The following is a 60,948-nucleotide window of genomic DNA, read 5'->3' as shown; positions in this document are numbered from 1 at the left end:
ACGACAGTAAATCACCGTTTACGGATACCTTACAAATGAACGGGGAGAGCCGTACACTGGCACCTACCTGTCGCAAAATTGCCAGCGGCTTCTCTAATAAAACAGCAATTTTATCGTAGTAAACTCCACACATAGTTCACTCCAAAATGATTTGTTTTAGTGTAAAACATGTTGAAGATTAGCGGACAGGTGGTCAATTAATTTAGCGACAGACCTTTTCCTCACAAACACAGTTTATTCTGCGAACCGAAGCGTCTTCTCCATTAACATCCATTCAAAAAGAACGGCCCCTGGTCTCCTCGCCAGTGTTCCGCCGCGTGACGCGTTTTCTTAACCCCTTCACTCTTGGCCGAGGAGTTCTGTTTAGTTTACTGTAAAAATACGTGTACATGATTAAAAATAAAACAAACAAATCAAAGAAACATTAAAACTATTTAACATCTTGGCTCAGGGGATTCGCCTGCACAACAGTGCTGGTGTGAACACGCGCCTTCCATTTAATCTCATCCAAGCTAACTCTGTAAAAAACAGTCGGTACAGAAAGTTACGATCGCTTTTGGCTTGGTTATAAAACTTGCGGCCATGTCTTTCTGCTCGTTTTCTCGAGGGGAATTTTACAAAGATCATTTTGAAAGGGGTAAGTTGTCCTCGATACGTCACACGTGTAAACAAGGCAAAGAAACAATGAAGGTTTCTTTATAATCCTGAATATTCAATAACTTATCTGATTTGATTAGTAGGCATATCAACCTGTGTTGTTTTAAAGCTAGGGTCAAGTTTATCACATTAAAGGAATATTGCGGGTTCAATACAAGTTAAGCTCATAAGTTTGAGGCATAATGTTGATTACCACAAAAATACATTTTAACTCGTCCCTGCTTTTCTTAAAAAAAGTATTTATTTAAAAAAAAAAGTGTGTGTGTGTATATATGTGTGTGTGAAGCTTATAATTTTATAAAAGCACTTACATTAAGTCTTCTGTTAAAACTCATGTATTATTTGAGCTGTAAAGTTGTTTAAATCGTCATATTTATGGTTGTTATTTACTGTATAAAATAAGAGTTCTTTATTAAATCTTGAGGCTTGTGTTTTCTCCTATAGGTATATATGTTTGTGCAGAATGTGGACATGAGCTGTTCTCCAGCAGGTCTAAATATGAGCATTCATCACCCTGGCCAGCCTTCACAGAAACCATCCATGAGAACAGTGTGTCTAAACACCAGGAGAGATGGGGCGCTTATAAGGTGAAAGTTTGAGTGATTTGAAGTTTTGGAGTTGTGAAAGATTTAATAAATCTGGAGGAAGATTAAAACCCATTTCAGCTATAAACTGTGTGTCATGTTTTGCAGGTTAAGTGTGGTAAGTGCGGGAATGGTCTTGGCCACGAGTTTGTGAATGACGGACCCAAACAAGGCGCCTCACGCTTCTGAATATTCAGCCACTCACTGAAGTTCATTCCTAAAGGTTCGCATTCAACAAATACACATAAAGTACTCATTCTTTTATCAAATACATAAAATAAACAGTGTATACCCAGTATGTACAGTAGTATCCTACTTGGTGTTTACAAATCTCAGCATCTGCTTCCTCCCCGTTTCCTCTTTTCCAGTCATGAATGAACAACAGTAGAGCCAGATGTTGGATGAGAGTGTGAGGATGTGTCAGTAGGAGTGTATGGAGAAGCTCAGATGTGTTCGCCATGTGGATGGTGAATGAAATGCTCTGATGAAAAGCCTACAGAGGGATGTTCAGAGTGATGATGTGTAAACAGCCTCATGGGAACATGTATAAGCCCCCCACCCCTCCAAATTTTTTTTGAAACTATGCACAAGATCAGTTGTTTTAAAGTGTTAATAATTACTTGATAACTTTAGAATCACATGCTATTTTAATCATTTCTGCAGTATGGCAAAATACGTTTGGCCATTGAAAAAACTTGATACATCTTTAAACAATGTGTTTTAGGGGGCCTGGGTATCTCAGCGAGTAAAGACGCTGACTATCACCCCTGGAGTTGCGAGTTCGAATCCAGGGCGTGCTGAGTGACTCCAGCCAGGTCTCCTAGGCAACCAAATTGGCCTGGTTGCTAGGGAGGGTAGAGTCACATGGGGTAACCTCCTCGTGGTCGCTATAATGTGTTTCTTGCTCTCGGTGGGGCGCGTGGTGAGTTGTGTGTGGATGCCGCGGAGAATAGCGTGAAGCCTCCACACACGCTATGTCTCCGCGGTAACGCGCTCAACAAGCCACGCGATAAGATGCGCAGATTGACGTCTCAGATGCGGAGGCAACTGAGATTCGTCCTCCGCCACCCGGATTGAGGTGAGTCACCACGCCACCACGAGGACTTAGAGCGCATTGGGAATTGGGCATTCCAAATTGGGGAGAAAAACGGGAGTAAAAATAAATAAATAATGTGTTTTAAGTCATTGCTTTTTCGGTTTATCTGATCAGTTTGTGTGCTCTTTAAATGCAAGCTACAAAGAATACAATTAAAGGGATTGTTCACCCAAAATGTAAAATTCTCTCATCATTTAGTCACCCTCATGCCATTCCAGATGTGTATGACTTACTTTCTTCCATTGAACACAAATTAAGACTTTTAGTAGAATATTTCAGCTCTGTAGGTCCACATAATGGAAGTCAACAGGTTTTCAAAACTTTGAAGCACCAAAAAGCACAAAAAGGCATAAGTGCATAATTTTGTAATGGGCTGTTTTCAGTGTTTTGCCATGTGGCTGCCATACCTTTTGTAAATAATCTACAGTCAATCTATAACAAACTCTGTTGTGCAGAACTACTGTTGCTTTGAGTAAGGTACATTTAAGACAGAGAAGTGGGCAAAAACATGCAATTTTACTAATTAAAATGTCTATGACCAAAAGATAGAAAGCAAATCTGATTCATACGGAGAATTTTACAGAATGGAATTTGCATAAAATAGAAAAAACACATAATAGGTCTTCTGTTGCCACATTAAACTCTTTTATTTAGACGTTGGATTTGACAGGCTAGATACAGTGTCACCCATTCCATTGATTCTTAAATCATTGTATGAACATTGTCATATATTATATTTCCATTCTAAAGTTAATACACATGAGATTAATATTTGCAATGTGCTTTCCAGCAATGTAAATTCTGGGCAAAATCAACTTTGTCTATGAACTTTGAAAGTCATGGTGACGATACCATCAATCCCAGCTTGAAGTTCATCATGTTCCTGGACACTTGACACTCCTTTGGGGGTCCCAGTGAGAATAACATCACCTTCTTCCAATGATATAATCTCACTGATGTAGTTTATAAGATATGGAATGGAGAAGATCATCTGAGATGTGCTCCCATTCTGTCTCGTGATATTGTTCACCTTCAACCACAGACTGATGCTCCCAGGGTCTGGAATCTTCTCCTTGGGAATAAAGTCACTGATGGGACATGAGGTGTTGAACGCTTTGGCCAGGGTCCACGGAAGACCTTTGGACTTGCATTCCTCCTGAATGTCCCGAGCTGTCATGTCCAGGCACAAGACATATCCAGCCACATGGTCCATGGCTGAAGATTGGGGAATAGCAGTTCCTCCTTTACCAATGACCACGCCGAGCTCAACTTCATGGTGGAGATTGCTGGAGTAGAAGGGTATCAGAATGGGAGACCCTTCCCTGATATAAGCAGAAGGGGGTTTCAGGAAGAGCACAGGTTCGGTGGGAATGGCGTTTTTGAGCTCGATGGCGTGGTCTGCATAGTTTCTTCCGACACAGATGATCTTCCTTCCCCATTCCCAGAAACGAAATATATTCCTTGCGCTCATTTTCGAGTCCGACACCTGGTAACCGGAAGTAAATGACCTTTGATCGCTTTACAATGGAGGCGTTAATAGCCTACAATACGCAATATGTAAATCTAGTGCTAAGAAACACTGAAATGTATCTGATGCTACTAAATTTTCCTAGACTGTCATACCTTTTACTGTCGTTAATTCCAAAAAGCATAATTGATTTTAAAGCAGGTCGTGACATGTCATTCACCAAGCCCGAGAGCGAAATCGAAAATACTACTATGGCGAAGGCTTAGCTTATGAATATTAATTAATTTCCTATTTTTATTTTCAAAGTACTTTATTTTCATGACTGTGTTTACATACATTATTGCCAAAGCATCAGTACCCTCAACAAAAGCAAACAAATAAATAATTGCTAAAATAATAATAATAAATAATATTTTTTTATTTCAATAAAATTAAAATAAACAAAGTCACAGTAATAATAATAATAATAACAATAAAAATATTATTAAAAATTAAAATAGTGTAAACATACAAGACATCAATGATCACTTGGTCTTTTTTTTTTGTGTGCATTAAATAATCAGAGAGCAATTAGCACTGGACTGGAGAAATACAGGAAAAATGGGGAAAAAAGATGAAGAATAATAGATAAAAAAATATATATAATTTATTATACAATAATATAGATAAATTATGTAAAAAAAATTCTCAGTCAGAAAGAAAAACAAGGTCATAATAGTTTAGAAATGTGTTATTATGAGGATAAAAGATTGTACAGTATGTGATATTTTTTTTTTAACTGAAAAGACTTAATAATTTGTTCTTATGAATAAAGTATTTACACTGCAAAAAAAAAAAGCATTAGATCAGTCCATATCTAACAGTCTACCGCTCTACAGCGGAAGCTGCGCTCTGGAATATTAATGAGGTTTTAATAACGTGCTTGTTGAGCCGTCCAATGGAGACATCTTGTTCCTGAATAGTAATTAGATTCTGCTGACGTTACTTGTTAGCCTTCCAATGACGAAGACGTGGCTTATGAATATTAAAAACAAGCCTGCGCCATAGTAGGATTCGCGCATTCGAAACTAGAATTCTCAAATACAGCGTGCGCGCGACACTCCCCCGGTCGGATTGGTTAAACGAGGGGTCAAAGTTAAAAAGTGGGCCGATTTGCACTTTAAACCACACTTTCTACTTCCTCCCTATGCTGGTGTAATATCTCAGACAGCTCAAGTCGTGATATGTGGTTCAGGTCATTGGCGGCGAGTGCGTGCACTCTCGGTGTCTTCGGAGCTGTCTCGCAGAAATTCGGTATGTTCACATGAAGATCTTTATTCTTGCACGCTCACAATGGCTTATTTATCGAAGTGAAACCATCAGCCAACGCTGTCACACAACCTGGTTTTGATCTGCTAGAAGAGATGTTAGAAACCAGAGAAGACTGTCGTTTATGTGACCAGAGCTGTTGACATACACGTCACCGAGTATGACATGTTTAATACAGATAACCGTGATCATATGACATAATAATAGGCGTAAACGCAACACTTGAAATGTCGTGCATTATGAGTGACATACCATTGTTTACTGTCTATGGGTGGTGCAATAAAAAGTTACAAAACCATGTATCAAATGTTCCTTGATACACAATTGTAATTTCATAATGACGTCAAATTCTTTCGTTTGGTGCACTGTAATTTAATTATGCCAGGCTTTAATATGTTACAATATCAATGTTGCATTAGAAGCAACAATCAAAGCATTCAACATTGTCACAGTTGATCCTAACATATATGGTATAAATTCAGAAAACAATACAGAATATAGCTCCAAGTGTTATCTTGTTCACTGGTGATATCTAAAAACACACACTAGTGGGCACAGTTTCACCCTATACAGAACTATGATTTATGGCTATAGATGCAAATTCATATTTTTGAGCATATACACTATGTACATATTAAAATTCCAATATGATTTAGGAAAATATGTTATATATTTGAAAGTGTCCATCTTTGTAGTATTTTAAAATATAATAATAATAATAATAATAATAATAATAATGATAAATATATGTACAGGTATGTCACTTTTTTTTTTATCAGCGAGAACCATACATGAACAAACATAATATATGAGTTCTGTATGATTTCTGTATGCTGATGATTCCAAAATAAATAATCATAATGATCATGTTGCCACTAAAACATGTTGAACAGCTTTTATCTGCAAGGAACAAGTCTATGATGGGAACTATAGTTTCCATCAAAATACTGTAGTTACTACTGTTAATGTTATTACTGTGAAATCATAATACATCAAAATGGGATTTCCTCACACAGTGTACAAAATTTCAGAATATGTCTGTAATTTTAATTTCTTTTAAGTAGTGCTGGCTGATACCAAGTTATCACACCCTGCTGGAAAATTCAAATCATGCCAGTTTTGGAACATAACCAGTTTAACCAGATCCCCATTAGCTTAGCCAAGGTGCTAGTCAAGCTGATCAAACACCTAAACCAGGTTTAAACCAGCTCTGACCAGCTAATAATAAAAAAAGACCAGCTTGAGTTTTTCTGTTGGGCAGTTTTATTGTAGTGACTACCAAAATAAATAAATAAATAAATATATAATTTTATTTTTATTTATTTTTTGCTGCTTGTACAATTAACTAAAATAAAATGAGCCAAAGCAACACAATCCTACAACATTTTGTCACAATTTGATTTCATTGTGTTATATCCATTTAAATGAGCTAAATGGAAGTTTACTTAATCTATTTGAGTTGGGACTACATGAATAGGACAAGTAGATGTCGCACATGAAAGTGATTGCTTGCTTTGTTGAGCAAATGCTGTGCTAACCATAACATAGTTACTAAACTACATTCTGTAGTGCTTCCAACCAGCATGTATTTAGCATGCTAGCATTCACTTTCACTAGTTAGTACATAAAGAAATAAGAGATTTATTAATGGATAGACGACAAGCTTTTATTTAATGTACATATTGCTAATCTCGTTAGGAAGCTCAAAGTAAAGATTGGCTTTTATTTTAGAGATAAATCTTGCTTTACTTTTAATGCCAAGAAAAAACTTGTGGAAGCTACGTTTCTGCCTGTGATTGATTACGGTGATATATTGTATATGCATGCAGCCTCCTTGATGTTACAAAGCCTTGATTCAGTGCACCGTGCATCTCTACGTTTCATTACAAATGCAAAATCTCTTACCATTGTATTCTTTTTTTTTTTTTCTTCCCTTTTCTCCCCAATTTGGATTGCCCAGTTCCCAATGCGCTCCAAGTCCTCGTGGTGGCGTAGTGACTCTCCTCAATCCGGGTGGCGGAGGACGAATCTCAGTTGCCTCCGCATCTGAGACCGTCAATCCGCGCATCTTATCACGTGGCTTGTTGAGCATGTTACCACGGAGACCTAGTGCGTGTGGAGGCTCACGCTATTCTCCGCAGCATCCACGCACAACTCGCCATGCACCCCACCGAGAGAGAACCACATTATAGTGACCACGAGGAGGTTACCCCATGTGACTCTACCCTCCCTAGCAACCAGGCCAATTTGGTTGCTTAGGAGACCTGGCCGGAGTCACTCAGCATGCCCTGGATTCGCAACTCCAGGAGTGGTAGTCAGCGACAATAATCGCTGAGCTACCCAGGCCCCCTCACCATTGTATTCTTTATGATTTAGTGGGTTGGACATCATTGACCAATCGCAGACAACAGCATTTGTATGTTTTTATCTATAAAGATATACTAGGTAAACTTCCAGCCTACCTCTGTACATTTCTCTGTCTCAGCATTGGTAATTATCAACTGCGCTCTTCCAAGTGGTTGCTTCTTAATGTACCAGGGGTTGTGACAGATCTGGGGAAAACTGCATTTTCCTACTATGCTCCATGGACATGGAACAATCTACAATCTTGTGAGTTTGTATGGCTGCAACCTTGGTCAGGTCTCTCTAGTAAAAGAGATTTTTGGTCTCAGTGGGACTTCCTGGTAAAATAAAGCTAAAACAAAAAAAATCGGAGTTACATTGACACATCTAATTTTATTGGGTTTATCCAATTCAACTAGGTTCTTTCTACACAAAGTGTTTTTGTTGAAATTACGTAATAATTTTAAGTTAAGAACTCATTTCAAACACGTTGAACCACTGTACACGATTGAATCAAGTTCAGCGAAAGAGCTATTCTTTTAAGTGTATGGTATATTGGTGGAAACTGTTTACCATAGTACATTTTTATCTGAAGAATTGATTTATAAAGCTAGAATATTTACTAAAGCATAATACTGATCTGTTTTTCAAGTTCCTACAGCCTTCTTTCACTCCGCTCTTAGGAAATCATCTCTGGTGGAACAGTCAGACATGAAGGTAGAACTGCTGCCTGCACTCACTGACAATTACATGTACCTTCTCATTGATGAGGACACAAAAGAAGCTGCTATTGTTGATCCAGTGGAGCCACAGAAAGTAAGAATGCTTCATTGTGTGCGTTGCACATGACATACTGAACCCAGTAGACTCATCTCTGTCATTTGTCTCAGGTTGTAGATGCGGCCAAAAAGCATGGCGTGAAACTCAAAACCGTCCTAACAACTCATCATCACTGGTGAGTCAGGCCTGAAATAAACTAGATTTTGTTCTTTGTAGCCAATATGCACTTATTAAATGCACAAAAAAAAAAAAAAGCGAATAGGAAACCAGTGGGAAAGTTGATGTAAATGGTTCTAAATCACTTGCAGGGATCATGCTGGAGGTAATGAAAAGTTATTGAAGTTAATGCCAGGACTTACAGTGTACGGAGGAGATGACAGAGTTGGAGCATTGACTCAGAAAGTTACACACTACAACACTTTCAAGGTGAGCCTGATTTCTGACAGTATTAAAGGGATAGTTCACCCAAAAATGAAAATCCTCTCATCATTTACTCACACTCATGCCATCCCAGATGTGTATGACTTTCTTTCTTCTGCAGAACACAAATGAAGAATATCTCAGCTCTGTAGGTCCAAAAATCATATAAAGGCAGCATAAAAGTAATCCATACGACTCCAGTGGTTTAATACATGTCTTTTGAAGCGTCCAGTAGGTGATGATATGCACAAAGAATGCAAACCTCCAAAAAACAAAAGAAGAAGAATGTGAAAGTAAAAGTGGAGATTGATAGTAAAAAAAAAAAGGACTCATATTGATCTGTTTCTCACTCACATCTATTATATCACTTCTGAAGGCATGGATTAAATCACTGGAGTCTTATGGATTACTTTTATGTTTCCTTTATGTAATTTTTGGCGCTTCAAAGTTCTGGTCACCATTCACTTGCATTGTATGGACCTACAGAGCTGAGATATTCTTCTAAAAATCTTCATTTGTGTTCTGCAGAAGAAAGAAAGTCACACATCTGGGATGGCATGAGGGTGAGTAAATGATGAGAGAATTTTCATGTTTGGGTGAACTATCCCTTTACAGGTTGATTGTTGTTTGATGCTCTTCAATCCAGAACATGTTCAGGAGGCACGTTTCAGGTCATAGGATTTGTCAATTTGATTAAACTGTGATCTCTTTTTTTTTTTTTTTTTTTTATTATCTCAGGTGGGCTCGCTAAATGTTAAGTGCCTGTTTACGCCGTGTCACACCACTGGTCACATCTGCTACTTTGTTACGAAAGAAAACCGCACCGAACCGCCAGCTGTGTTCACGGGTAGGACATACTATACATACAACAGTTAGTTTTATGTTAATGGCCAAATTAATAATAATTCTTTAGCAATTTAAAAAGAAAGATTAATGATTGTAACAGTATGTACCCGCCCTAACTTATGAATAGAGATAACTGGACCCTGCTCTGTTTCTCAATTACACATTTTATTAATTTATTTATTTTAATGCCACAAGCTTTGAGTAAGACCTCAATAAGAAGAGAGCTTATATTGTTTGATATGACCACATTTTTACATATTTTGAAGAAAATGCGAGTAGTGCACCACTTATGATCTCTGTTTGTTAATTGGTAATTGTTTCTTGTTATATTCACATTATAAATTTTATGCGCAGGGGACACTCTGTTTGTGGCCGGCTGTGGAAAGTTCTTTGAGGGAACAGCTGAAGAGATGTACAAAGCCCTGATAGAGGTTTTAGGCCGTCTTCCTCCAGAGACGGTAAGGATTTCACCATCTAAACTGAAAACGTATCTACTTTCAGTTAAACCAGGGTCAAAAATGTATGTGGGCTCGGGGCAAAAATGCCCTTGAAATTAAAAATGTGGGGTGAAAAATGCTCTGTAATGAATTCCACTGTGTTCTATTTGTAACAAAATCTTACATATTTCTTCATATTCTATATTAATAAATTGAAGCATTTGACATATAAAGATGGCACACATATGATTAGAAAACATACACCCACATAAAGGTAAAAAGAAAAGTCCAGCAGACCCTTAATGGAAAAGTTTATTTCTAACACTGAGTTACACTATCAACAGTGTCATAAACACTGTTTTTGTTCTACAAAATGTTAATGATTATTTAACAATGGCGCTATAAATACTTAAAAGTATATCTAAACTCTCACAGTTCTGTTTTGTTTGTTTGTTTCAGCGTGTGTACTGTGGTCACGAGTACACCATCAACAATCTGAAATTTGCACGGCATGTTGAGCCAAATAATGAGGCCATTCGAAAAAAATTAGCATGGGCCAAGGTATTTAAGTCTCTTCTTTAACCATTATTTTCTTTACAGATATTTCCATTCCAAAGTGTACAAAAGAATAACCTTTATTTTATACGGATAGGAGAAATATGACAATGGAGAGCCGACCATTCCTTCCACGGTGGCAGATGAGTTCACATTTAACCCGTTCATGAGAGTGAGGTAGAGTATGTGCACTTATTCCTAACATTGCATTACCAACTTGCACTGCCTGTTGATGCATTTTACATCTTGACATCTGAGTAATACAAACTTTGGTTGAACTTGGAATTATACTGTTGGGCAACAAGGAAGTGGAGTTAATGGTTAGCAACGGGTTTTTTTTTTTCTGCCCAATATGGAATGCCCAATTCCCAATGTGCTCTAAGTCCTCGTGGTGGTGTAGTGACTCGCCTCAATCCGGGTGGTAGTGGACGAATCTCAGTTGCCTCCGTGTCTGAGACCATCAACCCGCGCATCTTATGACGTGGCTTGTTGAGCGCGTTACCGTGGAGACATAGCGCGTGTGGAGGCTTCACGCCATCCACCGTGGCATCCACGCACAGCTCACCATGCGCCCCACCAAGAGCGAGAACCACATTATAGCGACCACGAGGAGTTTACCCCATGTGACTCTACCCACCCTAGCAACTGGGCCAATTTGGTTGCTTGGAGGCTAACGCCTGGCTGGAGTTACTCAGCACACCCTGGATTCAAACTCATGACTCCAGGTGTGGTAGTCAGCGTCAATACTCGCCGAGCTACCCAGGCCCCCAGCAATGTTTTATAAAAAAATAATTTTTTATAAAATTGTATTGGCTTGAACTAGAAAAATGTACTTTTATTTATTTATTTATTTTTATTTTTACATTAAAACAGAATAATAAAGAAATGTTTTTTGGTTTAAAAAAAATATTTTTCTTGTGTTTGAAAAAATGAAAAATTGGTAACACTTTACAATAAGGTTCCATTTGTTAACATTAGTTAATGCATTAAATACCATTAACTAACAATGAACAATATTGTTTTTGTTTTTTTACAGCATTTATACATTTTTGTTAATGTTAGGTTCCACAAATACAATTGTTCATTGTTAGTTGTCATGTCATAATGTCACAATACATTAACTAATGTTAACATATACATCTTTTGGTTTTGAAAATGCTTTAGTATATGTTGAAATGAACATTAACCAAGATTAATACATGCTATTGTTCATTGTTAGTTCATGTTAATTACCGTAGTTAACTTATGTTAACAAATGGAACCTTGAAAAGCTAAGACTACAAAAGCACATATATAAGAAGAAAAATAATAAAGCAATGATTGTTTTGAAATAAATATTGATTTCTTTCTCAATTCCTTGTGTTGCGTTTCAGAGAGAAGTCGGTACAGGAGCACGCTGGGACCAGAGACCCGATTGAGACCATGAGGCGCATCCGTAAGGAGAAAGACAGCTTTAGAGTTCCAAAGGATTGAGCCCATGTCATCTCAGGCTCGTCTTTGCGTTAACCATCTCCACTATGATTATCACCGCTTGACATTTTACTTACAATAGCAGAACTTCAGGCAGACACAAGGCACATGGAAACTCTAGCTGCAGTTACGTGCTTTCCCTTTAAAGCAAAAGCTTATCTTCATTCATTTTTTTAAGGTCAACTAATGGTCTAAAATGAGCAATACACAGGATTGTTTACCTGTATAACAATGTATGTAAATGATTGTTGCAAGCAATACATCTAATCAAAACAATGTTTAGAATGTTTTCAATGTTAATTCGCATCTAAAAGAAGTTCCGATGCACTAGCTCTGAGTTATAGGCTACAGTTGATTTACGTAGGTTTACTCAAGTTCTAATTTGGACATTTCCAGGCTTTGACACTTTTCTGGAGGATCCAGGCCATGTTTGATCCAACATTAGATTGTTATATTATAGTCCCATTTCAAAATGTTTGTCTTAATGTGTAATGTGTTATTTTGTAAATCAAAAAGAAATATTTTATATTATGAGATGTTATGGGGTTTTATGAACAACTGTCAGTAAGAAGTGTTTCAACAAAATATGTATTTTCAAATCCATCTCGATTGTTTTTGATTGAATTGCTTTAATTTTCATTGTCTCTAGTTGATTTAGAATGTAGACCATTTTGAACGCTGCAAATACTCGTTTCAGCTTTTTTGTTTTGTTTTGTTTGATCTAGCACTTTCCGTCATCAAAAGTAAAAAAGGGAAGATCTAATTGTGTTCAAACTAAATTAAAGTCTTAAATGTAAACGTGACTGCTGTTTGCTTTTGTTTTAAATATAATTTAATAACATTTTAAATGTATTACCTGTTTATATATAATATAAACAATGCATATTATATATATTTGCAATATTCTAACTGAAAACAATGCAAACATTAAAACTATTTTTATAACTATTTTTAAGGGTTGATGTGTGTGGCTGGACTGTGTTACTGTGGCCTCTAAAAACTACAGTTAAATATTTAAATAATTATAATTTGAATAGATTGTATTAAAAGTGTGCTAACAGTTTTATACATATACAGTATATAAAAATATATTTAAATAAGATATACATAAAATCAGGCATTTTATAATTAACAAAAAAACTGATAATAGTAAATACCTAAAAATACATGAAAAATGTTTTTGAGTAAAATAAATGTAGTTTATTTTCTCAATAAATATTATATACATGGAATGATTACAAACATGGCAACGTAATAATATCATAAATCCAAAAACATTCTCAAAACATTGTTTTCAGTGCATACTACAATAGATTCCTGTAAGATCAATAAAGATAATTCAATAAAAATAAGGGGAAGAAACTATACATGAAAAATTCAGGGCAGTCTTATCAAGTACGGCTGAAGAATTCACAGATTTCTCAACTGGACATTTTCAGCATTGCTTTTAATGTTTGCTCGAGGTAAATATTACTTAATCAGTCTATTCAATGATTTCCATATTTGTACTTCACGAGAATGAGTGTTAAGCTGGTATAGTGTCTAATACATGCTAAAGATTGACTTCAATGAATAGTTCACCCATAAATAAATTCTGTTTACTTCTTTCACAGGTTATATTGTTCTTAACCTGTATGACTTTCTTCCGTGTAACACAAAACATGTATGAAAGTGAATGGTGACTGAGGCTAACCTTCTGCCTAACATTTCCTTTCCATTCCATAGAAGGAAGTTAAATTAGTTTTGAACAACAAAATGGTGAGTAAATGATGACAGAATTTTCATTTTTGAGTCTAAACAAACAACACAAAACATAATCAGTGTCTCAGCACATCTCGGCTCTTCACCACTTTATACTGAGCCCATTGGTGTTTTTTTCTACTGCGTGGTACTGTGTGTGAAGCAGCTGTCTGGCTTTCTCCTCTCCAAAACTCTTTAACCAGCTGTGGTAAAGTTCAGCTACTTGTGTGTCCTCCTCAGGTGTCAAGGTGCGTTCAGCACGGTATAACTCTTCTACCTGCTGAAGCAACTCCTTATTGGACTGATCTGAAGAAGGCTTGAGCTGCCCTCCGCCATTAAGGCATCCTAAAAATGTACATAAAAATGACTGAATCAGATATCATTTTTATAATGAAGATATTGAAACCACTGACCCACTAAATAAACACTATCCAAATTTTGGAATAGATATTCAAAATAACTGGATGAAAAGATTATTCAAATATTCTGCTGAACACAAGTGAAGATTTTTAGAAGAATATTTCAGCTCTGTAGGTCTATACAGTGCAAGTGAATGGTGACCAAAACTTTGAAGCACCAAAAAGCAAATAAAGGCAGCATAAAAGTAACCCATAACACTCCAGTGGTTTAATCCATGCCTTCAGAAGCAATATAATAGGTATGGGTGAGAAACAGATCAATATTTACAGTAAGTCATTTTTCACTATAAATTCTCCTCTCTGCCCAATAGGTGGTGATATGTACAAAAATGTGAATCGCCGGGGGGGCCTGGGTAGCTCAGCGAATAAAAGACGCAGACTACCACCCCTGGAGTCGCGAGTCCAAATCCAGGGCATGCTGAGTGACTCCAGCCAGGTCTCCTAAGCAACCAAATTGGCCCAGTTGCTAGGGAGGGTAGAGTCACGTTGGGTTAACCTCCTCGTGGTCGCTATAATGTGGTTCTCGCTCTCAGTAGGGCACGTGGTGGCCCTAGAGAGCTGAAATATTCTTCTAAAAATTCAGCAGAAGAAAGAAAGTCATACACATCTGGGATGGCATCAGGGTGAGTAAATGATGAGATAATTTTCATTTCTGGGTGAAATATCCCTTTAAGATCTTTGCAGATTTTCATTCCTTCTCACCTGATGGACATGCCATCACTTCTACAAAGTGATAAGGGGATTTCCCTCTTTTCAGCTTCTGCACCAGATTCTGAATGTTCCGGAAGCCATAGACAGCAGCAAACTGCAACAGAACTGTACCGTCCTTCTCTAGAGTCACTTCCTGGAAGTCCTTATTTCTGTTGGACACAACAGAAAAATGTACAAATACAAGTTAAGGATGACAAGGACATGCTAAATACAATCATTTAAAATAATCAATTGCCCCATTTGACACAGAAATGCATCATATTCCCTTGAAAATTACTGTAGTGCTACAATGTTACAATGATGGTATCAGGTGATATACCATAATGTATACCACGGTACAGAATTATTACCTTTTTCATATTTAAGTATTAGTATTTAAATGGTACTCCAAGGTACTTCAAAGAATACAGTGGTATTACTATGATACATGCCCAAAAACTTGGTATTACAATGGTACAGTACTTTTGTAAGTGTTATAAATTCCAAAATATGTCTAAAACCTCAAAATGACAAAAGTTCAAATATCAATAAAATCATGGTTCAGGGGACTTAATTGGTAAATTCATACTTACTTCATTGTCTTGTATGCAAGTTCCTCTATTTCAACCCCGAAGAGTTCTTTGGCTGCATGTTTGTAGATGTGATGAAGATACCCTCCTGATCCACTTCCTGCATGACTCAGCAACTCCTCTCCACATATTTTACTGAACCTAAAACATCACACATACACACCAACAAATACCCATGTCTTCCCATTACTATTTTTTTCCTTAAATGGGTCATATATCATAATTTTTGATTATCGGGGCATGATTAATTGTGTTAATTTTTTTAACACGTTATTTTTTATATAATTCATCGCACTAAATGAACACGTTAAATCGACAGCCCTTCTCTAAATATAAAGGAACATTTGATTCCTCATCATATTAACTCTTTAAGTGGCAGCTGGGTTTCACTGTCAAAAATGATGTAACATTAAAAACTCACATTGAGTCTAGAGGAGCCGGTTCCACATCCCTCAAAGACACATTCTCCTCTTCCAACATCTTCAGAATTTCACCTGTTAACCAACCACACGAGGGGCCGAGCTTCATTCTTGAAGCCAAAACAGTTTCACACAGTTCATTCTTTTAAAGGGATAGTTCACCCAAAAATTCTCTCATCTTTTACTCATTAGATGTGTGTGACTTCTGAAGATGAAGATGTTTCTTCTGCAGAACACAAGTGAAGATTTGTTGAAGAATATCTCAGCTCTGTAGGTCCATACAATGCAAGTGAATGGTGATCAGAAATTTGTAGCTCCAAAAATCACATAAAGGAAACATAAAAGTTATCCATAAGACTCCAGTGGTTAAATCCATGTCCTCAGAAGAGATATGATAGGTGTGGGTGAGAATCAGATAAATAAAAAAAAAAATATATATATATATATATATATATTTTTTTTTTTGTTTTGTTTTGTTTTTTTTTTTACTCTTAATCTCCACTTTCACATCTGAAAGTCACATGAGGTGCCTGTTTAGTGTCACTTTCACATCTAAAAGTGAAAGTGAAGATTTAGAGTTAAAAATGACTTAGATTTTTGTCTGTTTTTCACCCACACCTATTATATTGCTTCTGAAGATATACATTTAACCATTGGAGTCTTATGGATTACTTTCATGTTTCCTTTATGTGATTTTTGGAGCTACAAATGTCTTTTCATCATTCACTTGCATTGTGAGGACCTACAGAGTTGAGATATTCTTCTAAAAATCTTCATTTGTGTTCTGCTGAAGAAAGAAAGTCATACATATCTGGGAGGGCATGAGGGTGAGTAAATGATAAGAGAATGTTCATTTTTGGGTGAACTATCCTTTTAATGATTTAAGATTCACACACCTGAGGTGATGACACAGTCTACCTCTCTGGTCTCATACTCGCTGAGGTAAAAGTCTGGTCTCGAAGCCTCCAGTTTCTTATCATAGCAGGGCATCACAGTCACATGGTAAATCTTTTGTGGAGAAACCCCCTGTCAAATCAGAGGATTAATATTGCAGATCCACATGGACATGATGGTAGATCTTGCATCAAAGAATCCCACACAAACAATTTAAAGGTACAAAAGGAAACACTAAAGCCCAAAGTATACTTCGATTAGACATGAACGCTTGGCGTATGCGTACAGGACCAATATACTGTGTAAGGGGAGACACTACATGCGTGCAGCCCAATTTAACCGGGCATACTCTGAATGCAGAGGAGAAATGGTCCAGTATCTCGTAGCAGTCGTAGTGTGCATCCACCAATCGCCTGTGTGGATGCGCACAGTTAAATGAAGTACAGTGCATTCAGAAAGTATTCAGACCCCTTAATTTTTTCACATTTTGTTATGTTGAAGCCTTATGCTAAAATGCTTTAAATTATTAGGTTTTTTTTTCACATCAATCTACACTCCATACTCCATGATAACTTTGCAAATTTATTAAAAAGAAAAAACTGAAATATCACACTGACATAAGTATTCAGACCCTTTGCAATGACACTTGAAATTTAGCTCATCTTTGAGATGTTCCTACACTTTGATTGGAGTCCACCTGTAGCAAATTCAACTGATTGGACATGATTTGGAAAGGCACACACCTGTCTATATAAGGTCTCACTGCTGAAAATGCATATCAGAGCAAAAAAAAGGAACTGCCTGCAGAGCTCAGAGACAGGATTGTGTCGAGGCACAGATCTGGGGAAGGCTACAAAAAAATTTCGGCTGCATTGAAGGTTCCCAAGAGCACAGTGGCCTCCATAATTCTTAAATGGAAGTTTGGAACAACCAGGACTCTTCCTAGAGCTAGCCGACTGGCCAAAGTGAGCAATCAGGGGAGAAGTGCCTTGGTAAGAGAGGTGACCAAGAAGATGGTCACTCTGGTTGAGCTCCAGAGATCATGTGTGGAGATGGGAGAAACTTGCAGAAGGTCAACCATCACTGCAACACTCCACCGATCTGGGCTTTATGGCAGAGTGGCCAGACAGAAGCTTCTCCTCAGAGCAAGACACATGAAAGCACCTAAAGGACTAAAGTCTCCTCTCCTTACATACTACCACTGCTCCTCACTGGAATGTGAGACCTGTGTGGCGCACAGGTGGAACTCGTTCACCACTTATCTCCCCTGCCTCTCTCTGCCCAGACGCTGCTCGGCCACGCCCTGCTTGCCACAATGTGATATTTCAGTTTTTTCTTTTTAATAAATTTGCAAAGTTACCAAAAATCTGTTTTTTGCTTTGTCATTATGGGGTATGGAGTGTAGATTGATGTGAAATGCTTTTTTTTAAAGCATTTTAGCATAAGGCTGCAACAAAACAAAATGTGAAAAAAATGAAGGGATCTGAATACTTTCTGAATGCACTGTATACTTTGGAAGGCTAGTGTTTGATTGTACGCAGACGCTAAGATTTGTATTTAATTTAAATAATATGGGATTTCTTTTTATGGAAATAAACCAGGATATTTTTTCATGGAAATATATATATTTTTTTTTTATTAATACAAATAAAAGCTATGAAGTAAAATGACGAACAAATATTTATGCTTTATTCTATTGCATAGTACCAAATACCGTAATAAGAAATTCTGAATTACATATAAAACTTTTAACTTTTCAGTCAAGTTGTTATGATTACAACATATATTATATATATATATATATATAAATGTATATATACACATACATACATACATATATACAGTACTGTGCAAAAGTTTTAGGCACATTTTCTTAAGATGGTTATTTATATCATCAGCTTTAGTGTGTCAATAGGTAAAATACATTTTAGACTTCTAAACATTACTTTTACAAATAGAAAAGATTACAACAGGGCACTCTGCAAGAGATGGCATTGCCTCCACAAAGCCCCCCACTGAACATTGTGTCAGTCTGGGATTACATATAGATTCAGAAGCAACTGAGACAGCCGAAATAAATAAAAGAACGGTGGTGAATTCTCCAAGAAGCTTGGAACATCCTATCTGCCAACAACCAAGAAAAACTTGCCTAAAACGTTTGCACAGTATTGTGTGTGTGTATATATATATATATATATATATATATATTTTATACAGGAATGTAAAATAGCAGCATTTTCATTATTGGACCAGTTTTTTAGTACCTTCTGAGTGGCGAAGTAACCCTTGACTACAGATCCCATCATCTGCTGAGGTGAGCGGGTCGTACTGATGTAAGGGATGATAAATTCACCATGAGTCTTCTCAGCATAACATATCCACCCTGAATGAACATAAAAAGGTCATTTAACAAGAATAAAATCTCAGCAGGGAACATATGTTAATGTTAAGTTTTTGCAGATCTATATGATATATGTATATATATATGATATATGTATATATATATGATATATGTATATATATATATATATATATATATATATATATATATATATACAGTGCTGTGAAAAAGTACCCCCCTTCCTGATTTCTTCTATTCTTGTGTATTTTTCATACTAAATTGTTTTAGATCTTCAAATGAGATATAACATAAAACAAAGGCAGCCTGAGTAAACACAAAATACAGTTTTCAAATATATATATATATATATTTTATTTATTTTTTTCTTCCCCTTTTTCTCCCAATTTCCGATGTGCTTTAAGTCCTCGTGGTCGCGTAGTGATTCGCCTCAGTCCGGGTGGCGGAGGACGAATCCTAGCTGCCTATGTGTCTGAGACCATCAACCCGCGCATCTTATCACGTGTCTTGTTGAGCGCGTTGCCACGGAGACATAGCGCGTGTGGAGGCTTCACGCCATCCACCGCGGCATCCACGCTCGACTCACCATGCGCCCCACCGAGAACGAACCACATTATTGGGATCACGAGGAGGTTACCCCATGTGACTCTACCCTCCCTAGCAACCGGGCCAATTTGATGGTTAGGAGTCCTGTCTGGAGTCACTCAGCACGCCCTGGGATTCGAACTAGCCAACTCCAGGGGTGGTAGTATATATATTTTTTATTGAAGCAAAAAGTTATCCAACACCTTTATCACCCATGTGAAAAACGAATTGCCCCCTTAAACTTAATAGCTGGTTGTGCCACCTTTAGCAGCAACAACTGCAACCAACTGCTCCCGATAACTGGAGATCAGTCTTTCACAACGCTGTGGTGGAATTTTGGCCCACTCTTCTTCACAGAACTGCTTTAGTTCAGCCCTATTGGAAGGTTTTTGAGCATGACTTGAGCATGAGGTCCTGCCACAGCATCTCAATCGGGTTCAAGTCAGGACTTTGACTAGGCCACTCCAAAACTTTAATGTTGCTTCTTTTGAGCCATTCAGAGGTGGACTTGCTTTGGATCATTGTCTTGCTGGATAATCCAGTTGTGCTTGAGCTTCAACTCACGGACTGATGACCGAACGTTCTCCTTTAGGATTTTCTGGTAGAGAGCAGAATTCATGTTACCCTCAATTATTGCAAGATGCCCTGGCCCTGAAGCAGCAAAGCATCCCCACACCATCACACTACCACCACCATGCTTGACCGCAGGTATGATGTTCTTTTTGTGGAATTCTGTGTTTGATTTACACCAGATGTAACTGGACCCCTGTCTTCCAAACAGTTCCACTTTCGACTCATCAATCCACAGAACATTCTCCCAAAAGCTTTGAGGATCATCAAGGTGTGTTTTGGCAAAATTCAGACAAGCCTTAATGTTCTTCTGGGTTAGCAGTGGTTTTTGCTTTGCCACTCTTCCATGAATGCCATTTTTGACCAGTGTCTTTCTGATCGTGGAGTCATGAACAGTGAACTTTATTGATGCGAGAGAGGCCTGCAGTTCCTTGGATGCTGTCCTTGGCTTTTTTGTGACTTCCTGGATGAGTCGTCGCTGTGCTCTTGGAGGAATTTTGTAAGGTCGGCCACTTCTGGGAAGGTTAACTACTGTGCCAAGTTTTCTCCATTTTCTCACTGTGGTTCTTTGGCGTCCCAGAGCCTTTGAAATAGCTTTGTAACCCTTCCCAGACTGATGTATTTCAGTCACTTTTTTCCTCATCATTTCTGGAATTTCTTTTGACTTTGGCATACCTTTTCACAGCACTGTGTATATATACATATATATATATGTATGAAATATAAGGTCATACAGAATGAGACAAGATTACCTGGACAGGCGGACGCCAACATCGGTAAGGCCTTCTTGTCCACATCCTTCCGACTGAATCGCTCTAGAAACTCTCTCTGGTTCTCTAACAGACTGAAAGACCGACTGAAGCCGGTGTCGAACACATGATGGACCCCTGAAAAATCAGAATAGAGATTCCATGCAAGTTATCTGATCTCTTTGCAAGTTTATGACCCGTTACATCCATTCCGAACAAAAACTCTGTTTTCTCTTCTCACCCAAGTTCTTCAAGAAGCTGGTGAGTCTACTGGCCACCTCGCTGCTGCTGAGACCGTAATGCACGGCGAGTGAAGCTCTTGACTGCGGCGATACAGACACCACCACCACTTTCTGCTCACTACTGCTAACCTGCTGCTAAGAGACACAGGTAATTTCACTGCAGTAATTTCAGACAGAAAATCTCAATATTATTAAGTGCAATTCACAGTGGAACATATTCAAGTACTGTACAGCCCTTCTTTATGGTAAAGTCAACCAGTTTACTTTCTTAAAGGAATATTTTACCCAAAAATGAAAACGTTCTCATCATTTACTCACCCTCATGCTCTCCCATATGTGTATGACTTTCTTTATTCTGCTGAACACAAATGGAGATTTTTAGAAGAATATCTCAGCTCTGTAGATCCATACAATGCAAGTAAATGGTGACCAGAAATTTGAAGCACAAAATACCACATAAATGCAGCATAAAACTAATCCATACATTGCAAGTGAATGGTGGCCAGAACGTTGAAGTTCAAAAAAGCACATAAATGTAGCATTAAACTAATCCATACGACTCCTGTTGTTTAATCCATGTCTTCAGAAGTGATATGATAGATGTGGGTGAGAAACAGATCAATATTTAAGTCCTTTTTTACTATAAATCTCCACTTTCACATTTTTCTTCTTTTGTTTTGGTGATTCGCATTCTTCATGCATATTGCCACCTACTGGACAGGGAGGAGAACTATAGTAAAAAAGTGCTTAAATATTGATCTGTTTCTCACTCACACCTATCATCACTTCTGAAGACATGGATTAAACCATTGGAGTTTTATGGATTATTTTTATGCTGCCATCATGTGCTGTTTTGAGCTTCAAATTTCTGGCAACCATTCATTTGCATTGTATGGACCTACAGAGCTGAGATATTTTTCTAAAAATCTTCATTTGTGTTCTGCAGAAGAAAGAAAGTCATACACATCTGGGATGGCATGAGGGTGAGTAAATGATGAGATTTTCATTTTTGGGTGAACTATTGCTTTAATACATGTTCCTGATCTTATTGTGTATGTCACCGCAAAGAAATAAAATGTTAATCTATGTAATCTTTGAAATCACCTCTTTCTCAACCCTCCCCTCAAACCACTTAGCTTCATTTTGGAATTGAACCAGGCAACCCACCCAAATTTTGTATTTATTTTTTTTTGCTCGTTAAATATCCTGTCAATCAGAAATGCATATTACGGAAGTAAAATGGGTTGTGCACACAGTTTCGTTTGACTTTAAATGCAGGTATGAGAAGCAACAACGTACACTTTATGTACATAATGTACCTTATTATGACGTAGCACACGATATAGTTCCTCATGACTCTGTTGGGTTATAAGGACACTTTCTGCAGATGTAATGCAGCCACTGCATGCAAGGCAGTCGTTCAGAGTAATCTTCGCTTTCTCCAACTTTTGCCTTTGGCCATCCTGTTAAAGGAGCAAATATTGATTTCCTGTCTATTATAGAGTAAAATAAAATTAATAGACACAGCTCAACAATACTGACTCAAAATAAAATCACATGATTTCTACTCACCTGCTGGACCTGAAAATAACTGCCATCATCTTCTATTTGGATTTTGGCCACAGATCTTCCCTGTTTCTTCTCTACCTTCACTGGCTTCACACATTCCTGTCAAATTTAAATGAAATGTATTTATACTCCAAAACCCGACCCACTCAAACTGACCCAATGGCTCAAAACCAGCTCAGAAATGCTGTCTAGCTAAGGAGCACACTAGGTTTTAAGACAGAACCAAACTCTGTCCATCTCACAACAAATGTGGGGCCTTACTTAAGAGCACAGACTAAGCAAGTGTCACTGCTGCTCTGACAAACAATATTAACAACATGAAAACACGTGACTCAATGTTACATTCGTATGATCTCGTGAACTCGGTCACCGGTGTTTTTTATTTTTATTTTTTTTATTTTGTGGCTGACACATCAAGCGAAGCTAAAGTAAATATTTGGAATGGATGGTAATGTCAATTATTTATGTTACAGACAGAAATAGACATTTAACCTGAGACGGAGTAATAAAGTCATCCAGATCTGTGAGTTGCAGCACACCGCTGAAGAGCGACGCCATTGTTAAATTCTACACCCGTTTTCTGACAAGCCCCGCCCTTTGCTGTGGTTGGTACAACTGTGTGAATGACTTCTCAACTGTCTAATCGCAGACTGGCTGTTAGTAGCCCTGACCAATCATAGCAAACACTGCTCAAGCGAGAGGCGGGACTTGTCGGAATATAGGTGGGGAAAAGAAATAACGCTGATGTAACGAGCGCAGTTCAACTTTCTTGTCAGAGGTCAAACTGTAGCAAATAAATAACACACATACACACACACAGATATACAGCTGAAGTCAGAAGTTTACATACACCGTTTAAACAATGCCTGACATTTAATCGTAGAAAACATTCCCTGTCTTAGGTCAGTTAGGATCACTTCTTTATTTTAAGAATGTGAAATGTCAGAATGAAAGTAGAGATAATTATTTATTTCAGCTTTTATTTCTTTCATCACATTCCCAGTTGGTCAGAAGTTTAGATACACTATATTAGTATTTGTTAGCATTGCCTTTAAATTGTTTAACTTGGGTCAGATGTTTTGGGTAGCCTTTCACAAGCTTCTCACAGTAAGTTGCTGGAATTTTGGCCCATTCCTCCAGACAGAACTGGTGTAACTGAGTCAGGTTTGTAGGTCTCCTTGCTCGCACATGCTTTTTCAGTTCTGCCCACAACTTTTCTATGGATTGAGGTCAGGGCTTTGTGATGGCCACTCCAGTACCTTGACTTTGTTATCCTTAAGCCTTTTTGCCACAACAAGAGGTATGCTTGGGGTCATTGTCCATTTGGAAGACTCATTTGCGACCGAGCTTTAACTTCCTGGCTAATGTCTTGAGCTGTTCCTTCAATATATCCACATAATTTTCCTTCCTCATGATGCCATCTATTTTGTGAAGTGCACCAGTCCCTCCTGCAGCACAGCACCCCACAACATGATGCTGCCACCCCCATGCTTCACGGTTGGGATGGTGTTCTTCGGCTTGCAAGCCTCACCCTTTTTTCTCCAAATATAACGATGGTCATTATGGCGTTAAATTTTGTTTCATCAGACCAGAGGACATTTCTCGAAAAGTAAGATCTTTGTCCCCATGTGCACTTGCAAACTGTAGTCTGGCTTTTTTATGGCAGTTTTGGAGCAGTGGCATCTTCCTTGCTGAGCAGCCTTTCAGGTTATGTCGATATAGGACTCGTTTTACTGTGGATATAGATACTTGTCTGACTGTTTCCTCCAGCATCTTCACAAGGTCCTTTGCTGTTGTTCTGGGATTGATTTGCAATTTTCGCACCAAACTATGTTAATCTCTAGGAGACAGAATGCGTCTCCTTCCTGAGCGGTACGATGGCTGCATGGTCCCATGGTGTTTATACGTGCGTACTATTGTTTGTACAGATGAACGTGGTACCTTCAGGTGTTTGGAAATTGCTCCCAAGGATGAACCAGATTTGTGGGGGTCCACAATTTCTTTTCTGAGGTCTTGGCTGATTTCTTTTGATTTTCCCATGATGTCAAGCAAAGAGGCACTGAGTTTGAAGGTAGACCTTAAAATACATCCACAGGTACACCTCCAATTGACTCCAATTAGCCTATCAGAAGCTAATTTTCTAAAGGCTCGACATAATTTTCTGGAATTTTCCAAGTTGCTTAAATGCACAATTAACTTAGTGTATATAAACTTCTGACCCACTGGAATTGTGATATAGTCAATTAAAAGTTAAACAATCTGTCTGTAAACAATTGTTGGAAAAATTACTTGTGTCATGCACAAAGTAGATGTCCTAAACGACTTGCCAAAACTATAGTTTGCTAATATGAAATCTGTGGAGTGGTTAAAAAAATGAGTTTTAATGACTTCAACCTAAGTGTATGTAAACTTCTGACTTCAACTGTATATATACTTTGGTCACGATCTCTCCTATGGTAAAATCGCAGAGGTTTTCAGTTTAAAAAATCTCTGGTTTTATGTCGTATTTCGGAAAGCTATTGTTACAATCTAAACCTAAACAATGTGATTTCATAAAGCTGCAAAGGCCTTTGGAAAGCATTCCAGGTATCGAAATTCCTAGAATCGAGAATTCAAGGTATGATTGAATTATTTTTGTTACCATATATACTACAGAATACAGTAACTCAGTGTCGTAAAGCTTCGACGTGACGCGCACTTTGCTGTCTCTGGCTGTCTCGTTTGGAAGGATGCGTCATCCGGAGGTCGCATTTGTCCGACGCATACGTCATCGAGGCTGTTTCGTTTCATTTTTTTATTTTTTTATTGGGAATGCAATTGTTAAAGGTTAACAATTGTATAAATGTAAGTGCATATACATAAAAGGCATTGAAAATAGATAAAAAATAAAAAATAAAAAATAAAATAAAAATAAAAAAACGAGACAGCCTCGTCCTTTCTCCTGAGGAGGCATCCTTCCAAACGAGATACAGCCTCTGTCAGGTGCGTGTTCAGGTGCTGAGACGTGTCTTTCAACTTTATTCAGCGTCAATTATGCATGCAAATAAGATGCTTTAAGGAAATCACGTTGGACAGGTTGAGCTTGTCAGGATTGACTTTGCAACCACACAGATGCTTTGTTTTACCAAGGAACTACACGCGGAAGTTTAAAACTCCTTTAACCCATAAGATTAATGCTCTTTATCAAAGTAAGTAAAATTTCGACATTTGTCTTTGAGTAATAACAATATGCATAGATTTATAAAGAGACCGATCTTTTATTGCTGAGCATGTCAGAACTGATTAAAAATAGCAAGTATGAAACGCAAGTAATATTAAAATCTACCTTGATTGTCGATGTTATACCACAGGTTTTGTGAAAATGGCTTTATCAAATTTGTCTTGTTTAGTTAAACTTATAAAATGCATTAAATATACTGATGTATATTTGCAACAGGTGTTAAACATGTCGTTTTGTGCTGTGATTTCCAATGCATATCTTGTATTATGTAGGTCATCAGACTTTATTGCCTGGCTTAGTTTTGTCCCATTCAAAGAAATAAACATGAACCATCATAAGTTGATGAGGTTTATCGTCGGCTGCTTGGTGATTGTCGCCATGGTGAAATTCTTCTTTAGAACCAGGTGAGGATTCCACCTCTCATGGGTCTCCATCTACATGTGCCCATCCATGCATCACTCAAATCAAGCATAATTGTCCCCCAAAAGTTTGGCATTGCAGTTCATTTACCTTTTATTTATAGCTCAAGCAGTGGCACTCGGGAGAAGAGCCAAAAAATCATACAAGGTGGTGGTTTCTGGGCTCAACACCATTTCCCGCCACTGAATTCTGTGGATAATCAGATTGATCCACTAAAAAAAGAACCATCCGAGCAAGTAAACACAGTCAACTTAAAAGTTCAGTTGGAGAAACCAGTGGACGTCCTGTCAATCCAAGAAGAAGCACCTGATAATTCAGTGGCAGCTCCATTTAAGATTGTGCATTTAGATTTGAAAGGTGCCCCACCCAAAGTCAAATATCTTGAACAGGTGGGGATGGATCTATGCAAACAAGGTTGTGTTGTAAACACATAGTTCAGTGTATGTATAGTTTTTTTAAATAGAGTTCACATTCATTTTCTCTTATAGATCTTCCCTTTGTTTTCATCTCTGGGCGCTAATGGGATATTACTGGAATATGAGGATATGTTTCCCTATGAGGGTGAACTTGAAATACTCAAATCAAGCTTTGCGTACAGGTGGGTTTCTGAATCCGAGCGTATGATTGACTGTGATTAGATTCTGAATTTGATGACTTAGTACTCTTTTCTCTCTGTTTGATTGTGTCTCTTTATACATTCATCCTTTATTTTGTTGTTTATGGAGAAGTCCGGAAGAAATAGAGGAAATTAAGTCTCTGGCCAAACGGCACCAGCTTGAGCTGATTCCTCTGGTGCAGGTGTTCGGACACTTGGAGGCAAGTTCAGAAGAACCTAATATGTGTTGCTTGCTCAGGCAAGCTATTCTATCACTATAACTCATTCTTGGGATTAGCAATTTGAACAAATCCCCACATGGAGAGGGGCCCCTTATGGGGGCTGCCGTGTTAGGATCACATGACCAGCTGAGTAGTACTCGCTTATTCTCAGTAACCGCACTGATATTGGACACTTTCACTCATGGATTCAAATAATCATGACGACTGTGATAAGTGAATTTCTGTAATGGCAACAGTAACTGGAAACTAATGTGTTTGAATGATGCTGCATCTAGAGGTCTAAACAGGACTGTTTTTTCCATCCCTCTCCCACAAGTTTCAATCCCGCACTCGAATGGTCCCTCTGAATTGTACTCCAAGTCCAAGACCACAAACAAAAAATATACTGAGTGCACCTTTAAAACATGAATTATGTATACAGTATGTGACGGCTAAAGGGTGTGTCCCCCCTAATGAATCAATGGAGGAGGAAATGTAGATGTATTTGTTGAGCGGAAAAATAAAAAAATGTACTTAAAAGTAACTAGTAATGTGATTACCGGAAAGTCAGGAATCTGATTACAATTTTATAGTAGCAATTAGTAATTTTTAGTTAATTACTTTTTTAAATAACTTGCGCAACACTGCTAGTAAAAAAGTTATATCCAGTTATAGTTACTGTATATACACACCTAGACAGTGTTTTTTTTATCTTACTCGTTATTTTTGTCTTATGACAAAAAAATATACTTTAACCTGTTAAACTCTGATACATTTTTAGACTTATGTCCGCAATTTTTCACACTCAAATTTAAAAGCTCACCATTCACACATACTGTGGACTAAATGCACAAAATTGGTCTTATTTTTTCAGAAATCCCCCCCAAATAATAATAAAAAAAGACTCCAATTATTCATAAATAATGTTGTATGTTTTTATAATCTTATAAAAAAAATAAAAAAAAAATAAATAAAAAAAAAAATATACATTTATATATATATATATATATATACACACACATTATTATTATTATTATTATTATTATTATTTTTATTTTTTTATTTTTTTTGCTGTTGTCCTGAATTTGTAAACATGTAATTCTGGTTCTGTACACTCTAGCTCACTTTGAAAAGTCTTATTTCATTCCACTAGATGGCAGCAAGCACTAGAAAAAAAGTTTTTTTTTTTCTGCATCACATTCTGTCACATTATACAGATCTGTAGGAATGTAGGTGGTGCTCTCAAATATGTGCTCGTTCATAGACATTCAGTCTAATTTTTAGTTCATGCACCACCCCAAATATTTCATTGAATATGTTGGCCTCTGAGTGGACTAGAAGCTCAATTTAAGTGTCATTAAAAAGCTCCCCTTAGATCCTCCCCTTTGATATATAACAGTTTATCATTAATAGTCAAAAACTTATTTTTCTGATGCTTTTCCTGCAGGATGGCATATTTTGTTCTGGACATCTAAGATATAACATTAGATTATTCAGCCAAGCAAGCTCACAGACAAGTAAAAAACAGCCTAATGTCAAATCAGATATAAAGTTTTTAGCTATTTGGGGCTTACAGCAGCGGTGATTGTTGCATAAATAACGTTTGTTATCATATTTCACTTTGTGATTCTTTTGGAAAATCTTTCTAACTGTGGCAGTAGGACAACAAAAACTATACAGTCGCGTATACAGAGTTTAAGGGGTTAATTTTAGAAAATATTAAAATATTCCATCATGCCATATTCATTAACTTTAGTCAGTTTTACTCTAAAATGGCATATAATGTATTCTACAAAAATAACAGTTGACGATAAAGTGCAAAATGACAAAAACAGACCAAACTTTAACCAAATATTCAAATATATTGAGAAATGTATAAACTTTATTGATAATGTTTATAAAACAATTAATGGAACATGTATCAATCTTACCCTAACCTAAGCATACCGTAACCTAACCCAATATTAATATGTTTAATGTGTTAATGTAAAACTGTCCTGAAAACCTAAACTCCTGAAATACAGTAATATCTTATAACAAAAAAACTGAAGTATTAGCTACTTTTTAGAAGTTACTCTGTTATGAATTCCTCACGTTTAGAGAATTTAGGATATTGCGTTATGTAGTGCGTTAAGACAATGACAAATTCAAAATGCAAGTTATGCATTCTGACTAGCGCGTAACTTAGTTCAAGTTCACCTGTTAATTCACATCACTGTATTTGCAGGTGTAAGTTGTAATATTATGTTTAAATTGTGGAAATATCTGATTAATCCCCCGTATAGTGGATGCGTTTGAGTGAGGTAAGTAACCTGTTAGTAAAGTTATTTTTCTATAGGTGTTCAGCACTTTCAGCTCAAGCAGGAAACTTCACAACATACTATGACTAGGTTATTTCAATACATTTTTTGTAGATTTTCCTTTCTTTAAAAAAATGGTAAAACATCTGTAATTTCGTCAATGTGATTAACGGCATCTAGATCTAGTGGTTGTTGTGGGAAGTGTTTAAACAAAATCATTCAGATGTGCTTTCACTCAGCTTTATTTAGCAGGTCTAACACTCCTGCACACACTTGAGCAGTCTTTTCTGTTTTCTCTGTAGTTTGTCTTAAAACACGAGAAGTATTTCAGCTTGAGAGAAGTGGCGGAGTATCCCAATAGCCTAAACTCTCTGGCCCCAGGAAGCCTGGATCTTGTGAAAGAAATGTTAACACAGGTTATGAGGAAGCACCCAGAAGCAAAATGGTTCCACATCGGTGCTGATGAGGTTGGTGTGTTCTTATCCTTTGTAAACCAGTTAAAAGGTTGTGTGATTTAGATTACAGTGCTGCAGTAACTGTCATCATTTACTCACCCTCATGTTATTCCAGTCCTGTTTGGCTATCTTTCTTTTATGGAACATAAAAGGCGATGTGAATCAGTCACCATTCACTTTAAGTGCATGGAAAAAACATGCAGAGAAAGTGAATGGTGACTAAAACCATCATACTGCCTAAAGGTCAAAGTACACTTTGGTTTTTCACGTTCCGGTACGCAATTTTCGTCATCAGCACAGTCCAAACAGCCTGTCTGCATGCGACCCAGTTTTTCCCGACAAGTGGACAGTCCTCATTTGCACTGTTTGCGCTCGCGGTCAAGAGTTTATTTTGAAAAGCTGAATGCTTGATCACGTGCGAGACGAAACGGCACACATAAAAAAAAAAAAGTTTACCCTAGCCTTAACACTTCCTCTGTTGCATTGAAGAGAGCAGTGTTGGGGTGTAGTTAAATAAAAGTAGCGACACTACTATCTTAAAGGGGTAGTTCACCCAAAAATTTAAATGATCTCAGCATTTAATCACCCTCGTGCTAGATATTTATGACTTTCTTAATTGTGCTGAACACAAACAAAGATTTTTAGAAGAATATCTCAGCTCTATAGGTCATCATAATGCAAATGAATTGTGTCCAAAATTTTGAAGCTCCAAAAGCACATAAAGGCAGCATAAAAGTAATCCATACGACTCCAGTGGTTTAATCCACGTCCTCAGAAGCAATATGATAGGTGTGGGTAAGAAAAAAAAAATCTATATTTAAGTCCTTTTTTACTCCCTGCCCAGTTGGTGGCGATATGCATGAAGAATGCAAAATGCCAAAAATACAAGAAGAAAGTGAAAGTGGAGATTTATAGTAAAAAGGACTTAAATATTGATGTGTTTCTCACCCACACCTATCATATCACTTCTGAAGACATGGATTTAACCACTGGAGTCTTATGGATTACTTTTATGCTGCCTTTATGTGCTTTTTGGAGCTTCCGAGTTTTGGTCACCATTCACTTGCATAATAAGATCCAACAAAGCAGACATTTCCTTCTAAAAATCTTTGTATTTGTTCTGCAGAAGAAAGAAACTCATACACATTTGGGATGGCATGAGGGTGAGTAAATGATTGTTTGGGTGAACTATCCCTTTAAAGGGAGTTTGCCTTTTTTTGAAGAGAAATGTTTAGTGTATTGCTGCTGTTTCTAACTGTATTTTTGTTCGGTTATATAAAATAGGGTGTTTTCTAGTTTACAAGTGTTTATTAAGTTTACATTCATGTTCAGTTACATTTTGTCACTGTTTGTTTAACCTTATGAAAATAAATCGTGGTTTTACTATAGTAATATTGTAGTAACCACGACTGTAGTTAATGGTTCATTTTGTGGTTACTATGGTTTTACTCCAAATTTAGGTGAACAATCCTTTTAACCTTATGTGAAAATGTAAACTTATGCCAGCTGTTGATGTAATACATGTAGGTACGTGGCCTGGGTGAAAGCGAAGATTCAAAACGCTGGTTGGAAGCCAACGGTGGAGACATGGGAAAGCTGTTTCTGAATCATGTGACGGCAGTAGGGCGTTTCATGAAAGAAACGAGGCCAGAAATCAGGCTAATCTTGTGGGATGACATGTTTAGGAAACTTAACTCCAACTCTATACAAGGTATAATAAGACAGTTTGTCTTTGAAGTTAGTTTTTGCCAGTAAGTAAACCACAGGGGTATGAGAAACCAGTGTGATGCTGACATGTTATTATTTAGTGCTGAACAGTTACAGCTATTACACACATTAATGTATGTATTTTAAACCAAGCTCTTTATGGGAATGAGTAAAATGCAAAACCTTGTTACAGTAAAAGAAAACATGACTTCTGCATTGTTTATTTAAACATGCGAAAGCGTAATAACCTGCAGTACTTTAATACAAAAGATTTTCTTAAAGGTTCACATAGTGAATTTGTTTGGTTAGATTTCGCCATCCAATACAACTTGGATCTTGGATTTTATACTGACACTTAGTGTTTTGCAGCATCACAAATCAAATCAAATCCCTTTATTGTCACTCAACCATATACACAAGTGCAATAGTGGGTGAAATTCTTGGGTGCAGTTCCGAACAACATAGTAGTCGTGACAGTGATGAGACATATACCAATTTACAATAAACATCAGATTTACACAACACAATTTACATATCTAATATACACATAATTACACACAACACAATATACAAATAATAACATACAATGTACAGTATACAATACACACAATATAGAATACACATACACACAATAAAAATAGTATATATAAAATATACAGTAGGTTGTATTGTTCTGTATTGACATTCAGGCTGTCGGTTGATAGTCATCACGCAAATATTGTCAGCTATTGATGCTAATGCAGAAATACCCTATTTGCATGCGTATTTGTCATCAATTATTAATTTGTTCTGCAACCAAAAGTGTCCGATAACAGGAGAGATTACCAAGATAAAGTGAGGAATATGTGGCTGGTCAGGAAGTGGTGACCCGTTCAATACTCAAATAGTTTTTTTGGTCATGCACTGATTTTTTTTTTAAAGATTTATGCATTTCAGTTTCATGACAAAATTCCTTCAAATTTAATTGAGTAAATCTTTAGCAAAATATAATAAAAATACATAAATATTTCAAGTTTTATTTAATTTTGTTAAAAATCACACAATTCAATCTGATGGAAGTTAGTTATAAAATTATAATGCGTAAATCTGATAAATAGGCAAAATATATTTTGAGTGTGAAAGTGTACATCGTTTTAAACATTTGTCAAACGTATTACTCATTTCTTTAGGGGTAAAACTTTTTACAGTGGAAAAGGTAACTTGGTGCACCTTGAAAGCTTCATAAGTACACAAAAAATGCAGAAAAAGTCCAATAATGTATCGGCTTTTTTGGTCCCTTTTTAGAATCAGGTTTGCAAAATCTTGCGTCCCCCATGATTTGGAACTACCTTCCCAACATGGACGTGGGTGAGATAGGTAAGGATTTGTTTTATGTATTACATATTATGACTTTAAAGCCAACATGAAATATAAATTGAACCTATTTACTTTCTTAGGGCATTTTCCTGGTCTTATTGTTCACGATTCAGTCGACCACTTTAATCCAGATACAATTTTTAATGTTACTTTTTCATCAAAATGTTTGATCATAACTTGTTCTGCCTCTGAAATTATTTTCCTTTCCGGCTGATGTCATAAATCCTTCGTCTTACTTTTTTAACCCCTCCCCTTCAAACTAGACTCCATTCTGGTATGTAAAGCCCAAAGTACACTGATGAGCCAAAACATTATGACCACTCACAGGTAAAGTGAATAACGTTGATCATCTAACAAGGCCACATGTCAGGGTCTGAGTAGTTTAGATGGTAAGCAAACAATCCGTTCTCATAGTCAATGTGTTGAATGCAGGAGAAGTGGGCAGGAGTAAAGACCTGAGCGACTTTGACAAGGGCCAAATTGTTATGGCCAGATGACTGGTTCAGAGCATCAGCAGTGGTTAGTACCTACTGACAGTGGTTCAAGGAGGGACAAACCGGCGACAGGGTGTTGGCCGCCCTAGGCTCATCGATGTGCGAGGGCAACAAAGGCTATCCCGTCTGGTCCGAGCGGACAGAAGGTCTACTGTGGCACAAGTAACAGAATATTTTAATGATGGTTACTGGAGGAATGTGTCACAAAACACAGTGCATCGCACCCTGCTGCGTATGGGGCTGCATAGCCACAGACCGGTCAGAGTGCCCATGATGACACCTGTCCACCGTCAAAAGTGCCTACAATAGGCACGTGAGCGTCGGAACTGGACCTTGGAGCAGTGGAAGAAGGTCACCTGGTCCGATGAGTCCCTTTTTCTTTTACATCACGTGGATGGCCGTGTACGCCGTTTACCTGGGGAAGTGACAGCACCAGGATGCACTGTGGGAAGACGACAAGCCAATGGAGGAAGTGTGATGCTCTGGGCAATGTTCTGCGGGGAAACCCTAGGTCTGGCCATTCATGTGGACATCAATTTGACACGTGCAACCTACCTAAACATCGTTGCAGACCAGGTACACCCCTTCATGGCAATGGTATTCCCTGATAGCAGTGGCCACTGCACACATTCTTCAGGAATGGTTTGAGGAACATGATGAATAGTTCAAGGTGATGCCCTGGCCTCCAAATTCCCCAGATCTCAATCCGATTGAGCAACTGTGGGATGTGCTGGACCAACAAGTCCGATCCACGGTGGCTCCACCTCGCAACATACAGGACTTGAAGGATCTGCTGCTAATGTCTTGGTGCCAGATACCACAGGCCACCTTCAGAGGTTTTGTAGAGTCCATGCCTTGGCGGGTCGACGCTGTTTTGGCGGCACGTGCAGGACCAACAGCATATTAGGCAGGTGGTCATAATGTTTTGGCTCATCAGTGTAGACGTCAGTCAGACATGAACGCTAGGCATATGCATACAGAATGCACAACGCAAATTTTGTCATCAGCAGAGTGCTCGGTCACTGAACGCATGATCCCTGATTTTTCTAACCGCTCGTACTCTGAATGTGCAGTATGCGCATGCATGAGAAACTATAATAAATTATTATTAATTATAATGAATAGAATTCATTAGATAACTAATTAAAAATACTTATCAATATGCACATAGGCAATGTGAGCTATTATAAATGTGATGTCAAACAAACCATATTATTATTCATTAATTTCTTGATTTTTAATGTACATATGTACTTTGTATTTAAAGGTAGCCTGATCTCCAGGTATGAGCAGGCTGGATTTCAAGGTGTGTGGTTTGCTAGCGCTTTTAAAGGTGCCTCTGGAATTGACCAGAGATGGACTCCAATAGATCACCACTTAAAAAACCATCTGCAGTGGCATGAAGTCATTGCTTCAATGCCGCAGTACAAGTCTATTAGCTTCCATGGTATTACAGTGACTGGCTGGCAGAGGTATGTAATGTAGATTTTTTTTAACCATCAAATATGCAATCTTTAAAAACACACAAACTGTGAATGGGTTAAGCATCCACCAGAGCTACAAATTAGTGTTTTTAATATATTGTTTTTCAAATGAGTAGGTTCCATTATAAATGAGTATTTATTTCTATTTCTTTGGAAAAGACCACAAAGATTCATGGCATGGTAACATTATTTGGTAACACATTACAATAAGGTTAATTTTTAACATTAAAACTTCAGCATTTGTGGCATAATGCTATTTACCACAAAATGTAAATCTGGGTTACAGTGAGTCACTTATGCAACAGTGCAAGTGAATGGGGGCCAATCTGTAAACATTAAAATACTCAATGTTTCAAAAGTATAGCCACAAGACATAAACAATATGCATGTTAACATGATTTTAGTATCATAAAATTCTACTAACCTTTTCTGTGTGAAGTTGTAGCCAATTTTACAACATCGTTGCCATTAAGATTTAATGCCGTAAACACTTAAACGAGCGTAAACAATGATTTAAACAACTTTACAGCTAAAATAATACATACGTTTTAAAAGAAGAATGAATGCAAGTGTTTTTATAAAATTATTATCTTCACATTTCTACTTCACCATTCACTTCCATTGTAAGCGCCTCACTGAAAGCTCGATTTTTGCCTTTTTTTTATTTTTTTTTCTTTTTTTAAAAAGGAGGGACGAGTCCAAGTTAATTTTTGTGGTAATCAGCATTATGCCACAAATGCTGTCGATTGAAGCTGTACTACGGAAGATCTTTTGGATAAAAATGAATAAAATGCCATTATTAATGGAGTACATAAAAAATAGTGTTCAAAACAGTGTTCTTACCTTACCCTGATTCACTACGGGAAGCTTATAAAAATGATTTGTAATTTGAGCTTTCTAGTCTGGCGTGAAATCAAAGGCTTATGTTATACATCCTTTCGTCATTACGATATGTCCGTAAGCACAGAAAAGAAGCACCGGCTGTCACATGTTCATGCTGGGGAAACTACAGTACTCTGTTCAGTCAGTCACACAGTTCAGGACAGCATAACTGCTGACTGGATGGATGTTATCTGAATGGATCTGTTAATTGTTTGGCGAAGTTTATTTGCTATAATGCTTGGATATGTTGTCTGTTAGCGTTGTTGAAGCTTACATTGCTCCGCTGCGCATCATGGCCACATTACCACCTCGGGTGTGCATTATTTTTCAATAATTCAACAGTCCATCGTCAATTATTCCTTACATAAAATAAACTTGAATAATCATATTAAAATATACTGGTAACTGGGGGTGGTTGAGGAGCACCGCCTGTTCCCTTTGTAAAAGTGCTTTTGAGTGTAGTGTCAGAAAAGCATTATAAGTGTAAAATGAATTAGTTAATTCAAAATATGTAAATACAAGTGTTATGAATAAGTAATATAATAAGTAATATTTCGGTCTTAAATGTTTAGAATAACAACCTCCACATGAAAAAGCACGTTATGACTCTGATTATCTCCCAGTCATGATCAAACACAGGCGATGTCCAGGTAAGCTCAAATCGTAAGATCCATCGACGCAGAAGAGCTGTGCCAAAACACAACTCGCATAAAGTGTTCTTCCGCAAATTGTTTCAACCATGGATGTCACTAGAGAGCACAAAGTTCCGTAGTGCAGCGTTAACATTAACCCAGATTAATAAATTTTGATAAAGGTCATTGATCATTGTTTGTGTATGATACCTACTGCTTTTAATAATGTTAATAAACACAAATTTAATATAAAGAGTTACCCCTTAATTTTACCCCAACATTTCTTTGTGAGATTCACCCTAATAATATTGTTCATAATATTGAGATATTAATGTGGTTATTGATATTGAACTTGAAGTTCATTAAAAACAATGCATGTTTAAGGTATGAGCATCACACTGTGTTGTGTGAGCTGCTCCCAGTGGCCATCCCATCTTTGGCTGTTTGTCTTCAGACACTGAAATATGGTGAGCATTCAAAACTTTTTACTTCAGGAGGGGATGGGTACTGTGTGTTACTACACTACTGCTTTATGAGTACAGTAAAATAGAGTAAGATCATGCTGTTGTGTATTTTGTGTGCATTAGGTTCATTTAATGACCAGGCACAGAATGAGATACAGCGCATCCTAGGCTGCGAAATTCAACTTGACATAAACGATTGGTATGAAATTGTGCCTGGTTTTCCTTGAGTGTTTAAATATGTCAGTGGTAGCAAACATAATTTTGATGTCTTGGTCAGGGATGTAATGGAAACAGTGCCATTTGCAGCTTGATGTCAGGAACATTAAGTGACCATGGCAACATTTTTGCTAATCGAAATTACGTACCTTATTACACATTTGACTGCAGTTTCCCAGTGGGGGGCGCCAAAAGCGAGTGAAATTATGTCGTGATCCGACGAGGTTTTTAAGGTGAATATTAGATGGAGGTTTAATGAGTAAAATGTGCCTCCCTCACCAAAAACTTTAGACTAAACCTAACAAATAGTGATCTAAAATTAATTGAGAAGTAGACACAAAACAGACATTCTTACCCTAAACCAACGCCTAAACCTAACCGATGGTGCCCAAAAATAAAATTAGAAATGAAAAGCACATTTTCTGAAGCAACTGTGTCATCTCGTGTTGCTTGTATGACACTCATCTCACGTCAACTTGCGTGCTTGACTGATCTCAAACTGGGTATTTCAGGGTTCAAAGTCCAACACTCCTACCGTGGTAGTTAATCACGTTGGAATAAGTGTGTAAATGTAGATGAATCTGTAATACAAGCGTTAAAATGTATCGTTTTTCAAGTGATCCATTATAGTAAAAGTGTTTCGATATCATATCATAGCAGTGTGTGAGTATTAGTGCAAAAAATAAGTGTTTATAAAGTCATAATCAGCCTTTGTAGTCATGATTTGTGTGAAAGTGAATAAAACGCACGGTTGTTGTGGTACGAAGGTAAATCTGTTGCAAAACTCGAGAGTTTGTAGATTTGAATTTGAGAACATGTACTACAAATATTTGTTTTCGTAAGTTGAAATTTACTCTAACAGCCCGATGTGAAAACTTGAAGTTGAATGTTGCAATCTGCACTCACAGACAATAATTAAAAACCTGTGTTTTGAATTCAAAGTTGTAGACAAACAGTCACAAATGTATAAAATGACATACATAAAACAACTTGTATGCATATTTACTTTTGTTAATTCACTTTCACAGTACAACCACAAATCAGCAGTTACAACCTCTCAAATCTGACACTGCAATTTCAAATCTTCCCGCCTTGAATTTTGGAACAACTTTAGCGCAAAACCTGTAGCAAAACTCACTTGTGCACTTGTAAATCCAGAAGCGATAGCGCACAGGCTACCGGTGTTGAGCAGGACCGGGACCAGTGAAGTCGTGACCAGTCACAAGAGCTGGAACGCTGATGCCAGACCAATCAAAACGGATCATCTTAGAACACGATGACATCACGCAACAGTGCCAACGCCGTTTTTTGTCTGAGTGCAGATTGCAAGTGTCAACTTTACAATTACAATTGTTTATAGTACACGTTTTTAAAATTTCAAATCTACAAGCTCTCCAGTTTTGCAGCTGATTTACCTTCATATTGTAGCACCTCTAGTGTTAATTTCACCAGGAATCTGTAACGAATTGTAGAACGCAATGCGTAAAAGTCAGTTTGCAAATATATAGTTACAGTAATGTTCATTCTGCGAGACTAGGTTGGCCATTTGTGCTAAAAATTTCCATAAAATGGTTATTTATAAATGTAAGATTTTTTTGAATTTCAGGTAATAATATTACTGCTTAACCTTTTAAGAAATCATATTTAAGTTTGGAATTTACTGTATTAAATAGTTGAACAAAATTCTAGCTGTATCACTCGGTATGCTTCATTTTAAATCACATTTTAATTGAAAAAAATAAAAATAGTAATCCATAACATTTTTAAAACATGATTTGTGTCAACCTGGTTACATTTTAAATGTGTCTGGGTTTAAATAAAATATATATATATTTTTTTAAATGTTTTGTTTGCATTATTCGCAAAACAGTCCAATCTTGAATATTGTCAGTAGCAAGTCACAAGAACACACAACTGGCACCATTTCCTGTGAGTGTACATTCCAATATACTATATATGCTGTAAGCTGTTGGACTGGATTGATGTATTGAATTTGATAGTTTGAATGCTCTCTCTCTCACACTTTTTTTTTTTAATGTTCTGCAGTAAAGGTGCATCCTTTCCAGGCTCAGACATTTATGACATGGTGAACAAGATCAACAACAACCTCGAGATTTCCATTGAAAAGGTCATGAAAAGCTAGTAAGTGATTCACAGTCTGTTTGTCTCTGAAAATGATTTGCAGTGAATAACCCACTAGACAAATGTGACCTCAAACGGCATTTACAGTTGAAGTCAGAAGTTTACATACACTCCACAGATTTCATATTAGCAAACAATCATTTTGGCAAGTCGTTTAGGACATCTACTTTGTGCATGACACGAGTAATTTTTCCTACAGTTGTTAACAGACAGATTGTTTCACTTTTAATTGACTACATCACAATTCCAGTGGGTTAGAAGTTTATATACACTAAGTTAACTGTGCCTTTAGGCAGCTTGGAAAATTCCAGAAAATGATGTCAAGCCTTTAGGCAAATAGCCAATTAGCTTCTGATAGGCTAATTGGAGTCAATTGGAAGTGTACCTGTGGATGTATTTTAAGGTCTACCTTCAAACTCAGTGCCTCTTTGCTTGACATCATGGGAAATTCAAAAGACCTCAGAAAAAAAATGTGTGGACCTCCACAAGTCTGGTTCATCCTTGGGAGCAATTTCCAAATGCCTGAAGGTATCACGTTCATCTGTACAAACAATAGTACGCAAGTATAAACACCATGGGACCATGCAGCCATCATATCGCTCGGGAAGGAGACTCATTCTGTCTCCTAGAGATGAACGGAGTTTGGTGCGAAAAGTGCAAATCATTCCCAGAACAACAGCAAAGGACCTTGTGAAGATGCTGGAGGAAACGGGTAGACAAGTATCTATATCCACAGTAAAACGAGTCCTATTTCGACATAACCTGAAAGGCTGCTCAGCAAGAAGAAGCCACTGCTCCAAAAATGCCAGACTACAGTTTGCAAGTGCACATGGGGACAAAGATCTTTTGGAGAAATGTCCTCTGGTCTGATGAAACAAAAATCTTGGCCATAATGACCATCGTTATGTTTGGAGGAAAAAGAGTGAGGCTTGCAAGCTGAAGAACATCCCAATCGTGAAGCATGGGGATGGCAGCATCATGTTGTGGGGGTGCTTTGCTGCAGGAGGGACTGGTGCACTTCACAAAATAGATGGCATCATGAGGAAGGAAAATTATGTGGATATATTGAAGCAACATCTCAAGACATCAGCCAGGAAGTTAAAGCTCAGTTGAAAATGAGTCTTCCAAATGGACAATGACCCCAAGCATACCTCCAAAGTTGTGGCAAAATGGGTTAAGGACAATAAAATCAAGGTATTGGAGTGGCAAACACAAAGCCCTGACCTCAATCCGATAGAAAATTTGTGGGCAGAACTGAAAACGCGTGTGCAAGCAAGGAGGCCTACAAACCTGACTCAGTTACACCAGTTCTGTCTGGAGGAATGGGCCAAAATTCCAGCAACTTATTATGAGAAGCTTGTGGAAGGCTACCCAAAACATTTGACCCAAGTTAAACAATTTAAAGGCAATGCTACCAAATACTAACAAAGTATATGTAAACTTCTGACCACTGGGAATGTAATGAAAGTAATAAAAGCTGAAATAAGTAATTATCTCTACTTTCATTCTGACATTTCACATTCTTAAAATAAAGTAGTGATCCTAACTGACCTAAGAGAGGGAATGTTTTCTAAGATTAAATGTCAAGAATTGTGAAAAACTGAGTTTAAATATATTTGGCTACGGTGTATGTAAACTTCTGACTTCAACTGTACATAGAGCATAGGAAGATATTTATTCTCCTTCACAAAATTCTTTTTGAACTTACTGCTGACTAACATTTTGTTTGTTTGGTGTCATGCAGCCACATCAGGGGATCATTCAGTTCTTATAATCGCAAACGCAACTTTGCAAACCCTCGAAATCTTGGATTTTTCGAAGATTCACTGAAAAAGTAAGATTTTTAGCACTCTCATTATATCATCGTACTATACATTTATTATAAAATATATTGTCTTTTATATTTTTCATTACATGTTTTGGTTGTTATTTGGAAATAGGGTTTCCACGGTCATTGTTCACCTGGAAATATCAGGGAATTTTGTGAAACATTTGGATTTTTCAGGCCTGAAAATGTCAGGGAAATTTCTATTGTGAATATACATTTTTCTAGTTGTGCTCTGGTCTAAAATATTTATTGGTTAGATATTGCTCTTGTTTAGAGTAAAACTATAGTGATGGTGAACAAATTTGTGAGAGAATTGTTCTATTGAGTCAGTTCTTTCAATTAATCTATGGAACCGGTTCACAAATGGTGCTCTGAATGATTCATTAACGATTCATTTTTAAACATCCTTATCCAGTTGTCACTGACTGGAAAGGTCACGAACACAAGTCATGGAAATTCGTTCATCAAAAATTGTGGGAACAGAATTATTTATGCAGTTCAATAGATGAATGACATTTCTTAATGTCTCGAGGAAGGTGTTAACCATAAACAAGAAATTCAGTTTCAAATAAAGTTGGTCAGGATGTTTATTTGGGATTGTAATTGTCTGCAGTTGCGTTAAATGATACATATTTTGCTTTTCTCTCTTTGGCATTATCAGATTGCTGGATGAATGGGATTCCTTTTTGCTGACTTTCAGGCGAAGCATGGAAGCTATTTTCTACCCAGACACTTTAGAGGAGTGGTTGGAAGAGAATGTCAATGAGCACATAGAAAGACTTCATAAAATGGTGATTGATGTTGAACGAATCATTAAACTCAATGGACAGCCAAAAATGGATTCCTTGAAAATGAGATGAAACAAGGGAATAGGTCAGGAAGGGTATTCCAAATTCCAAGAGTGGATTGCTGCACTGGATTTTTTTTCTCAACTCAGGGATGTTCTATTTTTCTTGAAGCCATTGTTGGAAAAGATGCATACATTATTTAAATTTGTCTTATTCTATAAACGCAGATGTTCCCTAATTACAATAATGTATCTACTCCTTTAAGAAGTGGTCTTAACACACTACTCATTGTTAGACATGTTTCATCTTTATTCCAGTTTAATTATTTTTAAGAATACTGTAAATTATTATCCTTACTGGTACGTGAGTACAGTAACATTGGTACATACAGCCTTTCTGTTGTTAATATATAAGGATGGAATGCTATGAAGCTTCATCTTTTAAATTCACACCAAGTATTTTATACATTTTTGTACTTTCAGGAATATACAAATACTTACTTTTGTAGCTCTAAGAGCAATCACTGATGTCATACAGACAACTGAGAGCCTCAGTTAAAGTTACAACACTTTTATAGTACTGTTTCTACATTATCTACAGATGTTCCATTAACTGCAGAAGCATTTACTACAGAACACTTTAAAACTGAAACCTGGTGGCATTACTCTTAGTCTTGGGAGCTTAAATTAGATTTTCTTTATTTCAACATATAGAAACTCAACATTGTATGCTGGATATGTTTTCTTTCTGTATTTGTTTTTTGGGGTATTAAAATATACAATAAAAAACTAATATATATATATATGTATTTGACTTAATTGCGTTGGTAAAATGAGTTATAAAATGTTTTTTTCATTGTCCTACAAAACCATTTATAGCACACCATTTATAATAATTGTATTTATTTATCACATGTTATACATTTGCACATATACAGTGAAATTCTTTTTTTTTTTTCACATATCCCAGCTAAGCTGAAGTCAGAGTGCAGGGTCAGCCATGATACAGTGCCCCTGGAGCAGATAGGGTCAAGGGCCTTGCTCAAGGGCCCAATAGTGGCACCTTGGCAGTGCTGGGGCTTGAACCCCCAACCTTCTAATCAGTAACCCAGAGCCTTAACCGCTGAGCCGCCACATATATATATTATATACACCACTGCCCCATATTTGATATACCAAAAGGGTATTCCAATTTAAATCATTGTTTTAGAATTTATATTATTTCATACATTCCAAGCTAAATCATTTTAGGTGGCTATTTTAGAGGTTTCTAGATTCTTCAAGATTTTTAAGATTTAAAGGATTACAATACAGGTGCATCTCAATAAATTAGAATGTCATGGAAAAGTTCATTTATTTCAGTAATTCAACTCAAATTGTGAAACTCATGTATTAAATAAATTCAATGCACACAGACTGAAGTAGTTTAAGTCTTTGGTTCTTTTAGTTGTGATGATTTTGGCTCACATTTAACAAAAACCCACCAATTCACTATCTCAAAAAATTAGAATACATCATAAGACCAATAAAAAAAACATTTTTAGTGAATTGTTGGCCTTCTGGAAAGTATGTTCATTTACTGTATATGTACTCAATACTTGGTAGGGGCTCCTTTTGCTTTAATTACTGCCTCAATTCGGCGTGGCATGGAGGTGATCAGTTTGTGGCACTGCTGAGGTGGTATAGAAGCCCAGGTTTCTTTGACAGTGGCCTTCAGCTCATCTGCATTTTTTGGTCTCTTGTTTCTCATTTTCCTCTTGAAAATACCCCATAGATTCTCTATGGGGTTCAGGTCTGGTGAGTTTGCTGGCCAGTCAAGCACACCAACACCATTGGTGTCATTTAACCAACTTTTGGTGCTTTTGGCAGTGTGGGCAGGTGCCAAATCCTGCTGGAAAATGAAATCAGCATCTTTCAGCAGAAGGAAGCCTGAAGTGCTCCAAAATGTCTTGGTAAACGGGTGCAGTGACTTTGGTTTTCAAAAAACACAATGGACCAACACCAGCAGATGACATTGCACCCCAAATCATCACAGACTGTGGAAACTTAACACTGGACTTCAAGCAACTTGGGCTATGAGCTTCTCCACCCTTCCTCCAGACTCTAGGACCTTGGTTTCCAAATGAAATACAAAACTTGCTCTCATCTGAAAAGAGGACTTTGGACCACTGGGTAATAATCCAGTTCTTCTTCTCCTTAGCCCAGGTAAGACGCCTCTGACGTTGTCTGTGGTTCAGGAGTGGCTTAACAAGAGGAATATGACAACTGTAGCCAAATTCCTTGACACGTCTGTGTGTGGTGGCTCTTGATGCCTTGACCCCAGTCTCAGTCCATTCCTTGTGAAGTTCACCCAAATTCTTGAATCGATTTTTCTTGATAATCCTCATAAGGCTGCGGTTCTCTCGGTTGGTTGTGCATCTTTTTCTTCCACACTTTTTCCTTCCACTCAACTTTCTGTTAACATGCTTGGATACAGCACTCTGTGAACAGCCAGCTTCTTTGGCAATGAATGTTTGTGGCTTACCCTCCTTGTGAAGGGTGTCAATGATTGTCTTCTGGACAACTGTCAGATCAGCAGTCTTCCCCATGATTGTGTAGCCTAGTGAACCAAACTGAGAGACCATTTTGAAGGCTCAGGAAACCTTTGCAGGTGTTTTGAGTTGATTAGCTGATTGGCATGTCACCATATTCTAATTTTTTGAGATAGTGAATTGGTGGGTTTTTGTTAAATGTGAGCCAAAATCATCACAACTAAAAGAACCAAAGACTTAAACTACTTCAGTCTGTGTGCATTGAATTTATTTAATACATGAGTTTCACAATTTGAGTTGAATTACTGAAATAAATGAACTTTTCCACGACATTCTAATTTATTGAGATGCACCTGTACAAGTTAAGCTCAATTAACAGCATTTGTGGCATAATGTTGCTTACCACCAAAATTAATATCGACTTGTCCCTCCTTTTCTTTAAAAAAAAGTCGAGTTACAGTGAGGCACTTACAATGGAAGTGAATGGGGCCAGTTTTTGGAGGGTTAAAGTTGAAGCTTATAATGTTATAAAAGCACTTGCATTAAAGGGATAGTTCCCCCAAAAATTTACTCACCCTTATGATATCCAAGGTGTGTATGACTTTCTTTCTTCACCAGAACGCATTTGATTAAAAATAGAAAAATATCTCAGCTCAGTAGGTCCTTAAAATACAAGTGAATGGAGATTTCTCTTTTGAAACTCCAAACATCACAGACAGTCAGCATAAACATCATCCATACGACTCCAGGGGTTAAATTAATGTCTTCTAAAGCGATACGATCACTTTTGGTGTGAAAAAATATAAATATAGAAGTACTTTTTAACTATAATCCAACATGAGTGTAAGCTTCACGAGAGGGTGGAGTCCAAGCGGTCTCTCGTGGGACGTATTCGCGTTGTCATGATACAGACGTAATCTCATGTTTTTTTCTCAGTTGAGACATCCAGGATAAGCACACAAATGCACCATTGTGAGTAAAGAAACAGATAAATACAGATCTAAACCAAAACTGACCAAGCTACTGAACAGCGTGCCTCCTCCTCACTTGTAAACAGCACTGCTCTTCCAGCTGTGATGTGTTTCAAATGCCAACGCGATTCCGTCACACACACTTACCGCTCCTGACTGGAAGCATGATTTAGAGTTAAAAAAGTACTTAAATATTTATCTTTTCCACACCAAAATTGATTGTGTTGCTTTAGAAGACATTAATTTAACAGCTGGTGTCACATGGATGATGTTTATGCTGACTGTCTGTGATTTTTGGAGCTTCAAAAGTCTGATCACCATCTGCTTGCATTTTAAGGACCTACTGAGCTGAGATATTTTTCTTCAAATGTGTTCTGGTGAAGAAAGAAAGTCATACACGCCTGGGATGTCATGAGGGTGAGTAAATAATGAGAGAACTTTCATTTTTGGGTGAAATATCCCTTTAATTATTCTGTTTAAACTCATGAATTATTTGAGCTGAAAGTTGTTTAAATTCATTTTTACAGTCATTTTAAGGTGATATTACAATGTCATGGCAATGACGTTGTAAAATGGTCTATATAACTTTACACAGCGCCCTAAAATCATGTTAACGCTCATCCTTTATGTTTTGTGGCAAGTATTTTAGCATTTGAAAATTGGCCCCCATTCACTTTCATTATCAGTGCAGGCTCACTGTAACCCAAATTTATTTGATTTTATTTTTTTAAAGAAAAGGAGGGGCAAGTTAGAATACATTTTTGTGGTAATCAACATTATGCCACAAATGCAGTCGATTGAGCTTAACTTGTTTTGAACCCGGAATATTCCTTTAATTTATTCACCAGTTTCTTATTAAAATTATTTAAACATTGCATTTGTGACTATGTTCAAACATGAACTGGAATAATGGCTCCATGTCTTGAAAATAGAATAATATCTTTTATCGCTTCATGGCAGGGCTGGTTGAAATTGTAGCTAGGTCTACAGTTTATGCAACATACAAGGGACAGTGAACACTTGAAAGTGCACATATGAAAATGCACAATATGGCCTATTATGTGTAAAACACAACATTACAATACAATATAGAGTATAAGAACGCTCGGTGCCTATGCTTGCGGGAATAGAACCCGCAACCTTAGCGTTCTGAGCACCATTTCAATAGGTTTGAAACACGACACTGTGAGCATGACAAATTAGCGCGCGCCTTTATTTTAAATCCATTTCGAATGCGCTCCCCTCCCCTGCCCGCCCTTTTGTTGTTATGACTACGAGGTCGTAAATCCGCCATGTTTTCCCTGTCGTTGCGACAGAGATGGAAGTTTTGAACGACATGACAGAAGAAAATAATACGGCAGCAACAGTTACCGACCAAACGGAGCATAGCAACATCACCGTCCCAGCCACACTTGGACACGAAGGTCTCATTCGAGACACGATCACTCTTTGGCTGCTTCAGTCTCGCTGGCAGCCTCCATTAGCTTTAATGTTATTTTACAGGAGCATTTTAGGCTGCTAATGCTGCTTAGCACAGATCTGTTTTGGTTTAGGATTTGAAAATGTATTCGTTTAAATGCCAGCTTTTCTTACTGCATTAGTTCTGCTTCAAGAAAATAACTTGTGTTTTGTGCATTATAGCGTTAGTTTAATGACAATTAAAGGAATATTCCAGGTTCAATGCAAGTTAAGCTCAATCGACAGCATGTATGGCGTAATGTTGATTACTACAAAATGCAATGTAAACTTAACCTTTTCTTAAGAAAAGAAAAGAAAAACAAAGGAGCAAAAATCGAGGTGAAATTGAGTCACTGACAATGGAAGTGAATGGGGGCCAATCCGCAAACCTTAAAATACTCACTGTTTCAAAAATATAGTCACAAGATGTAAACATTATACATGTTAATATGATTTTAGTATAATAAAATCTCTAACTAACTTTTCCTGAGTATAGTTATATCCAATTTTACAACTTTGTTGCCATAACGACGTAATGTCGTAACCCATAACATCCTAAAATGACAATTTAAACATCTTTACAGCTCAAATAATGCACAAGTTTTAACAGAAGAATTAATGTAAGTGCTTTTATAAAATGATAAGCTTCACATTTCTGCCTTTAAACCCTCCAAAAACTGACCCCATTCACTTCCATTGTAAGTGCCTCACTTGAACCCAGATTTTTGCTTTTTTTAAAGAAAAGGAGGGACGAGTCGAAATTATTTTTTGTGGTAATCAACATTATGCCACACAGGCTGTCGACTGAGCTTAACTTGTATTGAACCCGCAATATTCCTTTAAGCAGTTTCCTCCCCTAAATTCTCATTACTGTTGGAATGTGCCTGGTTGTTTTGCTTTATTGTTATTATTATCATTTTTAAATAATTCTTATTATTCTCACTTGTGAATCACATAAGGCTATATTATTACTAATGCAATACAGTACTTTAAGCTTAAATTTATTTTGAGTAAAATATAATGTTTTTTATTTTGGAGTGAAATATGACCTGGATGTGTTCTTGACAGGTTTTGTGAGATTTACGCATTCGTTGATCTTTGTGTTGTTTTGGTGTCATACAAGTAAAGTTTCATCATCCAGTATTTAGCAATTTATGTGATTTAGTGTGGCATATAAGGCTGATTAAATTAATTGTAGGGTTTTCCCTCTCAGATGAGGATATTCATAAATGTGGCAGATGTCTGGAGGAGTTCTCTGCTCTGGATGCTTTTATCCAACATAAACTCAGCAGGAGCTGCAAGCGTCCTATTCCAGACCATCAGGTTTGTGGATTGATATTGATCACTGATTCTTGAGTAGGCTACCAGATCTGGAACAAAACAGGTTACAGAAGTGCAAAATTGAAAGGAATTATTTTTGTTTAATTTGTTCAGTATGTCTGGGATTTGAACCTTCAACCTTTGGGTTACTGGCTCAAATCTTTAACCACTTAGCATGTCAACCACACTTAAAAGCACATTTTAATTGTAAGTAAATGTTTATTAAGCATTTGGACATCAGTGCTCATCTCTCTTTGTCCTGTTTCAGACAAATATTGATCATGATGAAGTTGTTTCTACTGAGGTGACACTAAGTGAAAATGGGTGCTCATCCCATGAGTCAGGGGCGTCCAACACAGGTGCTGCACTTTAAAAAAAAAAAAACATTTATTATTAAAGTCGTAGCAGTTTCATTTACATTGGGTGACCAGATGTGGAATTTTTTTGTGGGCCCCTATTTGAGAACCTTTTCATGTGACTTGTTCGAAATTTGTGATGTATTACGTTCTAAGATACGGGACAAATTTCAAATAAGATGTGATGCATAAAGAGTTGTTTTAAAGGAGTAGTTCACCCAAATAAATATTTATTATTATATGAAGACAAAAGCAGAAATTTCAAAAAGGACAAAAAAGCACCATGAGAGTTGTCCATAATGCTTTTGACCAAGTTTGAATATGCATAAATGCGAATGAGATTTAAAATCTATGATGGAGGGCAATATTTTAAGTGAATAATGACTTTTATTTCATCTGACGTTATTAATTGCCTTCTGGTGACTTGGAATATGCTTATGTATGAGTCCTATTTACTACTTTTATGGTACTTTTTTGTCCTTTTTGGAGCTAGACAGCCCCTAGTCACTTAAAAATGTCTCCTTTTGTGTGATCCAAGCAAAATCTGATCATCATAGTTATATACATAGTGATCCAGCTGTATTTGCTGAGTTCTAATTTAAATCTCTTTGTTCTTATGGACAATGGAGGAAAAAAAAGAGGCCGTTCAGCAAGAGAGGATGAGAGCTCCAGACCTGCTAAACTGGTTTTAAAGTTAAACAAAGAGGGACGATACATCTGTGACATGTGTGATAAGACTTTTAAAACGGTACAGTATTAGATATTGTTGATGTATTTGAATATGGATATTTTGTTGACATAATATAAAGTGTAGGAAAACAATGCTTGAAATCAAAATTGACCATGTTCACTTTTTTAATTCACGGTCCTTGTCTTATTGTGAAAGATTCATCAGTGTAAGTAATTAAAAGAAAAGTGTTTATCTTCGTAATCATTCATCAAAATGTAATAACTTGCTTTGCCTTTGTAATACATTTTTGGCTGACATCACCAAGCCCTCTATTTGTAATGTTATTTTATTTATTTTTTCACATTTTTTCCTCCAATCATCTGTCATATTGAGACCACTTTTACAATCCAATCAGATGGAAAAAATCAAGTCCCACCCTATTTTTTTTCCTGTTTCTATTGAAAATACATCACGTTGTTGAGATTGGTTGCGAACATCTCTTCATATGGACTTATTTATCTATAATATAGCTAAATCAGCAGTGTTTGTCTTATTTGGAAGTTTGCATTTGAAACTCTTTCAAAGATGTGTTCAGTTATGAACTTAATTTATATGTCTTTCAGACTAATATCCTGAGAACGCACATGTTTACGCACACCGATCAGAAGGACTTTAAGTGTGAAATATGTGAGACTGCATTCAGGACTAAGGGCTCGTTGATCCGCCACAAACGTCGACACACAGGTAAAACTAAACAATGAGAGGCGGTGTTCTTAAAATGGACTTTATATTGTATAATAAAAGTAATTTGGTATCCTTTTAAGTTTTCAGGATTGTCCTTTGGGGAATCATAATGTAATTTTCTTTGGCAGATGAGCGTCCATACTGCTGCAATCAGTGTGGATTGGCGTTCAGAGAGTCCGGAGCTCTAACGAGACATCAGAAGTCTCTCACACCTTGTACCGAGAAGATTCGTTTCAGCCAATGTAAAGAGATACTTGTCAGCAAGGATGGAGTTCGTAAAGGTAATTCAGATCTCAAAGTTTGCTGAAAGAAAACATCAAAATATCAGCTTAAATATTGTTTGCATGCTCCAGTATTTTAAGAAGTGTTATTCATGCGAAGATTAATTTGCAAAACTCTTTGGGAGTGAGTGTTTTTCTGATTCTCTTTCCATTGGGTACTGCTCTAAAAGTTCAGCAGGTTCCTCCTGACCTGGAGAAGGAGCAGCTTCCTGTGTTGAGTGTGGTGGAAGCTGGCCAGGAGATCATCCAGATCCGGGTTGTAGATGATACAGGACAAGTGCAACAGGTCTGAGACTTACAATATTGAACTTTACAGTAAAAGATATCACTAGGAAATTTCTTGTCACTTAAACAGTGACATTTTTAAAGAGAGTCAGTGTGCTTGAGTGTTTTTGGTCACTTTTACGTCCCCCAGATGGGGGCTTTTCCGAGATATGAACATGCATATAGTAGGAGGTCTTTGTATATGCATGTTCATAAATGTTATAACCCTACTTATGTTAAACCTTTATGTCACCATTTAAATAAATTTTTCCCCAATCCTGGTCTCCGTGACCTGAATTGTATGTGTCAAATAAGAAAGACATCCAAAATGGGCAGTTTTGGGGATACCAAGATTGAAAGCCACTGGTTGTGAAATGGTTGTGATGAGATATTTTGTGGTAATTTCTTCAAATAAAAAATTAGGGGTGTAACATTTGTGTGGTTCTATCATTTATGGGGGCTTGTCTGGGTTATGAACCTGCATACTCAAGGACCTCCCAGTAATATGTAGGTTCATATCCCAGACGAGCCCCCATAAATGTTAGAACCCAACTAAAGTTACACATTTTTTACTTAAAATCATCACAAAATGTAATTTATTTCTCTGTTTAAGTCAGTGTTTCCCAATCCTGGTCTTGGAGTACACTCAACACAACATATTCTGGATGTCTCCATGACCTGAATTTGGTGTGTCGAATCCAAAATTTTCGGTGTTGGGTGTACCCCATAAGCAGGATCGAAAAACACTGGTTTAAGTGGTGAGAATTTTTTGGGAGATTTCTTCAAATATAAAATTAGGGGTGTAACATTTATGGGGACTTGTCCGGGATATGAATCTGCATGTTCTAGAAACTCGCCGTATATGCTGGATCTTTTCTCGGATGAGCCCACATAAATGGTATAACCCAATTAATGTTACATGCCTAATACCCCTAGACTATCTGGAGAGTAGAAGTGACCAGAAACACTCAAGCACTCTAGCTCTATTTACATAGAGATATTAATTTTGGTGAGGTCAATTCAAATTAAGATAACTGTTTGCATTTATCCCCCCCCCCAAAAAAAAGAAATGTTTACTTAAATTCACAAAGATATTTGTAGCTTGCTCACGTCATATTGTGGTCTAGTTTAATGTAGTTACTCTACCCTTCAACAGATTGTGTCTCAGCCTCAGACTGCAACTGTGGTTGGAGCAGACAATCTAATCTGCCAGGCCATCATCAACTCTGGCATCGCACTGGAAACAGAAGCCACAGAGGTGGCCGAGCAGGCAGAGGCTCAGTCACATAAAGAAGCCCTGCAGACTCCTGATGCTGAGGCTAAACTCACAGAGATCCAGGTAACAGAAGAGTGTGTGGAGACAGTGGCCGAGGAGACACTGGTGAGATTCTTTTGCCATTCTAATTGATTTGATTTGCAGAACAACACAGATAAGACTATGAACAGAACCAGTTAGCTCTATTTCATTTGGTTTTGTTTTATTTGTGAAATAAGTTTGATTAATTCCAAACTTCTACAGCATTTTTCATTTCATATGAGTGTTTTTTTTATTTTATTCACCGTAGGATTCCTCCATAAAGGAAGGAGAACCTTCTGAATCGAAATCATACAAATGCCCTCACTGTGAGCGCATGTTCAAGACATTGGCATACCTGCGAGTTCATGTGAAAGGGCATGTTGGTAAGTTTCAAACTGCTTAAGGCTATTTCTTTAAAAACAAATTCAACATAATTTCCCCAGACTTTTTCCCCATGTATTTTATGCTTGAAAAACATATTTGGTCATAAGCTTTTGAGTTACATGTCCAGAAATCTGCCGGAATTCCAGATAGAGGTGAAGCAGTTGGTATTTTTAGTTTCCCAGTACTAGGAACTAGTTGCTGAACTACATTAATTTACTTTTCAACTGTCACAATGAAGCCCTTTTTTCACAGGTTTCAAGCTGTTCAAATGCATAATATGTCAGAAGGAGTTCCTGACAGGCTACGTGCTAAAAAAACACATGAAGACGCACGTTAGTGAGCGCCGCTACAAATGTGGAGAATGTGGCAAACTGTTTAAAGCCATTGGACACGTGCGGGAACACATAAGAGCTCATTCAGATGAACGGCCATACCACTGCAACTTCTGCAACAAGAGCTACAAGACCAAGGTGAGACTAAATCTAAGACTAAAGCTGCAAAGATAATCCTACATTGTCATATTTATATCTTATCTGTTGTGCACCAGAATGCTTTGCAGGTGCACCATCGTACTCATGCAGATGAAAAGCCGCACGTGTGTCCGCACTGCTCCCATGGGTTCCGGGAAAAGAGCTCTTTGGTGCGGCACATTCGACATCATACGGGAGAAAAACCCTTCAAGTGCTCGAAATGTGGGCGGGGCTTTGCTGAGCATGGAACGCTTAACCGTCACATGCGAGCAAAAGGTTTGTACACTGTATCTTTACAATAAATAAATAATCAGAATAATGACTAATTAGTGCGTGATTGCCCTCCACTGCACTTATATAAGCCCATCTACAAAAGTGGATGTTTGAAAACTACTATACAAGGTCAACAAAAAAATGACATGTTTTTCGGTCTTATGAAAAGCAATAAATATAAGATTTGGAAACAATACTCTGTACCATCAATAACATTGTTTACCAAAGTATTCCCGAGCCCATGCCATGTTATCCATTACAGACGCATGATGGTTTTTAAGACAGTGACATCTAAGGGATCAGAGATATTTTGTTTTGTTGAATTATGTTAAACATGAAGTACCTTGTCTTTATAATATTTTTGTTCGAATACAAAGTAAATTTTTTGGAATTGGGGTTTTAAGTATTTCTTTATTTCATGAAAGCATGTCTGATATAGAATAAAAACGATTGACTTTGAACCCTTCTGAACCACATTTTTGTGTTATTGAAAGACTTTTGAAGTGCTGCTGACAAGGTAAAAGTCTTCTCCAAAACGTAGGATGCATGATTCGGTTCGATTTACGATATGAGGTTCATGATTCGATGTAATCTAGATTCCATATAATAACAATTAAATGACAAAATATTACAGAACATTTTTATTTTCTGAAAGAAATGTTGGAGCAAAATGCTCAAATTCTCATCAAAATAAAGTTCTTTAAAACACAATATAAATGCTCAAAGTTTAAATAATAAGAGTTGTCCATATACCTTTCTCTATAAGAAAAGATCACAAACAAATAAGCTTTCAAAAATAGTGGGCTGCATTCAGGCTGATCAGGTGCAGAACAAGAAATAGAATGGAACAAAACTTGTCCTGAAAAAAGTATGTGAAAGTGTATTTTACATTCATTCGTATGAGAAATGCTAAAAAGGCTACTGTCACTTTAAGGGTTCATTGAGCGCTTCACGGTGTTTCGGTTCAGCAAACATCAACGAGAATCTCTCAGTTTTGTTAGTGCATCTATGCTGTAGAGATTAAAATTGATATTTCTTTTTTACTTTTTTACTAAAGAACAGAAAGGATATTAAGACACATTATTCAGTGAGGGTGGGGAGCACTTCATCTTTGACACACATTACACGGAGGAAACGATCCGCTTAATCTCAAGCTATTTTCATCAAAACAAGGCAATTTTCCAGGTTTTCCAGTTCTTACATTTTTAAAAGCTAAATTCAAGCACTTCAAGGACCTTGTGTGAACCCTGTAAACAGTGTAGAAGAAAGTGCAGTAGGGGTAAATTCAAGCAATAAAGAGATTACGATGTTTGACGGGTCATTTCAATTATGATCACATGGACAGAAAATGTTGCGAATTTCGAAATATCAAGTTATGCCATGAAATGGTTCAGCGTTTTTTTGGTTCACGATATATCGTAATTCGATATATCGTCCCATCCCTAGTGTTTTATAATGATTCTGTTTTTGTGTGTGTGGTTAGGAGGCTGTTTTGCTGTGCAGCAGAAGGACTCTGAACACACAGGGAGCTCTGAGGAGCAGGAGGTGACCACAGAAAGCATCTCCACCACCATAGTATCAGATGATCCTCACGCTGTCCTGGTGGCATTCTCCTCAGTAGTGACTGACACTCAGCAATACATCATAGGGGTAAACGTCATGTCACTCTTACAGTGTGTTACTGTTTGCTAGTAAAGTGTACAGAGTTTTACGACATGATCTAATTTTTGACTGAAATGGGTCTTCAATGGCCGATATATTGGCAATACAAATTAATTTATAGAGCAAAATTATCAAAATTATCAGTTTTAAATTTACTATTTAAAGGTATGTGTTTGAGTAAAATGAAAATTTTTGTTTTATTTGATAAAAAACAACATTTCTCCCAAATTCCAAATAAAAATATTTTATTTTTAGCATTTATTTGCAGAAAATGACAACTGGTCAAAATAACAAAAAAGATGACGTGTTTTCAGACCTCAAGTAATGCAAAGAAAGCAAGTTCATCACCGATCCTCCACCAAATTTCACAGTGGGTGCGAGACACTGTGGCTTGAAGGCCTCTCCAGGTCTCCGTCTAACCATTAGACGACCAGGTGGAGGATCGGTGATGATCTGGGGGTGCTTCAGCAAGGCTGGAATTGGGCAGATTCGTCTTTGTGAAGAACGCGTGAATCAAGCCACGTACAAGGTTATCCTGGAAGAAAATTTGTTTCCTTCTGCTCTGACAATGTTCCCCAACTCTGAGGATTGGTTTTTCCAGCAGGACAATGCTCCATGCCACACAGCCAGGTCAATCAAGGTGTGGATGGAGGACCACCAGATCAAGACCCTGTCATGGCCAGTCCAATCTCCAGACCTGCACCCCATTGAAAACCTCTGGAATGTGATCAAGAGGAAGATGGATGGCCACAAGCCATCAGACAAAGCTGAGCTGCTTGAATTGTTGCGCAGGAGTGGCAAAAAGTCACCCAACAGCAATGTGAAAGACTGATGGAAAGCGTGCAAAGACGCATGAAAGCTGTGGTTGAAAATCAGGGTTATTACACCAAATATTGATTTCTGAACTCTTCTTAAGTTAAAACATTAGTATTGTGTTGTTTAAAATGAATATGAACTTGTTTTCTTTGCATTATTTGAGGTCTGAAAACACGGCATCTTTTTTGTTATTTTGACCAGTTGTCATTTTCTGCAAATAAATGCTCTAAATGACACAATTTTTATTTGGAATTTGGGAGAAATGTTTTCAGTACTTTATAGAATAAAAAAAAATGTTCATTTCAACACATTCCTATAAATAGTAAATCCAGAGAAACTGATAATTTTGCAGTGGTCTCTTAATTTTTTCCAGAGATGTATTTATTTTCAAGTCAAGTGTCAGTAATATCAAAATGTTTGAGTCAAGAATATCAAGAAATTTTCTCAGTTACATCATATGACCTGAACAGAATGTGCCTTTTCATAAAAATATTCATTTTTAATATGACAAAATAATAATAATTTTTTTTAACTTCTTGAGGGTCGAAAGGATTTTATTTGTTACATGAAAGCAAAATGGCTACCTACATCACATGACTTTGATTTTTGCAAAAGTTTTTAAAATATAAATCATATTTTAAAATAAAATAGTTTGTGCTTTTTTTTTTTTTTTTTTTTTCCAGAAATAATAATATGATTATTCCAAACTACTTATGCCAACATTTCGGTTAAACCCCAGGTATACTTCGTTCCTGATCGGATCGCTCCTGGTCAAAGTTTACTCTTCTAACCGTGTACAAATATGAATGCGTTTGACACATGCGCACTACGACTGCTTTGCGATACTCTTTTTGTAAAGTCAACGGCAGGCACATGCAATTGTATCTGTCTGAATCCTGGAAGACGACAAGGAATACCCACTACACAACACGGCCACCTCAAGTAACGCCCTCTTTGGATCATAAAGCGATTCTGTTGGCAAAAAAAACTATGAAAATCCTATGCAATCGCTGTATGATTCATATTGTTTTAAGTGTGTCAATATAAAAAAGAATAACTTTTAAACTGCCACATAACCTATTTTTAAACCAAAGATATAAATGGTGAAATTAAACATTTCTCTATTCTATTTTCCCTAGTTAGCTCACAAGCTAACCAGTTAGCCTATTAGCTTAGCACACTGTTAGCTTCTTCTCCTCTTCATTTTCATCACATATCTCCTCACTGTCGCCACCTAGTGATACGGTGGAATGATTCTATTCAGTAGAACTTTTAAGTTGTGGTATATTTAAGAATTTTACTAACTTTTCAATTTTTAATCTTCGTGGTTAAGTTTATGGGTAGGAATTGGTGTAGGTGTACAATTGCTGCGAGACTCCAAATAAACACAGCAAACATAGTGTATGAATTTGACATCCAACTGTTGCAAGATTTGAGCATTTTGCTGGTTTTTTGAAAGGAGGCGTAACTTGTAGTGGGTGTGCCTTGTAGGGTGCGTTTCTTGTAGTAGACTTGCAGGACAGACCCTGCTCGGCACGTTTGGCTGACAATGCGCACAGTGGAGGACTGTCCACGTGTCGAGAAAATCTGGTCCGCGTGTAGACAGTCTGCGCAGACTGTGTTGATGATGAAATCTGCATCATGCATACTTTGCATGGAGTGATCACAACACGGACAACCAAAGTATACTTTGGCCTTTACACTACATGACTTTTCTTAATATAAGCCACAAAAAAATATCAATATGCAGGGCTCGACAATAAGGACTGCCCGATGGCCCGGGGCCAGTGTGAGAGAGATTCGGGCCAGTTGCTAGAACTGTCACTTGCCCGATCGGGCCAGTGCTGCATTTATAACATTAGTGCAAGCAAACAACAAGTGAGAGAGCACAAAAATTAAACAGAGCGAACGAAGTCTTCTAACCGAGGAGCGAGCACGAGTATATTTATCTGCAAGGATGCGCGAGTGCATAATATACTGGACGTGCCAAGGCACAGTCCTGTGCACACACAAGATCGTGCAGACACCGAGCGCACTCTCCTAGCACTGTCCTCGCTCTTTTCCAAGTGTCTTAGCAGCAGCTATTACCAATGTGTAGAAAATAGCAGGAAAAAAACCCCACTTAATGAATTTTGTAGTGGGATTTAACGTCTTGTGCAACATTTTAAGTATCCCGCAAATTCCGTGTTCACAGTGCGCAAAATCCCCACATTTTTTGTTTTTACATGTTGGTGAAAAGCAGTAATCCACACATTGGAACACAAAAAATCAACAGTTTCATTCTATAGGACTGAAAATCCATGTCTCTCCGTGCATATGTCTCATCATCATCTCTCTTCGTGCAGCGTAGACTGTTTAACGTGCATGTGCTCTCGTAAAGGGACAGAGTGCAAGTTTTATTCCCACTGTAAAAAAAAAGCAAATTTTCTCTCATTAATTCGCCTTTAGAGATGAAGTGCCTAATGAGACGTAATAAACTTTGTTAAACCCCAGTTATACACGTGCCTGGAATTCACGAGCTGTTTAGTATCCAAAATGTAAGTATACATTTAATTAGGTTAGTTTCAAAATGTAATCATTAATTCAACATTATAATGGCGTTTGATATGAAAAGAAACAAAATCTATATGGCTATTAGGCTATTATTATCTGAGCTGTTCAGCTGCAGGGTGAAGATGAATATTTGAAACAGTCTACTTCATATCATCCTCATAACACCTGTTACATGTCTCATTTCTGGACCATACAGGTATTTTTGTTTTTGTGCTTTGTGCATCAGTCTGTGTTGGTCTTTAGGTTGTCTGATTTCATGTTATATGCACATTCTTAATTCACAGATTAGGCCTAATATCTCCCTAATGTATATTACACATCACAACTGATTTGGTAGCAAGTATCTTCTCAGGGATTCATATGTTTATTACATTCAGACAATAATCACATCTTTAACTCCGTGATTAAATCTTTGATCCTGTGTGTGAATCCACTACACATGGCCAAAAGTTGCATGACAGCATGACTAAACGGGTGACCGAAAACCCATCATCTGCACAACAGAACTCTTCACTTAAAAGCACATGTGTAAATGGCAGGACGGCTGAGGTTAATATGATGTATTTATGAATTTATATCTGTAAAGCGCTTATATGGGATTACATAAGGCATAAATCATATCTTGCAAATTATAAATGTGATTCAGTTTGGGGGGACATTGTCTTAAAAACATAATATATGAAAATATATATATATATATCTTTGGACACATTTTTAAAAGCCATGATGGTAAAAACAGCTATTTATCATTTTTGTGTTGGGGCCAGTGAAAATTTTGGCAGGGCCAGTAAAAATCTGAAGCACTGGCCCAACCAGGCCAGTAGAAAAAATCCTTAGTGTTGAGCCCTGTAATATGACTTTGAACTCATCAATTAAAAACATGTTCATCATAGAAGAGGTGTATTCAAGTAATTGTTTTGTGTGAATTGCATTTGTTTTGTATTTTTGAATAATTTATAAAATCTGGTCAAAAAAATGTGTGACCCTCATACAACTGTTAGTTCCAGTGTTCCGGTGAGACATACATAACATTGATGAAATTAAATGAACATTGATAATATCAAAAATAGCCTATCATGACACTAGACAAGATCATAGGGTGATATTGTTGCCGCTGTAAAAGAATATCTCATTTAGGGAGATTAGTTATTGAAATATAGCCACTAAGATTACACATTTTTTTTAATCCATTTTTTGTAGTCACCATCTGAGGAAGCAACTCATGAGGAGGGCGTAGCAATAATCCAAGACAATCAGCAGCCGGTAAATTTATTATAATTTTTTTTCTTCAGATTTATCCATATCAAACCAAATAAAATGCTACCTAGATAAAGTGACTGCAGTATTGTAATCTGATTGGTTGATTGTGTCTGAACTCAGTTGGACAGCAACATCATGAAAGTGGTGCAACAGATCGTGAGCCAATCACATGGAGGCCACCAGATCATCGTGCGTAACGTGTCCCCCGACGAAACCCCCGGCATCTCCGACTGCGGAGACACCATCACCATAGCCACACCGGAGAGCTTGACTGAACAGGTGGCCATGACCCTGGCTAATGCCATCAGTGATGGCACCATCCTTACCACTACCGCAGAGGGCACTGATGAGACTCCACAGACCACAGTTGCCATGGTAGCGAGCGAGAACATTGAGACAATCGAACAGGAGGAGCAATACGTCATTGCTTCGCCGGATGAAATGGAAATTCAGACTGAGGTAGTGGTCTAAGATAGCAAACAACTAAAAAGTTTTATTTGTTGGGTAGGTCAACAGCCATGGTGTAGCATTTCAGTTCTTTTTGAGGCCTTTTTCTTCATAGTGCTACACATGTTTTGGACTTAAAACAAGCAAGTGGAAGCCCATTTGTCTCGTAAATTGTGCTTGGGGAAAATGTCAGTATTAATAAGTTTGTGTCTTTGGGTTTTAAATGGGCTATAGGTTTTTCTGAATCATATTTTAGTTTGCATCAGATAGTAAAACCTAATTAATGTGTTTGTTCTATTGATATATTTTCAGTCATTGCAATATATACATATAAACTTCTGTGTACAGCTGAACTGTCATTTTAATGACTCCGCCATAACAAATTCCCTGTCAGGTTGATTGGCGTATACTTATACACCGATCAACCACAACATTAAAACCACCTGCCTAATATTGTGTAGGTCCCCCTCATGCCGCCAAAACAGCGCCAACCTGCATCTCAGAATAACATTCTGTGATGCTATTCTTCTCACCACAGTTGTAAAGAGCAGTTATCTGAGTCACCATAGACTTCGTCAGTTCGAACCAGTCTGGTCATTCTCTGGCCAGACAGGCTGGTTTGAGTATTTCTGTAACTGCTGATCTCCTGGGATTTTCACACACAACAGTCTCTAGAATTTACTCCAAATGGTGCCAGAAACAAAAAACATCCAGTAAGCGGCAGTTCTGTGGACGGAAATGCCTTGTTGATGAGAGAGGTCAACAGAGAATGATCAGACTGGTTCGAACTGACAAAGTCTACGGTAACTCAGATAACCGCTCTGTACAATTTTGGTGAGAAGAATAGCATCTCGGAATGCTATTCTGACTACCACCCCTGGAGTTCGCTAGTTCGAATCCCAGGGTGTGCTGAGTGAGTCCAGCCAGGTCTCCTAAGCAACCAAATTGGCCCGGTTGCTAGGGAGGGTAGAGTCACATGGGGTAACCTCCTCATGGTCCCTGTAATGTGGTTCGTTCTCGGTGGGGTGCGTGGTGAGTTGAGCGCGGATGCCGTGGTGGATGGCGTGAAGCCTCCACACGCGCTATGTCTCCGTGGCAACGAGCTCAACAAGCCACGTGATAAGATGCGCGGGTTGATGGTCTCAGAAGCGGAGTCAACTGGGATTCATCCTCCGCCACCCGGATTGAGGCGAATCAC

At 37.4% G+C, this 60,948-nt stretch overlaps 5 protein-coding genes and 1 pseudogene across 13 annotated transcripts; 4 read left to right on the top strand and 2 right to left on the bottom strand.

Moving 5' to 3' along the window:
* The first annotated feature begins 328 nt into the window (after positions 1-328).
* On the top strand, positions 329-2,519 carry LOC127450287 (methionine-R-sulfoxide reductase B1-A-like; annotated as a pseudogene).
* A 441-nt stretch (positions 2,520-2,960) lies between these two features.
* On the bottom strand, positions 2,961-4,046 carry LOC127450282 (acylpyruvase FAHD1, mitochondrial-like). Its single transcript, XM_051714251.1, has one exon. The coding sequence runs from the start codon at positions 3,806-3,808 to the stop codon at positions 3,149-3,151; it is 660 nt and encodes a 219-aa protein (XP_051570211.1). The 5' UTR covers positions 3,809-4,046; the 3' UTR covers positions 2,961-3,148.
* An 898-nt stretch (positions 4,047-4,944) lies between these two features.
* On the top strand, positions 4,945-12,914 carry LOC127450265 (hydroxyacylglutathione hydrolase, mitochondrial-like). 5 transcript variants are annotated; one of them, XM_051714224.1, is made up of 10 exons: positions 4,988-5,098; positions 7,074-7,723; positions 8,140-8,272; positions 8,347-8,411; positions 8,545-8,662; positions 9,395-9,503; positions 9,857-9,960; positions 10,399-10,500; positions 10,592-10,671; positions 11,868-12,914. In XM_051714224.1, the coding sequence occupies exons 2-10, from the start codon at positions 7,698-7,700 to the stop codon at positions 11,965-11,967; spliced, it is 837 nt and encodes a 278-aa protein (XP_051570184.1). In that variant the 5' UTR covers positions 4,988-5,098; positions 7,074-7,697; the 3' UTR covers positions 11,968-12,914. The 5 variants fall into 5 exon arrangements, with proteins under 5 accessions (XP_051570183.1, XP_051570187.1, XP_051570184.1 ...); XM_051714225.1 differs by having other exon boundaries at positions 5,083-5,098; positions 7,599-7,723; XM_051714223.1 differs by lacking the exon at positions 7,074-7,723 and having other exon boundaries at positions 4,945-5,098; positions 8,109-8,272.
* A 241-nt stretch (positions 12,915-13,155) lies between these two features.
* On the bottom strand, positions 13,156-23,372 carry LOC127450247 (cytosolic Fe-S cluster assembly factor narfl). Of its 2 annotated transcripts, none has more exons than XM_051714194.1 (11): positions 23,283-23,372; positions 22,794-22,889; positions 22,541-22,684; positions 21,221-21,356; positions 20,983-21,117; positions 18,981-19,099; positions 16,719-16,848; positions 15,825-15,897; positions 15,407-15,544; positions 14,826-14,983; positions 13,156-14,049 (listed from the first exon to the last, which is right to left on the bottom strand). In XM_051714194.1, the coding sequence occupies exons 1-11, from the start codon at positions 23,346-23,348 to the stop codon at positions 13,808-13,810; spliced, it is 1,437 nt and encodes a 478-aa protein (XP_051570154.1). In that variant the 5' UTR covers positions 23,349-23,372; the 3' UTR covers positions 13,156-13,807. The 2 variants fall into 2 exon arrangements, with proteins under 2 accessions (XP_051570154.1, XP_051570155.1); XM_051714195.1 differs by having other exon boundaries at positions 13,157-14,049; positions 21,221-21,353.
* Positions 23,373-25,760: 2,388 nt separating this feature from the next.
* Positions 25,761-42,763, top strand: LOC127450235 (hexosaminidase D-like). The gene is made up of 14 exons (XM_051714171.1): positions 25,761-25,978; positions 26,283-26,414; positions 26,534-26,819; positions 26,919-27,028; positions 27,159-27,246; positions 29,849-30,013; positions 31,529-31,712; positions 32,993-33,064; positions 34,826-35,030; positions 36,941-37,023; positions 37,144-37,219; positions 39,283-39,378; positions 41,123-41,212; positions 41,868-42,763. Exons 2-14 carry the CDS (start codon positions 26,335-26,337, stop codon positions 42,064-42,066), a joined length of 1,734 nt encoding a protein of 577 aa, XP_051570131.1. The 5' UTR covers positions 25,761-25,978; positions 26,283-26,334; the 3' UTR covers positions 42,067-42,763.
* Positions 42,764-46,815: 4,052 nt separating this feature from the next.
* Positions 46,816-60,121, top strand: LOC127450226 (transcription factor E4F1-like). Of its 4 annotated transcripts, none has more exons than XM_051714138.1 (14): positions 46,816-46,919; positions 48,167-48,276; positions 48,542-48,632; positions 49,259-49,377; positions 49,923-50,043; positions 50,172-50,324; positions 50,495-50,610; positions 51,745-51,927; positions 52,154-52,268; positions 52,522-52,739; positions 52,817-53,015; positions 54,496-54,662; positions 59,244-59,306; positions 59,424-60,121. In XM_051714138.1, the coding sequence occupies exons 1-14, from the start codon at positions 46,832-46,834 to the stop codon at positions 59,772-59,774; spliced, it is 2,094 nt and encodes a 697-aa protein (XP_051570098.1). In that variant the 5' UTR covers positions 46,816-46,831; the 3' UTR covers positions 59,775-60,121. The 4 variants fall into 4 exon arrangements, with proteins under 4 accessions (XP_051570098.1, XP_051570097.1, XP_051570100.1 ...); XM_051714137.1 differs by having other exon boundaries at positions 51,745-51,969; XM_051714140.1 differs by lacking the exons at positions 59,244-59,306; positions 59,424-60,121 and adding an exon at positions 55,279-56,082 and having other exon boundaries at positions 51,745-51,969.
* The last annotated feature ends 827 nt before the right edge of the window (positions 60,122-60,948 follow it).

The sequence above is a fragment of the Myxocyprinus asiaticus genome, chromosome 13 (genome assembly GCF_019703515.2).
Source record: "Myxocyprinus asiaticus isolate MX2 ecotype Aquarium Trade chromosome 13, UBuf_Myxa_2, whole genome shotgun sequence".
NCBI lineage: Eukaryota > Metazoa > Chordata > Actinopteri > Cypriniformes > Catostomidae > Myxocyprinus > Myxocyprinus asiaticus.
The sequence above is the reverse complement of the archived record's forward strand: the minus strand, read 5'-3'. Positions and strand labels throughout refer to the sequence as shown.

Bases quoted from the DNA above. Each gene is read 5' to 3' on its own strand.
- LOC127450282 (XM_051714251.1), bottom strand. From the start codon at position 3,808: ATGAGCGCAAGGAATATATTTCGTTTCTGGGAATGGGGAAGGAAGATC.
- LOC127450265 (XM_051714223.1), top strand. From the start codon at position 5,029: ATGTGGTTCAGGTCATTGGCGGCGAGTGCGTGCACTCTCGGTGTCTTC. The intron at 5,099-8,108 runs GTATGTTCACAT...CTGTTTTTCAAG, and splicing joins AGCTGTCTCGCAGAAATTCG to TTCCTACAGCCTTCTTTCAC. The intron at 9,504-9,856 runs GTAGGACATACT...TTTTATGCGCAG, and splicing joins ACCGCCAGCTGTGTTCACGG to GGGACACTCTGTTTGTGGCC.
- LOC127450247 (XM_051714194.1), bottom strand. From the start codon at position 23,348: ATGGCGTCGCTCTTCAGCGGTGTGCTGCAACTCACAGATCTGGATGAC. The intron at 21,357-22,540 runs GTACATTATGTA...TGTGTCTCTTAG, and splicing joins GTGTGCTACGTCATAATAAG to CAGCAGGTTAGCAGTAGTGA. The intron at 19,100-20,982 runs GTAATCTTGTCT...ATGTTCATTCAG, and splicing joins GTTGGCGTCCGCCTGTCCAG to GGTGGATATGTTATGCTGAG.
- LOC127450235 (XM_051714171.1), top strand. From the start codon at position 26,335: ATGAACCATCATAAGTTGATGAGGTTTATCGTCGGCTGCTTGGTGATT. The intron at 26,415-26,533 runs GTGAGGATTCCA...TTTTATTTATAG, and splicing joins AAATTCTTCTTTAGAACCAG to CTCAAGCAGTGGCACTCGGG. The intron at 26,820-26,918 runs GTGGGGATGGAT...TTTCTCTTATAG, and splicing joins AAGTCAAATATCTTGAACAG to ATCTTCCCTTTGTTTTCATC.
- LOC127450226 (XM_051714137.1), top strand. From the start codon at position 46,832: ATGACAGAAGAAAATAATACGGCAGCAACAGTTACCGACCAAACGGAG. The intron at 49,378-49,922 runs GTACAGTATTAG...TATGTCTTTCAG, and splicing joins GTGATAAGACTTTTAAAACG to ACTAATATCCTGAGAACGCA. The intron at 50,325-50,494 runs GTAATTCAGATC...CTGCTCTAAAAG, and splicing joins CAAGGATGGAGTTCGTAAAG to TTCAGCAGGTTCCTCCTGAC.